Source organism: Pipra filicauda, unplaced genomic scaffold (assembly GCF_003945595.2).
Source record: "Pipra filicauda isolate LSUMZ 115617 unplaced genomic scaffold, ASM394559v2 scaffold101_size5749837_pilon, whole genome shotgun sequence".
NCBI classification, from domain to species: Eukaryota; Metazoa; Chordata; class Aves; order Passeriformes; family Pipridae; genus Pipra; species Pipra filicauda.
Window position 1 is genome coordinate 2,765 of NW_024103452.1, and position 71,222 is coordinate 73,986.

General features: G+C 41.1%; 2 protein-coding genes and 1 long non-coding RNA gene across 4 annotated transcripts; 2 read left to right on the forward strand and 1 right to left on the reverse strand.

Annotated features, from left to right (window-relative positions):
• Window positions 1–9,548: 9,548 nt before the first annotated feature.
• On the reverse strand, window positions 9,549–26,553 carry SSR1 (signal sequence receptor subunit 1). Of its 2 annotated transcripts, XM_027744989.2 has the most exons (9): window positions 26,306–26,553; window positions 24,148–24,266; window positions 21,867–21,954; window positions 21,432–21,694; window positions 20,547–20,623; window positions 18,813–18,891; window positions 17,142–17,235; window positions 16,558–16,572; window positions 9,549–14,442 (listed from the first exon to the last, which is right to left on the reverse strand). In XM_027744989.2, the coding sequence occupies exons 1-9, from the start codon at window positions 26,388–26,390 to the stop codon at window positions 14,375–14,377; spliced, it is 888 nt and encodes a 295-aa protein (XP_027600790.2). In that variant the 5' UTR covers window positions 26,391–26,553; the 3' UTR covers window positions 9,549–14,374. The 2 variants fall into 2 exon arrangements, with proteins under 2 accessions (XP_027600790.2, XP_027600792.1); XM_027744991.2 differs by lacking the exon at window positions 16,558–16,572.
• On the forward strand, window positions 26,250–27,534 carry LOC120324240. Its single transcript, XR_005565407.1, has 2 exons — window positions 26,250–26,737; window positions 26,903–27,534. It is a non-coding gene; the product is annotated as an uncharacterized LOC120324240 (long non-coding RNA).
• A 10,159-nt stretch (window positions 27,535–37,693) lies between these two features.
• RIOK1 (RIO kinase 1) lies at window positions 37,694–53,608 on the forward strand. Its single transcript, XM_027745093.2, has 17 exons — window positions 37,694–37,847; window positions 39,079–39,280; window positions 40,433–40,523; window positions 41,609–41,678; window positions 42,388–42,430; window positions 43,089–43,181; window positions 44,140–44,252; window positions 44,378–44,458; window positions 45,004–45,090; window positions 45,656–45,793; window positions 46,185–46,288; window positions 47,596–47,702; window positions 48,839–48,904; window positions 50,406–50,525; window positions 50,821–50,874; window positions 51,947–52,093; window positions 53,174–53,608. Exons 1-17 carry the CDS (start codon window positions 37,777–37,779, stop codon window positions 53,282–53,284), a joined length of 1,698 nt encoding a protein of 565 aa, XP_027600894.1. The 5' UTR covers window positions 37,694–37,776; the 3' UTR covers window positions 53,285–53,608.
• Window positions 53,609–71,222: the final 17,614 nt, after the last annotated feature.

A 71,222-nucleotide genomic window follows, 5' to 3' on the forward strand; every position in this document is an offset into this window, starting at 1 on the left:
CAGAATTGCTTTTCCTGCTCTCACCAGACATGGAGGAAGAGGGCCTCGAACCCAGTCTATATTATATAATATATATATCTATATATATCTATCTATATATTAAAATTCTCGTAAAATTTCTGGAGACTGAAATCTCACTGTCCAGAATTGAGAGGAAGAGAAGCGTTCTTGAGTAATATTCTTGCAAATAGAATAAGAAAAAATGGTTGAGGTATATGTGATTTCTATTTTTTTGTGGTTGATTTTTTTTTTTAATTTTTAAATAGGGATGTTTGAACCAGTTCTGAAACGAAGCTAATGCCAGATATAGATAAACCAATCACAACCAGTGATTCATTTGAAACTCTACCCAGGTGCATTCTACTTAATTAAAACCAGTTCATGCATCCCTTAAATTGTTATTACTATTATAATTATAATTATTATTATTATTATTATTATTATTTTGGGTATTTTTTGGTTTTTGTCATTTGGTTTTTTTGTTTGTTTATTTTGGGTTTTTTTGTTTTGTTTTTTTTTTTGCAACTCTCCACACTAAACTGCGCAATACTGTGGGGGAGAAGCCATTACTAAACTATATGCTGCAGAACAATGTAGCAAGTAATTAATTCCCAGCATCCTGCCGGGACATCTGCTAGCAATAATCACTATTGATTTAAAGCTTTATTTAGCCTTTATCTATATCCTAGTAGAGTATAAGGTCTTGCCACATTTTATTGACATTTTTATTAGTTGAGTTTGACTGAGAACTGTTGCTGTTGTTGGGATTTTTTTTTTGTTTCCCCTCCTCCCCCAATATTAAACTGTGAAATTTATAATGTGTTTAAACTATGGGTGAATCTTAGGCTTTAGTTTGCATGTTCAGCTAATTTGTCTCTATATGATTTTTGTTTGAATCTTTTTATTTTTTTCCTCTCTCAGGGCTTTTACAAAAAACAAAACAAAACAAAAAAAAAAAATCTTCTAAAATGCTTTTTCCTGAGTTGCAATGGACTTAACATGGAGATAATTCAATCACTACATTAAGCACTTGACTGTGAAAGCGCAAAGAAAAATAAACAAAGGAAAAAAAAAAAGAGAGAACCTTGTTTGAGGCTGTTGTGAAATAACTTTTGGGGGCTATGTGACAGTCTGATTCCATTTTCAAAATGATTCATCATCTTCTCTCTCTCTGTGTCTTTTTTCTCTCTTCTCTCTCTCCACGAAGGAATTTTAATCCTAGTGATTTCATCCCATGCAGGAAACAGTAATAAATGTGTAGAATTCATATTTTTCTAAAGGGAACTTAAACTGCTGCTACGAATTGTGTACAAGACTGGTTTATGCCACATGAACAGAGAATCACACATTTGTTTTGGTACTTTTATTCCTCTTTTTATTCAGTTGTACAGTACTTCCAAATTCAAAATAAAAAGTAAAACTTGTTCTGTATCAAACCATCTAAGCAATAAAATGTTATATTTAAAAATTATAGGTTATGAAATGGACGTGGCTCTTCTTGTGGGTTTGTTGTAACTTGCTCTCAGACTTAGTTCTGCTGGAGGATGATGTACAAGCCAGAGCTTATCTGTGCCAGTAGCATCAGCATTTCTCTTCCTTCGGTTGATCTGAGTTTGAGTTGCAGAAGATTGCAGCACTCTGAAAATGCATGTTCCTTTTGACCACCATTTTCTAGTAGTCAAGCCCCTTTGAAATGCTGCTTTTCTCCTGGTGTAGTTCCTCAACAGAGCAGCCGAATACAACAGGAAAGTACTTTGGTGCTGATTTTCCTGCGTAGGTGGGTCAGGGTTCTCTTTCCTTTTTTTTATTAATTGTAGCCCCATGGTCACATAAGTGAGTGTCCTTCCAGCTGTGGTGATTAACACTATATCAGTTGCTTTCTGTATAAATTAAGTAGGTTTCTGCCACTGTAGTATTTTTCTTGCATAAGTGTTTATGGTTGTGAACTCTTCGGGATGTATTCAAAAGCCACGTGCATGTGTCACAAAGAGAGAAATCCCTTGTTTTAGCTTGTCAGAGCTGCCTTAGTTGCATTTTATATGCCTTCCTATAAATAAAATGCCTTTCACAGGACAGTGAGCCAAAGAATCATCTGAGTTGTGTATCCAGCTCTGGAGGCCAGGGAATTGCAGTGAAGCTGAAGCATCCCCATTCTTCCTAAGTCCTGCTGCGATGGCTCTTTCTGGCAGAGAATTGAACCAGGTTTAGAATGAGAGAGACAGACTTGGGGTGAACTGCTGCTGCTTTCCTCCCTCAAGCCTCCTGCATGTTCCTGACAGATATCAAAATTTCTCAGCACTTCCTCTGGTGAGGAGCTGGTCCCTCCTCCCTTAAGAGGGCCAGGTTCAAAGAAAAGCAGTCAGCTCTGCCCCAAACCGAGGATACCTGATGAAGTGGGGCTCTATGGGTGGGCTGAGGGGGTGGAGGCATGATTTCTGAGGGAGGAAACCAGCAGAAAACAAATCTTCCCTCTCCCACCCACTGACCTGTGTCTCCTCTCCTCTCGTGAGACTGATGGGAAGCTTGCATCCAAGTGGAGTGGGGACCTGTCAGGAGGTGTAAAATCAAATGGGATGAGTTTATGTGGCTAGGAAGTGACTGTGACTAGTTACTTATGAAATAGATGACTTAGAAAGCACTTGGTTCTTGGCCATGGAAGGGTATATAATTGCTGTGCCCAGCCCTTTTCTCCTTCTACCTCAATTTGCAGTGACTATTCACAAGTTGGGAATTTCCCTGCTCTTCTTGCCTTTGACAGGGTAACACTCTGCAGGGCCAGCTGAACTTTGCTCCTTGCTGGCATTTCCCTTTCCCTCTTTCTGCCTCCACTCCTCCCCACACCAGCTCCAGCGGCAGATCTGGCCTGAAACATCAGGTTAACAGAGAGGTGGGGAGGTGGTAGTGGTGTCTCTGTGTGCTTCCTCCAACTTGCTGATTCCTTATCTCATTCCCTAAAGATTTTTTTCCTCACTGTGTTTAAAGGTAAAGCTGCAGGCTAAATCTCCACATGGACAGAGAGTGGCGTAGCCCCTGTGTTGTGGATCTGTCTCACAGCCAGTGCCTCAGGCATGGAGGCCACACACTTAGCCCAGAGCATTAAGGTTTGGGGAAGATGTAAGTCCTGTGCCACCACAGGGATGCCTTGGGCAGCGAGGGGCACCAGGAGAGTGAGGTTTTTTCCCAAGTGTGGAGTATGAAGCTGCGGGCTGTGGGAATGGGCTGGAGATAGCAGGATTGGGTAAAAACTGGCTGTCCCAAAGCAAGATGCAGACCCTGGTTGGAGCATCTTTTGCATCTTTGCTGCTACTGAATTGCAAGCAGGTAAAGAGAAAGGAATAAAGGTATTTGTTTTCCATTATCCAGCTGTCGAAAAGTAGCCAGAATCTGAGGGATGGGAGGGCTGAATGCCTACATCTTCAGAAAGTGAGTACAATCAGAAATAATTTGCTGTTGACACTTAACATGGTGTTTTGGCCTGTTCTGTTGAAAAAAAACCTTTCTCAAACAAAATCAGTCACAATTCAACTAACAAAGGTGGCAAGGGGTAAAAGTTTACTTGAAACTTTTCCTTCTTCGCAAGTCTCTGGTTTGGGAAGTCACACATGCCGTATTCTTTAGGCCTTTGTGTAGAGTTACAGTGGGATTGAAAATGTCACTTTTAGAAACCCTGAGGCTTAGGACTACCTGTAAAAGGGAGACAGGACCCCAGCACAGAATAATCGGCACTTTCTGTATGTCAGTCTAACTGGCGCCATTTTTTATCACCCACTCTGACAGAACATCTCTTAACTGCTGGACTGTGCAAAAAGAGGCCACGCCAGCATTTCCAAGAACCTGAGTACTGGAGTACCCAACATCAGGGAGGGAAGTGAGTAAAACCTGTACAATGCACCACCATCTTCTGGTGTCATGGGTCACCTGAGCCTCCAGCCAAGGAGCTGCATAAAATATTTTCCCCCCTATTCCCCTTCCTTGGCACTAACTGTAATCACCTGTGCAAGGGAGGGGCTGTGCTGCAACAGCGAAAGGGGCAACGAGGGAGATGCTGGGTTTTGTGCTCCGATCTGTTTAAAGAAAGGAATTGACTTGGGGGATTTTGAAAACCTCCTTCATGCTAGGGAGGAGCTGAATGTTTCATGAAAAATGGTCCAAGGTTTGGGGAAGAGGGAAGTGTGTGTGTAGGAAAAGGTATGTTATCTAGCCTAAGTGGGATGGCACGATCTGACTGGTATCTGCATCTTGGATTGCCTGTGCAGTGTCTGACCTGGGGATGTGAGCGGTTGCCTGGCTGTGTGTGCTCTGCAGGTTGGTGGCATATCACCACTTCCCTGTGGTGACCCCTGGACTTTGAGTCCTGGGTGTGCTCTGGAGTTCCTAGGTTTGGCCTCCAGCCCCACACTGGAGTTGTGCTCCTTGCTCCATGTCCTCACATGCACACACAGGGAACAGGGGAAACAAACATTCAGGAGCATATTGTCACTGTCTGGAAACCAGTGACTGCAGCTACCTGCAGATTTGCTGCTGGATTTCCCTAGTCTTTGGAAATTAGTGCCATGCTGGATCACAGCATTAGAGAAAATGGAAATATCTCTAAAATGACAGGAGATTCAGCACAGCTGGGGTTCCTGAGCCAACAACTCTGCTGAGTGGGTGTATGGTCACAGCCTGTTCCTCTTGTTTTGAAGAACATTAACAGGAAAAGTGGTTTGTTCATGGAGCCCCTTCTAGCATGTCTGAAGCATGTCCTGCAGATGCACAGACTTGCACTCAGCAAGTTCATACCTCTTGGCCTTTCTCAATATGACCTCAGTGGTGTCTTTCCTAGTCCCCTCAGCTGAGGACTGTGTATTGGGAATGCAGTTTGAGATTATTTAGCCCCTTCTCGACAATCCTGAAAGGATGATTTATACCAACTAAGCCCAAGGTGTTTCTCCCACACGTTGAGTGGGTGTCAGACACAAGTGGTGTGTGCCCTTAGCCCTAGGACAAGTGAGGGACTCATTCGTCTAGTGGTACTCATGTGTTTGCTTGGGAACTTAGAGGACTGAGATGGGGGCACAGCATAGGGAGGAGTGCTCTGGGACAGAATTATTTAGAATGTCTCACCAGCTGCACCTCTACAGGTGCGAAAGCTGCAAGAGCACCATCCCTGTGTGCTGCCAGGACCCATCAGTGGCTTCACCTGGGCAGGGAGGCCTATTTAAAGCAAGGGATGGGGTGAAGGTCAGGTTGTGGGTAAGAGTGTTGTGTTTGTGAGCAGCAGCATGTTCAGCACTGTAAAAAGATGTTTATGAAACTGTTTTTCCAGAAATACCTTGTTTTAAAAAGGAAATTAAGTGGTTTAATACTTGGGAGAAATACAGTGGAGAGTCAGAGGGCAGCTGGCCTGCTCCAAGACAGCAGTGAAGACACTGCTGGCAGCAGTCTGCTGGCAGGTTACTGCACAGAATGGGATGCCCAACAGATATAGGAGCATCTGCCTTGATGTTGATATATGCAAGTGTCACCTCAGGTAAGTGGCATATAACCTGCACACACGTGCCAGTGTGTTAATGGGGTGCCACACAGACAAAAAACTTGATTGGTTTCTCTATGGAAATTAAAACCTTCAGGGTATTGCTAGGTAAGGTGCCAAGATGCCTTCATTTCAGGACGCATCTGAAATCACCCTGTAGAGGTGAAATTAAATGGAGTTGAGAAATATTGTTGAGGCTTTCTTAAAATTCTAGTATTGCCTCCTACCTTCAGTTCTCAAGTCCCCCCTCAGCCTAAAAAAAGACCCTCACAAAAGGGAAGCAGTTTTTTTCATATATTAAACAGTAGTAAGTGGGAAGACTCCTCTGGCTCACCCAACCTCACTGAGTAATGCAGTAAACGTAGCAATCCTCTGAGTAGTAGGAACTGAAAATAGCTTTCTTCTTTGCTGTGCTAGTTTATTTCTCCTGTGCCAGATTTGTCTCTTGTTTGTCAGGGAAAACTGCCAGGGGTGTATGAGGAAACTCTGGACGATGGGTGTTTGGAATACGCTGTTGTGAAAGCGCCTGAACTTCTGCGGAGCCTTTCAGCAGAGGGTTGTGAAGCAGCTTACGAACATCAGTTAATGGGAGGCTGTAAATAAGAGAAATCTGCTGGAGAAAAGGCTTTTCATCGTGAAAGGCCTGATCTGTTTTCATAATCTCGGAGGCAGAGGTTAATGCAGTAAAGGCCAGCACGGCTATGGGCTGACTTTCCGTCGGTAATTTTTAGCCTGTAACCACACGTGGAGCGCAGCCGTGCTGCTCATAAAAATGTGTGAAGGTTAGGACAAAATGTCAGCCAGAGGGTTGGTAGCTCTACTACAGGGCATGATCTGAGCAGCTGGGGCATGAGGAACAGCAAAACGTGCCTCTTGGCAGCAAATGTGCAAAGAAATAGTCCTTCCTGAGTGTGCACACACAGCACTATCAGCTCCTGCCTCCAGACAGGGAGTGGGTGCAGGAACAAGGTCAGTTATGTTTGGGTAACTAAAGCAATTGATTTGTTAAGCTTCCTCCCATCTCCTGATCCTACAGAGAATGACAGCTTAGGTTTGTTTTAAATGAGCAGCATCTGACTTCTAATGAATCTGCGCCCAAAAGAAATATTTGTATCTTATTTTTGGGTGATGGTAGTGCTACTTGTGAGATGTAGGCTTGCTTTGACCAGTATTTCTCCCAAGTATTTGCAACTCAAGCTTTACCACATGACCCGTGCTTGGGAACGGGAAGGTGACCAGGTAAAACCTGGTTCTAGACAAAAAATATAACCATCATTGCTGTTTTCTTCTAATTCTAGTGAAACACAGCCCTACTTGATGCACAGGGCTCCTAGGGAGCAGCTGGGGAGGAGGTAGCACATGGCCTCCCATGTTCTACCACATGCGCTGCTGCTGAGTGGGATCCAATATTCCTGGATTTGCACACTATGCCAGAAAGTCTTTTTGGTGGCAGGATGTTTAACACCAATTTCATCTGCTGCCTTCAAGGTGCCTGTGTGACTGAGGCTTCAAGGTTACATGTATCATTATACTCCACAGTCAGAGAAAATCAGAGTATCAACCTGCCTACATATACACAGCAGTCTGTGAAGTCTGCACCACAGCACAGCAAGTTTGATTTCTGAGCTCGTGTCTAGACCACTATCTGTCAGTATCTTTTGGAGCTAAAACCACAGGGGCTTTCTAGCACAGCTACCTGAGACACAGAGCCTCTTAGAAAACGAGCTTGTAGGTGAGGGAAAAAGAGGGATCTGGAGAACTGAGCAACATGTGCACCTCATGGTAACATGTTCTGGCACAGGCTGCAGAGCCACACGCTGCCTTTAATGCATTTTGCTATTACTTTTCGGTAAGCGCACCTCTTTGACAGTTTTGAACTCCTTTTCTAAAAGAAAAGTCTTTAGCAGCTGTAAAACACCTGCTTAAAAATGAACATACTTAATTTGAACAAAACTTAATTAAAAGCGATAGCAGCCTCTCCCCCAGTTCCTTCCAGCAGTGTTTTACTGAACTACAGCTGAGGGATGTTTTGCAGTTTGTTAGCAGATCCCTGATGGCAAGTAGTTATTTCCACTGTAGGGAATCAGTGACGTCTGGGTTGGTGCAATTCTATAAATTCAGCAAAATAGGAATGAGAGGCGATGGCCCTTGGGGATTGTCACAGAAAGAAATGACTAGCTACAAGGAGCGCTGCACCTAACTAATGGAACAGTAAGTGACACTCAGTGAGATGCTTTAAATGGGAGCAGACTGAGTTCAGTCTCAAGAGGACCTTGAGGGAACCTATCAAACTACTAATACATTGGAGAGGAGTGTAGCATAGTTCTTAAAATACAAGCTAAATCCTCTTTCATGCACCAGCTTTCCCATGGTGCCTAACAGTAAGATATGCTTCCTGGTTTCCAGCTTGCTTACAGCAGCAACAAGTTAGAATTAAGAGGGCAAAATGTCATTTTCAGCTGTGAGAAATTAATTCCACTCTCCGTGAATGAAGCACTATTACAAACAACCAAGCATTAACTAAGTCTTAACTACTGGCTCTAAAGAAAATGTCATACTTCATGATCAAGTGTTTTTAGGGTATTTAAACTTGCTTCTAAATATAACCTGTTATTTTGGTGACAATGTTTGCCACACTGTATGTAACAGTCATCAGACACTATTTAAATTCTAGCATTTCCTTTGCACTGGAAACCTGCAATAGGGTATTTTAAGACTTTCCTCCTTGCTAAAGAAAACAGTGTGTTCTTTCTTTCCTTCTCTCTTGAAAATTTAGGGGTGGAAAACTTGCCAGCTGTGGCTGGGATCAAGCATGCTGTCCTAGCAAGGTTGTGTCCCCTGCTTGCTTCTGCAGTCCTGTGGATCCAGCTCAGGCAAGGAAGCTGCTTCAGTGTTCTGAACAGTCTGGGCTCTTTGATCCAGCCTTCATGGAAAAGCTGAATGAGAACCTCTTTTTATCTGACTGTGGTCAAGGTGCATGTGGGGTTAAAAGGTCAAATTTAATCCAACTCTAACCACGGGAAACCTGACTGTGGAACCAGCACCAAGACAGCAGGTGGCAGAGGCAGTGTGTATGCAGCATCCCTATAAACCTTGCCTCTGCAACACTTTGCAGTGACAGTGTGGGTGGCTACAGCCCTGATGTTTTCTGGAAGCAAATGCAAGACACAACCACTTACAGCTTTTCTGACTTCAAGCTTCACATCTGGCAATTATTTTCTGAAAAGCACAGAAAAATATATTGCTCAGATTTACTCTGGTGACCAAGATACAGCAAGGAATGATTAAGAAAGACTAGACACAGTTGCTCTAACCCATCCATGTAGATGCTGCTCTTCGAGAAGGGGCTAAAGCTCTGTTGTACTTGTCTGTTATGAGGAGCAGTTGTCACAGGCTTGGGAGATCCCTCAGCTGGCAGATTTGGGTATTGCTGGCTGTAATAATTTCCATCTAGTGAACCCAGTACTGTATTTTATTTCCAGGGTAAAGGCTTTAATCCCACATGCTTCATCAAGCAGCTTCATGTCTATGAAAATTACACTGTGTAGCTCCATCCAGGCCCTGCAGGGCAGGACTGAACCTTCTTTACTAGAATATACACTGTGAGATCATCTTGAAAATCTCCCTTATTCAGACAATTGTGACTAAGTACATCACCTCCAAGCATTCTCTTTGCTGTGTGAAAGAGCCAGCTCTTAAGTGGCAGTTTCATTTTGTGAATTTAAGTGGCAGAGGGAAAACTCAGTTAAGGTAGGACGAGTTGTGGTTTCTATGTTAGCTGAACAGACAGAGAGGGAAGAGGAAAGGCAAATTAAGTTTCAGCTTTTCCTCATCAGTTACAGGACTGCGACGTTGTAATGCTGAAATATTACTGCATCTTGGCTAATATAAATTTATAGCCAAGACTACTAACGTGAGGGGACAGAAAAGACAGGCAGATAGACAGACTGCAATAACTGGTTTAGAAAGAAGAGATACCAAGATGAGATCTTAAAAACCTATCTTGATTTTTTCAGGGAAAGATGAGGCAGGCTTCAAATTTCAGAGTTATTTTTATGTCTTCTCGGACCTAAAAATACATCAACACATCTGCTTTATTTTTTCCTTATTTATCCACAGATATAGTTCACAAATACAGGAGTCCCAGCATCCTTTATTTTTAAGCCATTTTTGTCAGCTTTTTTCCCCAGCAAGTCTTACCTTGTTCTGTTTGGATACAATACACCTGCTGGAACTGCTACTGTCAGAATTACTGCCTGGAACATCATGTTTGTTTGGTCAGATAACAGCATTCATGGAAAAGCCATAAGGATTTGGCCTTATTAAAACCTCGTGCTTCAGCAACCTTTAAGCATCTTAACAAATCCTTTTTCCACTGCCTATGGTTTAACAGGAGGTTATTCCTTCTAGAAATGTAGGGGACTATGGCTCAGTTTTAACAGATGAGGATTCAAGAACTTACTGAACGTTTTCCCAGGGCCCTCCCTCATTCTTATAAAGAATTCTAATCTTAATTATGAGTCCACTGTCCAAAACAGAGTATTTGCTCAATATTATTTCTGTCCCAACTACACTTGTAGAAAGCAGCTTTTTAAGAATAGTATTTTTTCCACTCTTTGCATATTTGCAAGTACAGGTTGCTTATCAAGGAAAAGGCCTTTTTTTGGTGCCATACTCATGCTTTATTAAAAAAAAGAAAAAAAGCTACACAATGCTAAGAAAAAAAAAAATCAAGTATAATTTACAAAAACCTGCAGCTGTTTTAAAGAGATCTGATCTCACCTATAAATGGAAGTCAGCAGGTAAAAACCTAAATGTTAATTTAACACTTCAGTTGCAGTACATCTGAACTTAATCATCCAAAACAATCAGTCATTCTTAAACTGACTGTTGATTGTAGCTACACAAACAATCATCTGTATCAATTGATTAAAAAAAGTCACCGGGAAAATTGAAAAGATAAATGGAAAAATGCCAGAAGAATGTTACTTAGCCCGCCCATAAGCCTTTGCAGAAAATAGGAGATCTTTCTGGCTTTGCTCTCCTCTGTAAGTTAATTGCGATTCCTCTGTGAATTTTAGAAATGTCTAAGTGTAAAGCTGCTGAGTTCTGTTCAGTGAGGGGACCGAACTGGTACAGTATGGATCTATGTATGCAATTGCCAGCAAGCTACACTAGTGCTATGTCTTACTATCTCCACGGAAGCATATTGTGCAAGTCTCAAATAACTTCAAAACACTCTTGAAACAGCCCTTGTGTCACTCCTATGAGGTAGGCAGTGTCCTTCCTTTGGAGGAGAAAAGAGAACAGACTCTTTACTGCTCAGTACATCAGGCACACTGAAAAATGGGACAACCAGCCCACATTATTATTTGGCTTCCCTGAATTCAGAGCTTTCACCTGCAACACTTTGTTTAGCACCATGCATTCCAGGAATAATCAGTGAATGATAATTTTGATTATACCTGTTCCAAGCTAAGGAAGAGCTTCAGCATAACTCTTTAAACAAGCACTACCATCACTAGTCTGCAATTTAATAATTTTGTACATGAAGAATTAAGGTGATGCTTCAATCCTTTAGTCTGACAGCAGCCACTCTTCTTTCTCAGATTAAATGATACTGGGAAAAAATGAACTGCTGTCATGAAGCAGACAGCATACAGAGGGCTACAAGTATCCCATGCAGTTCAAATCTAGCTCAATGCTTTGTAGACATGAACTCTAAAGCAGTTTTTCTTACCCCAAGTGTGGAATTGTTAAGTCTGCACAATTTTTTTGAGTAAGTTAAGGAGCTGTGAGAAAGGAATTAATAGTGGTCCTTCACTCTAAGGCCATAGTTTATGTGCTGTCTAAAACCACTTTAACATCTCTTACTAATTAGGAAGAAACTCTAGCCCACATCTTTTACAGTTCTCACCGTGAAACTTTCTCAAAACCTCACAGGAGCAGTGGTGTGGCAGTGTACTAAGCCAGCTGAATAGTGGTGAGAACGCTAGATTATAATAATGCTTATGCTGCCACATGGAAAGGGGTGGCATAGAGACAGGTAGAATTGCTACTGTCTCATCTTTAAGTCAGTGAAAGGATACCCTACACAGCTGGTAATAATGATATCCAATAACATACCTGTGACACTAAGCTATCTCTGTGTGTTTAAAAATTGAGTAGAAAATTCAAGTACCAAAATAAAAGTTTCTAACCAATGGGATAAAGCAGCAAGTATACTCTTCCATTTGAAGAAAAATTAGTATAGTAGACTGGCTTATTCACTAGAAATAATGTTAGAGATGCCAAAGTTCAGTTTCCACTGCATACTGGAATGTTATTGCTAAGTTTCAACTACAGCAAATTAAAGAGAAACAAGTAATTCAAAACTGTTATGACATTTATCATGAGCAGTAGTGGTCTACTGGCCACTGTTCTTACGAACTGCTTCTAGCTGAGAAAATTACTGTGAACCATCCACAGTGAATGCCAAGTTGTATGATCAGAAAGATGGGTTTGGCACAACTGGACATTGCCAGTGCTGATTCCTGCGCAAGATGCCTCCTCTCTTCCTTCATGCTTAGAGCTTAAGCATTTGGAAGGTAACCTTCAAGTGCAGAGAAAAGAGCTGAAACCTTCAAGTATTTACTTCTTATTTGTACAGTCCTCTAGCTTCTAAAGGCCACACTTGCTCCAGGACTCAGTCAGTAAGGGCTAAGCTATTTATCTCAGCAAAAACTAGAGTATTACAAATTAGCATCCTCTGTTCTGATACTTTGTCTTTTTTCCCGGTGTACCACTGTATCTAGAGTAGCTCTCATCACCACCCCCTCAGAGAGTACCTTTGATCCTTGGGAAGAATTAGAGCACACAGTTCAAGATGACCTATTACCAGAGGTGAAAAAAAAACCCTCTTGATGTCAGGTTAGAGACATAATCCAAAAGAGGGAACTTAAAAGTTCAGTGTATCAGGTGCTGCAATAAATATAGGGCTTTAGTATATAAAGCATTTAATACATAAACACTCTCTTGAATCAATGCAAGCTTGAATATAAGCCCTCAAACCTACCACAGAATCACAGATTACATCACTAAAGGCAAAAAAAGTTGTTCCACACAACTTGAGTGGAGATACCTCTTATGAAGGCAGCATTCAGCTGTTTGCTAAGTGATCTGTATGAAAACAAAGCAATCTTAACTGCAAAAAGTATTCTACCTGGACTAGCTATATTTTCAGAAAGTTGAATAAAGCATCTCTTCCACAGCGAGATGAGTCAAGAACATCTTCACAGTTCATTCTGGCAAAGTGTATAATAAAATAGTGCCAGTACAGGTAGTTTCAGAGCTTAGATGCTTCAAACACACTGTGACAGGACTTGGAAATATTGCTTAGCATTCATTGACTCAGAAGCTCAGCCCCTGCAGGGCAAGTTTAGATCTAAAAGAGCATTTCTACAGATGGGGATCAGAAAGGGCAGGGAAAGAAGACAGAGGTTTCAAATTGATGCCTCTTCCTGACCTCAGCGAGGTTCCAGATAACCTTCAGACACAGGAAGAGAGGCAGTTTAGATGCAAGCAATTCACACCTTGTCCAAGTGCCTGAATGGCAGCAAACTGAGACTGTATATCTGCTCTTTTCCCTGTCAGTTAAATTCTTGAATGCAGTGGATGTGGATCAATACCTCAGTACCTGGTAATCATGTAAGCACAAAAGGGAATCTCCTTTTGATTTCATAGAGCTTTTCTGCTTGAGTACTGAAATAACATGTAGTTAGTGATGAATATGCATCTGTGTTACTAGTAAGAAAGACAAAGTGAGAAAAAAAATAATTCAGACCAATGTACTGAGCAGCAGAAAGATGGGTGAGCTTTAAAAACCATAAAGGGTGAATTAAATAGTTTGCCAATAAAAACCATTTTTCAAATTCAGTTTCAAGTGTGTACAGCAAATCCTTGTAAAGCTTTAAAAAAGCCCAAAATCAACATTTGGATACATATGGTATTCTAGTTTTTAGGAGAGAGAACCAAGAACTTACTGAAAAGTTATTCTGTCTTGTTCAATAGTTTCTTGAGTAAACATTGCAGAACTACCACTATAATTTGAATACTTAAGCTGCTGGCACGACTCAAATAACTAACCATTTACCAAGTTGGGTATAAAAAAGATTTATGTAGTAATACCAATTCAGCACACAAATTCCATGCTTCACGAGTTCTGCTGCTGTGTAAGAGTCTTGCTAACATCTGTGCAGATAAGTTCAGATTTTTAGGTCACTGCAAGCCCAGATCAAAACAGCAGCAAAATATCTACCACTACAAGCAGCTATACCCAATTGTGCCTTTAGAATGCAAACTATGCAGAAGTCTAGATGATCAGTGCCTGGCCACTGAAATGGGACCACACACACAAACTTCAGTGTGTGCATGCTGTAAAGAATAATGTTACTTACTGAAGAAGAGAAATGCATACAGATTCTGATACAGATATGATACAATCAAGACAGATTAAGTCACTAGACATTCAGATTAGGAGAGGAGAAAAATCCTTCAAAGACAATGTACAGATGACAAGCCAGCATTACAAAGAACTCTAAAGGCACATTTCAGGTAACATGTTTCTGTTAAGACCAACCGCTTACACACGCAGGCACAAATCTTAACGGGTACCTTCCCCCACCCCCCAACAATTAAAAAAAAAAAAAATTAAGAGAAGTGCATTTTCAGTAATATTAACACCATTCAGTTAATCTGTTCAGTCCAAATGTTTAGCAATATTTTCCTTATGGTGATATGGATTCTCTGCACTACTCCAATCCAAAAAAAAAACCAAACAGGCAGGATTAGTAAAGGTTCAACTGTTGTACTTAGTTAATATTACTCATCAGAGCCCACTGGTCTCTTCTGTGCCCTCTTGTAGGGCAACCTCCTTGGTGAAGCTTTATCTGGATGGAAAAAAAAAGAAAAAAGGAGTTACAGTTGCATCAGTTGCAATTGTTACACGACTATGTATTTTTCTCCTCCCAAACAGAAGACAAACTGCCCTGCTAATGCAATGTATCACCACAAAGAAGCCAATCAAGCAACTTGTTCAGCCCTTTTCATACCAAATAGAAGGTAACAAAAAAACATTTCCATTCTGTAACATGCAACTCCAGGGTAAAGTTTGCTCTAGCCACTTACTAAAATACGAAAAAACTCAGAACCAAAAACCCACACCATCTCCACCCCACTCCTTTGTTTAGAAAACTTTCATGTTCGGTAATTACACTTTCATAAAGTTAATGAATTATTTTGATCAATGCTGACTTGAGTTTGCCTTCCTGAAGAATTTATGATTGACTCTCCTTTAAGCAAGCTGTCTTGCATAAAGCATTTCCACATTCATATAGACTAGCAGCTGAAGATAAGTGTTTTTCTTGTGAAAAATCCCACTTTTCCGGAAAGCATCCACATTTGACTATGAAGATGCACTTTATAATCAGATACCCCATATGAGGATTCTTCACTGTGAGGGTGGCGAGGCACTGGAACAAGTTGCCCAGAGCAGCTGTGGCTGCCCCATCCCTGGAAATGTTCAAGCCCAGGTTGGACGGGGCTTTGAGCAACCTGGTCTAGTGGAAGGTGTCCCTGCCCATGGCAGGGAGGTTGTAACTAGATGAACTTTAAGGTCCCAATAGAAACCCTTCTATGGTTCTATGATTATTGTAGAGAAGCTTCAATACTCTGTATGAAGTGCTAAAGCGATTGATATGTGCACCCGCTGACTTAAAAACGCACATTTTCTTAAAACAGAACAATCTCCAATAACTTCACTGTTTAGAGTATGTGCAAACACAAGGAGCAGCCATCATGCCACTATGAGCCGATCAGTACAGTATTAAATGTCTTTCAGCAATAAAAATTCAAGAACCTCCAAAATCTTAAAGGCCACATATTTTAAAGAACTCCAATGTAGAGTTCTAACTGAAGCTAACTGGGAGCTGAGAAAACAACAATTAAGAACAACTTAATTGTTTGACTTACATCAGTTTTTCCTAGACTTCAGGTATTAAGATATGAAAAGATATGAATATCTATTTGGCTTAAGAAAGGGACTGGGACAGGACCCAAACATTACCAGGATTTGAACCTGTTTAAAGACAGCTTGTTATTCAGAAAAAATAGCTTGTTATTCAGAAAAAATAGCATTTAGTTTTTCTTGCTAGATTGAGACTTCAGATTTCTGTGCCTAGATTTTACACTATCATTCTTGTGTCTCACAGGAAACAATGTACACAAGAAAGCTTACATCTTCACAAGTAGGGCAATAGTCCTGTAAATAGAGTAAAAAGGGTGAAGGAATAAAAAAAGCAAAGTCATCAGCTCCTGGCACATATCAGACCTAAGGCCTCTAGCCCTTCTACACTAAATGAAGCTCAGAATATGCTTATTTCATTAAAAGAGCAGTCTTTGCCAAGTAAAGGTAGGTCCCACAAAGGGTTTTCAAAGCACTTCTGTTTATGTCTTGTCTAGGATGCACTTTGTTGAGGCTCTCTCACCTCACACCAGCCAATGCTTCTGATGATAGTTCACCCAGATAAGAAAGACGCAGGAAGATAAACCTGATTAGTAAACTATTATACCCAAGGGTGAGGTCTGTTTCTCACTGAAACAAGATGCCCTCAGCCATTGGTCATGAATAGTCCCTCCACCGTCCTTATGTAATATCAGTTTGACATTACACTAAGGTAGCAGAGAAGGCAAAATACACATCTGCCTTTTAGATAAAGAGTTCTGGGAATTGTTAGAAGAGACAACAATATTTCAGCAGTATCCTACTGAAACTATGTGACTACAATATAACCAGAAATGCATACACAAAATACATGAAAGCATAAATTTAGAAGTACATAAAATGCATTTGTGCCATTGCACACATCTGTTCTGTTATCTTTTACTGCTCATGCTACATCACCAGGCATTGCATGCAGGAAGCTGTACTTCTATCCATGCCCAATTATTACATGGACAACACATTAACCACTTTCACTCTGCAGCTCACAAAGGGTTTGCCTCACCTCTTCTACTCTGCACTGAAGCCATGGGAAAGCAAAAGAGAAGAGAGTAAGAGAAGTTAGAAATATCCACAAACAGTCTAAGGAAATCAGATATTTGGGTTACTGTTGTCATTTCAGGTATCAAGTAGAACTTAATCATTTTGGATTTGTGAAGGACATTAACACCAAGTTTTAACGTGGCTTTAGTTAATATACACTTCTAATGCTCATTTAAAACTTTGGTCTACAGGCAAACTTCCAAACAACCTACAGAAACTTTGAGATGACAGCTATTTTCTCCTATTTAAACCTCCTTTGTGATGCAGGTTTTGGGTAGAGATTTTATACTGTTGAAAAACAGTCTACAGACCAAATTGTAAGAGTCACCAATAGTCATTACAGAACAAACTTTACCGGTTGATCTAATAAAGACCAGGCTGCTAAAGTAACAGTCTAATCATTAAGCACAGTGCTTTAGACAGTTTTTTATTCCCTAGAAGAGTTGTATGCTGTTGTGAGAAATGGGTATCAGTTACTTATTCCATTATAATTAATTGATCAAGCAGGTTTCTTATGCTCCAGTTTGTGGAAGACAGATTACTTACTTATTTGATTTAAAGTTTCTTGGGGAATCCAGCTCATATCAACATCATTTTGATTTGATGTTCCCATCTCTACTTTCTGTACCGGTCTTTTCCTCTGCAAATTCAAGAAAGGAAAGATTTTTCTTTCAAAGAAGGTTTGGATAGCACAATTACTAAAAATGCTACATTTAATGAATTGTAATTATTTCACTAAGGCACAAACTTAAGGCTAGTCAATGTATGGAGCTGTCTTTGGAGTTAAAGCTAGGCTATCCTTCCTAATAGCAATTTATTCCCTAAGCCTCACATTACCACTTCTTATACGCCTCACAATACTTATTCCACATAAAGACATCAAGATTTCATGCACACCTGGGCAAGTTCATTATACCTGTTGCAAAAAATGGGTGATGATTAATCAAACTTCGTGATGACTAGTTTCATTATGCTTTCTCAGATTAGTACAACATTCTTGTATGTCACCTTGCAAAATAGATGTCAACATACAATAATCATCCCATACTTTTTCCCAAGTGAAGTTACTTCAAAAATATGCTAAGCCACACCACACAAAGGCATCACCTATGCATTGCATACAGATGAGACTTCAAGCTTTCAACAGTTTTTACTTGCCAAACCACATACATAGACAAACCCTTAGCTGTTATTAGCTAAATTAATGCAATTACAAATGGAATTCAGAAGGCCCTAATCAACATTATGGCAAAGCTTTGATGAGAACTAAATAAAGGACTAGACAGCTGTTTTCCCCAAAGTCTGATCTGGATTAAACTAATAGGCAGAAATAGAGAGCATGGGGAAAATCTACCCAGTAAGTAGTGAATCAGAAGACACACACATCCAGTGACTGGAAGGTATCAAAGCTTCCAATTCAGCTTCAGTGTGGCGCCAAAGAGCTGAGTAATCAAAATGTCTTCAGTTATGAAGTTTTAAAAAACTCTCTAGTTTCTCCAGTAAGCTCTAAGGTTCTAAAAATAAATCTTCTGAAGTTTTACCTGTACTGTCATATTCCAGAAACAATGACTGAATTGCTTTCTTTTCACATCTGTGGTGGTTTGGGCTAGGCCTTCCTTGGTGACCAGTTTGTAACCAAGGAAGGGTCCAGATTTATCCAGTATTCCCTACGATTTTTACGTAAGCCAGATTATAAGAAGAAAGGAGGAGAGGCCTTCGCTCTCTTTCCTTCCGGCGGCTCGGAGGTGCAGGTTCCCTGCTGTTGAGTCTGCCATGTTGGGGAGCGAGGCCTGGCAAGGCCTTGCCGACCTTGGGAGACGGAGGTTGCCGGCGATCGTTCCAGAGCGACTCTTGGTTGTCCCAGGAGAGTAGTGAGCTATTTTCTTTGCTAACTCTTTTTAGTTACTAGATCTTGGGCTACTGATTGGGATATATATATATATATTTTACTTTAGTTTTGTTCCCTTTCCCTTCCCTTTCCCTTGTGAAATTGTATATTTTAATTGTATATAAGTGTAAATATATTTATATATATCACTTTGGTTGTCTCTCTCTCGTTTCGGGTTTTCTTAGTTTTTTTCCTCCCTCTTCTCTCTGAGGTTTGGGGCGGGGGGGACTTCTGGTGGTAAGGTTTGGAGACTTGGCAGGGAGCCAGCTTCAAACCATATCAACATCAAAAAGGTCTTGCATTAACAAGTACATAAACACACTACCCACCTTCCTAGATTCTAGTAACTGATGTAGGCCAACAATGACAAGTAGACCAAGTCCAGCGAGGAACATGTACATGAAGATCCTTTAAAAAACAGTTTAAGAAACCATTAAATGAAAATCCTAAGTTCTGAAGAGAGTTTACACAGAGGCACAGAATCTAAGCCTAGCTTTGGCCACATATGAACTTTTGTAGGGAAGGAGTGGGGAAAAAAACAATGATTCTGAAACTGAAGTGCTAACAAATATTCTGACTTTGACTTCAGAAACTGTAATCAAACTTAATTCTGAACAACAGAACATTTGAAAAATGCTGTATAAATTAGAAAACTGTTCTAAATAAATACTGAAATTGTGTAACTTCAAGAACTTTTTTGCACTATCATGAAGTTTCAAGATATTGGGTTATAGGCAATATTTATGTTTGTGACAGCTTTAAGCACTTACAAACCCCTTAAAAATCTCTTACATGCTTTTAGTACACTACTGCAAAGCAAGTGCTGCTAGGACTTAATTTATTTGCAACAGAGCTTTGAAAGACCTTGCTTATCTTGTTCTGGGTTCCACAGTTAGAATTCTACCTATGCAATAAATAGGTTTTTTTAATCTGCTTATTTAGGTTTGTTTTGAAGAATTTTACCAGAAATACCTGTAGATACTTAGCAAGAGGTGAATATAAGTTAGATCTAAAATTAATTTGGGAAGTAGGCAGTTTACAGGTAAAAAACCTATTCCAAGCTGAACATCTGAACCCAGATTTATGATAAAGGAAATTATGGAGTTAAACTAAACAAGAGACTTAATTGAAAATCCCTGTTATAGAGTAATTATCTATTCACAGGACATTTGCACAAACTAATTCTAATACATTGAATTCTTTTGAGAGCTCCTTTTTCAGAGTATCACACATTTTCATGTGACCAATTTTTCTTTCATTTATGCCATTCTATTTGAGAAACATGAATTAATGCAACAGCTATTTCTTTTGGCTGACCTTTTTTAAAAGGAAGCTTGCTCAGCAGGCAATTTCTACCTGTGGCAGGACAATTCAGATATTCAACATTGTCTACAAGTATTTCTGAAGAATAACTTTTTTTAACTCAGAGGTTCACTTAAAATTCCACTCCAGTGTTAAAATATTTAAAAGCATGTCAGTACGGCATATGCTTGCAACGTACAAGGTGTGTCAGATCTACTTATCTTTGAAAAGAATCACTCCTGAAAGATATCTTCTACAGATAGGGGATAGTGCAAAGAATGGTTGAGTTCCTCTATCTTGTACTCCAAATACATCTTTTAGTTTATATAACCTTAGATTATACTGGAGTGCTCCAGAAATTTATTCCAGTCTTGACAGCAGGACCCACAGCCTAATACTATGGACCCTCTGCACCTCTTAACTCTTAGGAAAAAGCATAGTAGTATAACAGCTTGGAATTGCTATGTACGTGTATAACATCCAGTCCTATTCCAGGCTTATGTCCTCTGAGCTAAAGCACATCTGTAAACTGCTCATTGACATAGTACCAATCCTGAAGATCCCCACTATTAATACAGACTTTAATTTTGGGAAAAAGTTCTTATTTTCAGTCTGTCAGCATTTGTCAGATGCCTACTACACCATCAACATAGCAGACCTAACATTCAATAAAACGAGGATACAGGAACTAGTCTCACTGGCACCATCAGTAACCTGTTCTACCAGGACACAAACTGAACTTGCATCTCCAGTCTCCTTACGTTTCTCCATCCAGCCCATCTTCTTTTTCAATAATTGTAACAGTTTGATTGAAGACAGCATCTTGAAACATGTTGCCCTATAACAAAGTTTGCACATAACATTTCAAACTAATTTGTTAAACACGTACGCAAATGTTTATCTTTTTCCATGTTCTTGGAAAAATTCTAGAAAGCAGTAACTCTTGCATAAGACTTTATTAAGTAATAAGTAGTGCTAGTTTGACTCAACACATAAAAGCACAAATGTTTCACTCCAACTGCAAAGAACAGTCTTGGTATTAGCAAGACAGTCACACCTGGCCTTCAGTATGTTATTTCCTATAACAAGACATATTACATACGAAGGGTTCTTATTATGACTACCAAAACACAAAAGGTACAGAGGCCCGTTAATCTTTGACCTGCACCAAAAGAGAAAAAGAATCCCCTGTTTTATCCCCATTTATGCTTTTGCATAGTCTTCCCCCAGATTGCAATTACTGGCCATTTATTTGCCTAAAATAAAGTTTGCAGATGGCATTCAGGTTGGTAGTAGGGTTTGTTAACATAGTCCAATCTGAAAAGCACAGTGATAATTCAGTTGTCCTAAACAGGTTGGTTGGTTGGTTTGGTTTTTTAGGAGTACATCCCACTACTATACAGTTCTAAGGCCTTCTAGCTTCCACTGACGACATAACTTTAAGTGCAACATATAAAGAACTGAGAGTGCCTGGGCAGCTAATGTGAAACATGTAAGCAGTCACTTAGTGTGCTTACGTATCTAGTGATTTAGTTAAACATTACAAACGCATTCACTTTATGAAGCGGTAGTAACCCAACTAAGCAGTTCTTTCCTGACACCTCCACATCAACTAGGAAGATTCAGATGAATTACATCAGACTTACGTTTACATCTCTGTAGTTGAGATTGATAACTAGACCGAAAGGACGACCACCCATAGGCTCAGCAGGGATGAAAGAGTACTCAAACGTGGCTTGTCTCTGTGGTGGAACTACTGTGTTCAGAGAGAGAGCTGTGAAGTTCTGGATATAAAACTGGTAGTCTTGGGGATACCGGAAAGAAGCATCGAGAGACTCAACAATGAAATCCTCTGTACCCTTATTGGTGAAGCCCACCAGAAATTTTACAATGTTGTTCGCTGGAAAGTCTGAAACACGAAAAAATATCCAACTATTAGAAATTTCATACACCACACCTAGCCAATTTCTAAACAGAGAGCATCTAGAACAGACTGTGGTTTTAGAGCTTCACTGTTTTACGCAAACAGATATAGTCTAAGCATTGGTAAAGAGGACGGTAGATTAGCAGGGGACTCTTACCTTCACCTTTCACAAATAAGATAGTTGTATCAGCACTAGGTGAGGCTTTAGGCTCTCCTGACAAGTCTTCTTCCTCTTTTTCTTCTGTCTAAGACAAGAGACTTTTTTGAAAAAATCCTATAATGAACAGTGAAGCAAAGACCATGCTTGGTTCATGAGAATCCCATGCGGCAAAGCAAGCAACAACGGCAAGTACCAAATCCTACTGTTGCAGGATTAGCACAGTCAGTCTCCCTCTAGACTTGATTAGCATCATTTTCAGCATTTCTCTTTCTATTTGTTATATTTGACACAGTACTAATCTGAACTGCATTTATCTCTATTGAAAAGGTTTATAATCAGAAAGCATCAGCATGGTTTCTGTTTGGGGGCAGAAGGAAAAGAATAGAGTCTAAATGTTAAGTGTTCACATCTAAGATATTTCTATTTAGAAAACAAGAACTTCCAAAATACAGACAACCATATGACAAACCAGAGTTACTTTCACCATAGAGGGAGTGTTTAGTAGCTTTCTATTCAGTTTTCATTAGTTAAGTGTATGTATGCCTGGAAACAGTTAGACTGTTGGAACTAAGCAAGTTCATGGACCCACTTGTTCAAGTTCACCTTCGTGACGATGAACTTTTTAATTTGGCAAATGCAAGCATTAAAGGCTTATTTTCCACTTTGGGATCATGGGATCATCACTGCCCCCACCAAATAAAAACAAGGCTGACCTAATTTTGAACAGTCTCAGCTAACCGCTTGCAAGTCAGACCATTTGATTTCAGTGCTTAAACGACCACCTGAAGCAGTGGATATCCTACTGGACCTGTCGTACACATACCATGAACTCGAGAACCAGAGCTGAGCACCTAGCATCTTGATTTCAAGTATATCTTCTCTTTCAGTGACAAATAAATGTCTAAAAAGCGTAATGCTTTGTAACCGAGCCATAAACTATTTATTAAAAGCAAAATACACTCAAAAGGTTATTTAATAATACTCTGTCAGTACTGACATAGCATACCTTCCACCACTTAACAAAGCTGGTCAACCATAAACTCACCAGCTTATCAACATCAGTAAAATCTGATACAACGAAAGAACAGTTTACCAGGTCTATGTTCTTATTACGCGTCTTTGCCTAATAATGTCCCAGACTTCCTTATTTGAGAGAATTTTGTACACTAAGTGTCTAGCAAACCTAATACTCAGCTGCTATAAGCAGATCACAAAACCACATAAAATATTTCACTTTTTTGTTTACAATTTTTTTTGTTTGTAATTTTTTTTGTCTTGTAAATTAAGTTTAGTTAGCAGAATTCTTTTACCTGTGTTGTCTTGTCTGATTAGTTTTGCTTAGCATAAATAACTAAGGTTTCTGAAGCCTTAGGCTGCAGCTGCAAACTTTCACCTTGAAAAGTTGAACAAATCTTGAACTGTTGCTTAGCTATGTGAAGGGAGGCTGGGAGACCAGCACAAACTGAAACATTAGGAAGCCACAACTGTCAGCAGAAGATGCAACCCATCCAGACAAATACAGCTAGAGAAATAACTCAATAAGGAACAAGAAGACCCCAGAAAAAAAAATCACCATTAAACCAAGAGGCACGTGCAAAGTGCACGAAGAACAGGTGCACAGGTTGTAAGAGTATAAAAGCCCAGGGATTTTGTTCAGGGTTCTTTTCCAGAGGGACTCAGCTCAAACTGTCCCTATTGCAGTAGCACTCAATTATTAAATTATTTTTTCCTGGAATCAGACATCTGAGACTCTGCTGAGAGAAAACTTATGTCAAAGAAATTTTTTTAACGTTTGCCAAGCTGAAGCAAGTGACCCTAAACAGCAACATGCTCACAACATACCCTGCAACAAGTGTCAGAGGCTAGGAATGTAGCAAGTGAAAAGGGGCTACAAAACAGACGTTCTGTTGCCCCTGGAAAGTAGATACAAAGAAGCCAGAATTAAGTAGACCCACAGCGCAATCTTTTTCTCAGTTTACTGAGGTGCAGCTTAAGCTAGAAAAGAACTACAGGGGGCTCCCATGAGAATCTGTTTCTCTCACTTGGTGTTCTTTTTTGTGACCTATAGTTTTGGCAGGATGTCCCCATGTGGTTTCTCAACTTGTAATTCAGGAAGAAAAGATAAATCCTTTTGACACTTCAAACTGAACACAAGCTTAATCAGACACGTGGAAACAGCTACTTGAAAATAACGTTACTAAACTCATACGTAAATTATCCAGCTTGAAGCACTTTTGGTCTAATTCATACTTCTGAAGTAACGCTCATGTAAAATTACCAAGTCTGTTGGCTCATCTTCTTCAACTTCAGCTTCATCATCTTCATCTTCAACTACAGTATCTTCCACAGCTTCCTCATCTTCTGTAGCATCTTGAGCTGCAGCTAATAAACCTGAACCTATCAAAACAAAATCCAAGAAAGCCTTTTTAATGTCTAGTTAATGAATAGAAAACTGACACTGAAATACAATTCTCAAACTAATGTTTGAAGAAGTTCTTAAAAATCTGTCCAGTACAGTGTTTTGAAGCCTTAGTTGCAAAAACCTCACATTAAAATGATGCCTGGGTTGATCTTTCAGCATTATTCCTTCTCTAATAACTTTCTCACCTACTCATTTATCTGCCGGCAAGTTGAAAAGCAAAAAGTTTACAGTTGGATGACAAAAAAAATCAGCATTCACTCAGCAATGCTTAAATTTGCAGAAGGCAACAAATTTGCCTTAAAAGCTATTGCTTAATTTTGGAACATGTTAACATATGAAAATATTTTAATTTTGTAATTTAAAAAGTGAAAATAAGACATTGCTATTGCCAGGAAATTAATTTAGTAAGTACTGTTTCTTCTAAGACTAGCAAGTCTACTAAATGATTAGCATACTGATAACAGAACAGCCCACTTTGAAAGGTAGATTAAAAGTTATTATTTTTGCACGTATTTTCACTCAAGTTTTAAAATATAAAAAAGTCTTTTTTTAATATGACCTCAATATAATGTACTAATATAACCATATATGCAACAGAACCACAGCATTAGTCAGGAAAGAAACCTGACCTAGAGCAACGCTCCAAGACAAGTGTAATCTGATAGTTCATTGCCTCTTTGCTTTCATGGAGCCAAGCCTCATACATTCAAACACTGGGCAAATATGATTAATAAAAATATTGGCCACGGGACAAAGTTCTGTCCCTTCGCAGTTTACAGCACATAGAGGCAAGGCTGAGAACTTTTAAAACATGTGCACAAAACTACAGATTTTTTTTTGTTAACAAACCTAACTTTTTCCACATATGAAAAAGTAGAAATGAACGGATGATTGATTTACCCAAGTCTGAAAAAGATCTAACTGCTATAAATATGCATTTAAAATAAATATTTAAAAATTTTCACTGGAAATAAGAATCCTTGAGCAGGACAAGTATATCCGAAGACTAAAGAATTGTCAGTCAGCGCTAGAAAAAGCAAACACAACCCCTCAAGTGTCTTCAGAAGGTACACTCAAAGACTTTTGCTCGAGCACGTGCAATACTTAACTTAAGCCTTAACTACCGTGATTTTATTTGCTGAAGTTTTCAACTTGCAAGTGTACGAAAGACTATTTCAATTTAAAAATGAACAGGGTACAGGTAAGCCATAGGCACCCTTTGCTGCCCAGCACACTCTTTCATATCCGTAGCTTACAGTCTTTTCAATGGATGTCGGAGGGGCTGATGATGATGTGGCAATAGCGGGAAAGGAGAGCTGCCGGCTGTGGGAAGGGACTATCACACGGCATGTGCTGCAGCCCACTGCAAGAGCTGGATGAGAAGCCTCCCTTCCCTCTCCTGCCTTCCCAAACTTAGTAGTAGGGAGGTAATTTCCAGACCGTGAATCAGATAACGCTGCAGCGTAAACAGAGATTAGCGCTCCTCGGTGTCGCCAAGGACACTCGGGGGGTGGCAGCAGAAGAGGTGGGAAGGCAGGGTGGCAGCCAGCGCATCTGCTGGGGAATGTGGAAACCAGCACCGCCGAGGAGCGGCGAAAAGAACAAGCCCGCTGCCCCGTCCCCAGGCGGGGTCTGGGCGGGCCGGTGTCACGGCCGGGACCGGGACCGGTGACCTGGCGGCAGCCGCAGGGCCCTGCCCGACACCGCGGACGGCTCTACTGGGAGAGACGGGGGCCCGGCCCCGCACCCCGCCGGGGCGCCCTCGGACGGGGCCGGGGCCCCGCAGGCACCGGGCCGGGCCCCGAAGCCCCGGCGGCCACGTGCGCGGTGCGCCCGGGGCGATGAATGAGCAGCGCCCGCCGGCTCCGGGCGGGAGGGTCGCGCAGGCGGCGCTGGGCTCCGCAGGCCCCGCGGGAGCGGCTCCCCCTCCCCGGACCGCCAAAGGGATCCCTCCCGCCCCACCACCGCTCTCCCGTGCCCGGGCAGCGCCGGCCGCTCACCCGCCCGCCCTCACCTGGGCCGCCGCGGGCGCCCCCGAGCAGCAGCGCGGCAGGGAAGACGAGCAGGACGAGCAGGAGCAGCTGCGACAGGCGCCTCATGATGGCGGCGGCAACGGCCCGGCACCCAACGCAGCCAGCCCCGGCGGCGGTGGGTGGCGGCCGCTGCGGGATTGTCTAAATGGCGGCGAGTGCGGGAGCGGGCGCTGGGACCTCCTCCCGCTCCTCCATCCGGGGCCGCGCCCGCCCCGCTCCGCCCCCGCGGACGTGGCTCGGCCGGGCAGGAGGCGCGGCGGTCACGTGGGCGCTTAGCACACGTCTGCCCTCAGCCGGCGGCGGCGCGGGCGCCTCCCGATCCACCCGCGCCGCCCCTCCCACAGGGAAGTGGGCACGGCACCGAGCCTGTAGCAGTTCGGGGAGCCTTTGGACAACGCTCTCATCCACCTGGTGTAGTTCTTGGGGAATGGGGGGGGAGGGTGGTTCTTGGGGCTGTCCTGTGCAGGGCCAGGAGTCGGGCTTGGATTGATCCACGCGGCGCTGCAAAATGTGGAAGATGTAAAAATTTTCTTAAGAAAGGATGTTCTTTGATGTTTGCTCTTTGTTTTCTTTTCAAGCCTGATAACAAGAAAGGAAATTTAACCCGTGAATCACATAGCAGCTAACAATCAAGCTCTGAGTGATTTCCATTTGTTAGGAAGACTTACCTGTAGAATTGCCTTGTTAAGGTGTAGGGCTTGACATGCTTCGATGATCTCAGACCTAGGGGGAGGTTAACAAAGCTTGGGAAGAAGGATGCACCACTGACAGCGGATACAAAGAATGCAGAATTTACGTGGCACAGGAATATTTGGCAAAACTCCCAAGATAAGGAAGAAACTAATGAAGACAACTCAGCAGCTGTGCTGAAATCAGCTCCAACTGGGTAAAAGGTAATTCCAGCATGGGGGAGATCATGATGACTGGCTCACGGACCACCGACCCAAGAACCTCACTGACTCAAAAGTAGAGAAAGACCGAGCGTGCGGATTGATTAGCATGAGAAGCGAGGGAGTCATTAACCAACAGAAGATAGAATGCTAATAAATAAAGAAACTATGTAACTTGTAGCCAATGAACATTAATGCCTGTGTTTGCTAAAATGTATAAATAGTGGAAAGTTTTGATTGTTGGTGTGCTTGACTAGTGGAATACCACTGAGCACCCAGGCTCGAACAACTCTGAAATAAATAATAAATGTTTCTCTCAAGTGTGTAGTTAATGGTTTGTTGCACACTGAGTAAAGAATCCACTTTTTCTGCACAAGAGTGGGTCCCTTCCAACTTGGAATATTCTGTGATACTGTGGGAAGTGCTGCCTATGGCTGTCGGGGTGCTCATGGCCACAACAGGTGGATGGGGTGGCTGTGGGAGGCCGGGGCCACTTCTCTGCCAGCATGCCTTTGGTACTTGGCAGTGTGGGAGCCTGTACTTTGAGTTTGGGATGCTTTTAGTGCAGGGAATGCCAGTTGTGTTTGTCTTTGTTAATGTACTATAACACAGCAAACTCCAAAGGATAAGAATTTATTTTTTTTTTAGTAGATTAACATACCTCTGGAAGGAGCAAAGATAAAGCATATTACTGAAACAAAGGTGCTGTTTAAATCTTGTAATTCCATGTTGCTTTGGAATAACTGGGTTTAGGTCATATATTTGACAGTTTAATTGAAAGTTTCCCAAAGTGTGATAGGCAATGAATATGATACTGATACATTGCCTTTATCTCAGGGGACCTTTTCTTAAATGTGAGAAGGGTTATTAAGATGGAAAGCTTTCCTAGGATCTGCAATCAAAACATTCAGCAAAAACAAAAATACCAGGGCCAAAAACAACCTACAAGCTTTATCCTTCCTCCGACAGTTAATTCAGCAATTTGCGTACAGGATACAATGAAGCAAGAGTAGTTTTGATACATTCTATATTTTGAGGTAGCTTTAATTTGTCATTTGAGCATCTGCAGCTTGCTGTGATGGCAATGGTAAATGTAGTCTTGAGGCTTTCATTTTTTATTTTCACTCATTTGATTTTCAACCTGCAAATGACACTAAAAAAATTATCATAAGTAACCATTCTAACTTTTAATCTTATTTTAACATGCCGAAAACCTTACTGAAATGCTGTTAAGTATTAACTGAAAGTGGTGCATGATTCTGAAAATTGGAAAACATTCACTGCTACTGATAAAAGTATTTCTAGTCTATCCACACAGTGGTATAATATTACTTTTTCTGCAAAGGTCCTAAAGTTTGTTTAACATATAATCTTTGGCCAAACATGTTTGAGTTAACCTAGTCATGGTTTGGTTGTTTTGTGGTTTTTTTGTTTTTTTTTTTTGTGGGGGGGAAAGCAGCTAATTACTTTTTCTTCAGGAAAGTAGAAGAATACTGGCATGCTGTAGGAGATTTCCTATATAGCACTGTAGGATCTGAAATATTTTGTGTCATCTATACATTGACTATGTACTTAATGTGCTGCTTTTCCATCTGAGTTAACCACTCGTGATGTTGCTAATTAACCTGTATGGCACTCTTACTGAATTTGCACGTGGTGGGCGGCACAGAAATGTGTTAATTAAAAGTGTGTGTGGAAATAATTGAGGTACCCTGACTACCTGCAGCAAAACGCTAAGCCAAGACTGATTGCAATACTACAACTGTGCCTAAAAGCATATTAGACTGCAGTTTTTTTGTGCTAAGTACTGTACCCATATTAAACAAGTTATAATTTGAAAGAAAAGCCTGTATGAAAAACTGGAGCAAGATTCCGAGGTGGTTTTTTTTCATGGACTGCTCCACGTGTGCATTCACAGTCGTAATAAAATAAGTGTTGACAGTATTTACCGCTATTGTGACTTTTAGATTTGACATCCCTTCTGCTGGATACTAATTCTGAGAAGGCTAGTATTCACTAGGAGTTCATGTTGCCCATGGAATGTGATTGCAGTCATGTACAAGCATTGTATCCTTGCATTTTAAAAAAGGGTTTCAGTTAGAAATTACATGTAAAACCGTAACTAGAAAATATGCCTTCAGTTTCATAAAGCGTATTACAAAAAGAGTGAGCATTCCTAGTCTGTGGATTATAAATAAAGTTTACTTTTTATTTCCATTTTGAACTTCTTAAATGAATCTCCCAGATGTGTGTTTCCTCTTTGAAGATACCAGGAAAAGACAAATAACTGTTTATGTACATACAGACAGACTTATTTTTGCATTAATACTTGTTTTTGGTGAAGTGTTTAAGAACCAGCTGGACTGCCTCTTCAGCATTTACTCAGTAGCTCCTATGAGAGATGAATTCAACAAAGCACTTTTAGGAGCAGTGTCATACATAAAGTCCTAACCTGTTGTCTGCTTCTTTTATCTCTTCTTTACCTTTTTTAGTTTACAGAAGTAATTCCGTGGGTATGAAATTCTGAGATTTGTTTTTCTTTTTATTTCTATGGTTCTTTTCAAAATTACAGAGTTACTATATGTGGCAGTTAATAATTCCAATGAGAATCTTCCACTTAGATCTATCAAGCTGACATTATTTTTCTCACCACTGATTATAGGTCTGGGGAATCAACTTATTTGAAATTGATGCAGGCAGAAAGGGGGTCATATTGCAACCCCCATCCCTGGAAGTCTGTTGGTTGCTTCTGACTACGAGACAAAACTGTTCACAGGAGCTCTTAATGAGACTTGCTAGTTTTTTACCTGAATTGTGGGGGTTCTTTGAAGTTTTTTCAGGAAGAAATTTTATTTACCCTATTACAGAAAAATTGACTCAAACACACACAGATTCCTTATTTTATCCAAAAAAAAAAAAAAAAAAAAAGAGAGGTACCTCTCTGAAGACGTACCTCATAGAAACATATGGATAAACTGACAGTGTTCCACAAACTTGACTAAATAATGACTAGATGATTTTTTGAGAAATGGAAAAATTCAAATGAAAAATCTAATAAACTAGATAAATTTGTCATTGCTAACCATGTTGCTTAATCAGATTTATGGATTCCATATGCTCCATATGATGGCAACAAGAAAGGAACTTCAGAGCTCACTTTGGCCGTGTTCAAGGTTGCCCAGTTTAAGACTCTTTGTAACACTTCAGCTGAAGGTTGAGGTGATGATTTTGTAACATATACAGCTTAAAGCATAGAGTATTTTTAGCTACCAGATTTTTTTATCTTCCTTCTGCATGAAGAGCAGAAATGAAGTTGTTGACATGGAAAGATAAAAACCTATTTTTATTCTACACTGTAAGTTAATTTTTGCTACTAATTCAGTGACAGGCTGGCTGTTTGGTAGATTCATGTCATTGTGGACGTGAATTTCGTAAGTCCAGTCTTTCTCACCCAAGAAAGGATGCTACACTGTGAAATTAGAAAAGTACAAAGCTGCAGAGAGTCCTGACTTCTGAAGAGTTCCCCAGGTGCTTCTAAGTGTGTCAGTTGTGAGATGTTAGTAACAAGAAAACCTAATAGACTATCCTCTTTAAGGAAAAAAACCCTAATAGACTGTCTTCTTTAAGTAAAAGATAGAATATTTTCAGTTAGTTAAACAGTTTAGTTAACTGTTAAATTACTGTATATAAAGAATAAATAGTATGGGCAATATTTTAAAATCTGCGAGAAAACTTACCCTTTAAAAAGAGTCCAAGTGATTCAGTGGTTTTAGTGGTACCAAACTAAAGATTTGACATGTCCATTTAATTATGTTTATCTACTAATCCTTGTATGTTGTTTGAAACCTTGCTTGAAATGCCAGAGATGTCTCAACTTCAAGACTACACCTTAAATTCACATTTCTGTGAATGCAAATCACGTTGGTAGGTGTGAGAGTTTGCTTTTCGGAGCCTGTGTGGCATAGTGGCTTAGAGTACCAGCATTCCCTTTTACATAATTCAGACTCAGCATGGAATAGTTCATGAGTGGCAACGAATCTGGTGGTGCAGTTCTGCAAAGCTAACTGGCACACTTCAGAACTGCTTGTTCTGGAGAAGCTTGGGGCTTTCACAGACATGGATGTTGTTCACTAGTGGCAAGCTCTGAAGTGAAATGCTATGGTAGATTGTCAGCGCTAAAGAAAAAAAAAGGAAAGATGAAGACTTGATTAATTCCTAGATATTACACTTTATGATAATGGAAATTAACAAAGCAGGTATTTTATCTTTGTTGAATGACTTTATGTACTGTTATTGGTGCATTCAAATTGGAACTCATTCACTCTCCCAGCAGCAGGATCAGGTAGAGAATTGGAAGAGTAAAAGTGAAAAAAATCACAGATTGAGATAAAGACAGCTTAATAGGTAAAGCAAAAGCCATGCACACAAGAAAAATTAAACCAAGGAATTAATTCTCTGCTTTCCATGGGCAGGTAGGTATAGGGCCATCTCCAGGAAAGCAGGGCTCCATAACACGTAAGAGTTACTTGGGAAGACAAATGTCATTACTCCAAACATCCCCTCCTTCCCCTTCTTCCCCCAGCTCTATGTGCTGAGCATGACACCATACGGTCTGGAATACCTCTTTGTTCAGCTGGAGTCAGCTGTCCTGACTGTGTCCCCTCCCAACTCCTTGTGCACCCCCAGCCTCCTTGATGGTGGGGAGTACAAGGAGCAGAACAGGCCTTGACACTGCACAAGTGCAGCTCAGCAATAACAGAAACATCCATACATTTTCAACCCTTTTTTCAGCACAAATCAAAACCACAGCCCCAATACTAGCCAATGTGAAGAAAATTAACTCTATCCCAGCTAAAACCAGCACAGGTGTAAAACTTTGCAACATTTGCATTCCAATCTTTTCATTTCTTTTCCCCTTGAAGAAGTGAAAAAGGCCTTTTGCCATAACTTTTTATTCCCTCGTTTACTTCAAATAATAAATTGCAAAGTGTTTGGTCACTGTTTGAAATCAGGTGATTGCATTAGGTGATCTCTGTAAGTCAAAATTCCACACTTGGACTCATGTCCAGCAAAGGACCTTAGGAATGTTATTTTTCCTTTAAAGTTCTTAAAGTAACTTCTTGGTCAGAACCTTCAGCTTGAGTCAGTGGAAGTTTGTCCCAAGAAGGTAAGGGGAACTGCTGTACATAACATCTAGGACTGTTATAGATACTTACAGTGCTTATAGTATCAATGTGAAACTACAGTTAGCTGTCTGTGATTCTCTGACTCTCTCATATCTCTTTGACTCTATCATATCTCTTTCCATCTGGTAGTTTCAAGCTGCAGGATGTGGTTTTGTCCTTGGTCTTTCACCCTCTGTTGCTGCAGGTTTTTGTTCTCTCTTCTAAACTCACAAATCTGTTGTTGCATTTTCTTCATCTTGGCTTGCTCATTTTCAAATTCTGCTTGCAGGATTTTAAGCTGAGGAGCCAGCTTGTTATATTTAGATAGTGGCTGTTGACTTTCTGTTAAGCTACCATCTCTTTCTCCTTGGAATTTTGTTTCCAAGGACAGGAGCCATTTCTGTGTGTATTCTCACTTTCCTCCCTCAGTGCTGTGGGATGATGACCAAAGAGTCAGGTAAGGGCTAAGGATTGCTCTCTCTGGCATACACTGTGTGCATTCTGTCTTATCTTTGCAGATGGAGATCTGCATAGCTGATGTTGAGAAAGACTGACCTGGCCAAAAGAGGAGGTCTGTGGAGATAGGATGGTCCTGTTTGGGCTCAGAAGAATGAAACAAAGTCATATCACCAAAATTTCAAAGGACAGAATGGTGAAAAAGTAACTTTTGCCTGGCTAAGGGTGGTTTACATATTAAAATGCACAGCTCTGCATATGCTGATAAGCTTAATAAAGTACATGCTATTATGTGTATGACTCTATTACTCAAATTTTCACCTAGATCATGCTACACGTAGAGAGGGAGGAGGAGGATAAGATTGGGCTGTATATAAGGACCTATAAGGGGCTCCCCGATCTATGAGTGGAGAGAATCCCTCTATTGTTTCTATCTCCCTGCTTTTATTCTTCCTTGGAAGCAAGTGATATCTCAGAATGTGGGAGTAAAGAGTCCTTACCAGCTTTCAGAACATCCTAGGGGAGCAACCACTTTCTATCATCAACTAAATAGAATAAGGAGAGGTCGCGTGGCTTGACAGCATTTTAATTCAGAGAAGATGGAAAGGCAGTTAAGGATAAATTTGAGTAAACTTCATCCATACTGTTACCACTCTAGTGGAGTTGTGTCATTCTGCTATTGCAAAAAAAGAGGTGACACCCTCTGTTCAGTTTATGCAAACTATTTTTCCACTAACTTCAGTGGAAATTTTCCATCTGCAAAGATGAATCAATGAAAGCCAGCATTACAAAATTATGAAAATTAAGAAGTTCACCCTTCTACAATGCCTACAGTCCTTGCACCTGCATCAAGGTCCAGTGGAGTGATAAGTCTAATGAGTAGTTGTCAAATTTTGGGCTAAATTACAGTAATCCGTGACTTAAAGCAAAAAATAAAAAAAACTCAAAACATGAAGAAATCAAAATTCAATTATTGGCTAATCCATTTTATTGTAGAAAATGAAGAAAAAGAAATGTTTACATTAAAGTGGTAAGAAATAAAATGTCTTCTATGCTCCATGAATTGCTCTATTTACTGAATTTTGAGAAGATTGATAAAAGGGAGATCTTACTGAAGAAAAAAGTAGAAGGCAAAACCCATGTTTGAAATGCTACTGAGTTAGTCTGTTGGAAGAAGGCTATACATTTTTAAGCTGAATTTCTTAGATACTATAATAAATTTAGTAATAAACAGGAGTAGAGTTTGATCTACCATTTTTAAATTATTGGTTTAATTTTTTCTTACATCACTTGTAACTGAAAAAACCCTATAAATAGGGAAAAGTATCTCAGATTCTGGTGGAAACCCTGTCAGAGTACTTCCTCTTTTGTTGTACTGTATTACACTGCTCTTTATACCTATTTTCACTTCTCTGTTTGACTGTATAAGACCTAGTATATCCACCATGTTCTCATGCAAAGAATCAGATGATATACTCATGTTATTCTCTCTCCAATTTTTTGGAGGCTTTTTCTGTTGTTCGGTGGCTGCCTACCAAAAGTGTGTAATTTGTAACCCGTATAATTTTTAATTTGTAATAACTGTCATTAAACATAATTTAAATCTTAATTAAAATTTTTAATACTTTGTAATCTGAATGGGAACTGCAATGCAAATGCATTGCCCCCCACATTCATTACTCAGTTAATTCAAGGCACAACTTGAGCACCTGCATTTGATATTCTTAACACTTCTCTTTTATATTATACATCTGGGCGGCCCAGCACTTCCATATAAAATATTGCAATGTAAGTTTTATTAAAGCACTACTAATAATTTTATTGGAGAAGGGTATTTTTTTCATTCAAACAGCATGAAATCCTACCATGGCTTTTTCTGGACTGGGAGTTTTGATAGCCGAGTTCAAATCATCTTCTCCAGAAAACTGTTTCTCAGTAGCGAAACCTGAGTATGTCCTGAATGGAGACACAGGGGGTTAAGTGAGAAAATAAGACGCATCTGTTATGGAAGATTCTTTAATAATGCAATCCAGCAGCGACTCCCCATTTTTACAAATGGCTCTTCAGGAGGAAGTACAAGAGCCTTAACTGATAATTATTCTGGCAACGAAATATCTCCCAGTTGTTGCCATTCCCCAGCAATTCTTTTTTAATAGTGTTTCTCTCATATGTTCTCATTCCTCTTTCTGGCTGCAGTTGCTGTTGTGCATTTTTTACCTTCTTTCTAAAACATGTTATTCCAGAGGTGCTACTGCTATCATGGAGGGGCTTGGCCAGCACTGTGTCTGTCTGGCACTGACTCTGTCAGACATAGGAGAAGCTTCTGCCAGCTTCTCACAGAAAGCTACACCTGTAGCTCCCCCTGCTTTCAAAACTTTGCCACATAAACTCAATACGTCTCCCTAAAAACGTCTTCTAAATGCATTTATCTTCATGTCTTGTAGAGTGAACACAAGAAATATTACTATCTCCATTTCAGAAATGAGAAACTGCCACCCTGAGATTTGTACGAAGGGAGTTACCCAAGGCCACACTGCAGTTCAGCCTGTGACAGAGATAAATCGAGAGTTCACAGCAACCCTAGTTCTTTGTAACATAGGAGATTCTCCTTCTGAAAATACCACTGCCTAGTGCACTACTTCCCTCAACCCTGTTGCAGACGAATTGTTTGTAGAACAGTTTGTGTCTGTTTCCAAATGAGTGCTTGAAGCCTGGGACAGAACAAAGCAAGTTGCCCTCTAAAGCTGTAGAGGAAGTTACGTAGAAGCCTGGAGCAAAGAAGGAATAAAAATGAATGTGAAAGTCCTCTGGCAGTGCTATGTTTCAAACTGTCTCCTGTCATCATAATAAATGAGTATATTTACTTAAGAGCACTGAATAATTTATTGGGCAGTGACATAAACTGTAGAATTGCACATTCTTTCTGCACATGGATTAACCCATGTGGATTAAGAGTTCTCCAGCACCTGGTTCTAGGAAAAAGATCAGCAAACAGGTGAGCTTAATCCAATTTCTGTTGAAAGAAGCTGTACACTTGGGGTGAAAGAGCACAGAACATGCCCGCACAAAGGCACATCTCACCTCTTTAAACTGGTGGCTACTCAAATGGGGTGAAGGCATAGTGTGTTGGTGGGGCAGCAACTGGACCTAAGCTGGGTGGCAGGGCTGCTGGCAGAGGTACTGCCTATTCCCAAACCAGAGATGAACCCTTGACTGCTGCTGTAATTATTTTGCAGCTAAAGAGTGCCTTAAACAGCATGGTGTCCACTGTCAGAGAGGAACCGTGGTAGTGAGTTCCTTAGGGTACAGGCTCCCATTTTTGTTCAGCATTTGTATGATGTCTAGCACAATGAAGCATGATAGGAATTTTCAGGTTATACAAGATAATAAGAAATATTGGGACAGTTTGCTTTTGTATAGAATCAACTTTTCCCCTTCCAGACCTCCCTTGTGACATGTTAGGGAATTGACTTGGAGGTTGGAGCCATTGAGCAGTATGAGGCAGGGCCCTCCAGCAATGATCCCTCTCTCCTCTGGCTGGAGTCACCTGGGTCCAAGCAGAGCCATAGTACCTTCTCACACAGTTTGACCTTATATGTTTGTCTGTAGTAAAGAATGCTTTGGAAAGCAGTTGTACCGTTCCTTCTGACTGACACTGTATTCTCTTCTGCCCTAGCAGCTGGCACTTTGTTATGCAGAGTGAGCATGTAACACAAGATTCCCTCTTTTATACAAATGAAGGAAAAAGGGATACTTAGGTTCAAGGTGCTCAAGTGTCAAAAGTTTAGGTGGCAGAACTTGAAGAAAGTCTGAAGTAAAGCTTTAGCTTTAGAAATATCAATAACTGGCTTGTTGCTTTCCACGTTCAGAGACTCTCAATGAGTTGACTTTATGGAAGCGTTGCAGATGCAAATGACACCTATAGCATTAATTCCTTTTTAAAGGTGTCTCAGTATAAGCATCCGTGTTTTCTGCACAATCACAGGTTTTTGATACCTTTTACACATACCACTTGGATAATGGGAAAACATCTACAAAAAAAAGACTGCATTTTAAAATTGTACCATTATGTACCAGGTAGAAAAAGCCCAGCACTCACTTTTATTTTCTTAATCCTACATTATATTGGTATATAAATAGATTATAATGTCATTCAGTGTAAGGGGTGTTAGGACCTAAGATGCTTCTAGCAAGGCTTGAAAATTTGGAATTCTTTTGGCTTCAATTAGGTATTTATTTTAACAAAGATTGGAATTCAATATTTCAGACCATACTAAATAAAACTCTACTCAGAATCTATTATAGAGAACACGGGTCATCACCAGTGTCTTAGGGAAAACAACCATGAATCTGTGGCAGAAATGGTCATTTCCAATCAAGAGAAGAGCACTTGAAGATGCAGTATTTTTAAGGCTGTATTATTTAATATTATACAGGTGTGGCACAGTTGAGTACGTATTGGCAGTTGCTGTGAATTCATAGAATCACAGAATGGTTTGCGTGGGAAGGGACCTTAAAGATAATCCAGTTCCAACCCCTCTGCCATGGGCAGGGACACCCTCCACTATATCAGGTTGCTCTGAGCCCCATCCAACCCGGCCTTGAACAGTTCCAGGTATACTCAGCTCATCTCGGCAACCTGTTCCAGGACCTCACCACCCTCACAGTGAAGAATTCCATCCAAACACCTAATCCAAACGGAACCTTTTGCAGTTTAAAGCTATTCGCCCTTGTCCTATCACTACATATCCTTGCAAAAAGTCCCTCTCCGGCATTCTTGTGTGCCCGAGGCCAGCCGATCCCCTCTTCGGAGCCTGGGAAGCGAAGGCATCTCCGTCCCATCCTCGTTCGCTCGCGCTGCTTTTGGTCCCTCTGCCGGCGCCGTAGCGGCCGGGCCGGCGCCTGCGTCCCGCGAGCATCTCCATCCCGCCTCCCACCGCCATGGACTACCGGGCCATGGTGATGAGCCAGGTCGTGCCCGGGCAGTTTGACGATGCGGAGAGCTCGGAAGGGTAGGAGGCGGCGAGGGGCCGGGTGTGTGGGGGGTCGCTGGGAGGGGGGCCGGGAAGACAGGCGGAGCGGGGCGGGAAGCAGCCCCGGGACTCGCCTGGCGGTGCTGCCCGAGTTACAGGAGGGGGTGAGAGGAAAGGCTGCGTGCGCTCTCCCAGCTGCGCTCTTCTGTTGTGTGTGCTGCTTTGGGACAGACGTGTTTTGGCAGAAAACCGTGACATACTTCTGACATTGCAGCATCACAGAATCATTTAGGTTGGGAAAGACCTCCAAGATCACCGAGTCCAACCTGTGACCGAACACATGTCGCTGAATGCCACGTCCGGTCTTTCCTTGAACACCTGCAGGGATGGTGGCTCCATCACCTCCCTGGGAAGACCATTCCACTGTGCAATCACCCTTCCTGTGAAGAAATTCCTCCTTATGTCCAAACTAAACCTCCCGTGGTGCAGCTTGTAGCCGTGTCTTTTCTTCCTGTCACTGGTTGCCTGGGAGAAGAGACTGCCCCCCACCTGGCTACAGCCTCCTTTCAGATGGTTGTAGAGAGCGATAAGGTCCCCTCTGAGCCTCCTTTTCTCCAGACTAAACAACCCCAGCTCCCTCAGCTACTCCTCACAGGACTTGTGCTCCAGACCCTTCATCGGCATCATTGTCCTTCTCTGGACCCACTCCAGCACCTCAATGTCCTTCCTGAATTGAGGAACCCAGAACTGGACACAGTGAATTATGACATGAGTAAATCATAAGAGCTCATTTCTCCCATAAATTCTGTTTCAGGCCTACCTAACATTTTTCATGCAGGTTGTGCTGGTGCCCTGAGGTACCAGCGGGTTGACTGTCTGCTGCTGTCAAGGTTTTGTGCGAGACCTTGCCAGTGGAAATCTGCTGCAGCAGCAAGCAGCATGGTTTGTCTCTGGTGAAGGAGCCAGCTGGCTTCATCTGGCACGTCCATCTGATTGGAGTCAGAGGGATCTGAATGTGTGTAAATGTAGAACAAATTAGAAGGCAGCATTGATGTGGTGAGGGTGATAATTTGAATGCAGTCTGTGCTCTAAAAGCAGTGACATCCTCTGTAAGCATATATTTAAGTGAACATTGCTTAAAGACAGATGAAGTGAGAGGCATCTCATGGAGAGCTAACCTTGCAAAAGCATTTGTTGGGATAAATGTATTGAATTTTTAGTGACTGTACCAATGGTTTTTAGTTATATAGACATCTGTATTTCTTTCAAGTGAATCTACAGAAGACACAGAAACACCTAAAGGTGAGGTCACTGAGAGCTGCCAGTCATTCCCACGTGAAGAACTTAATGCTGAGGAAGGAGATGGTGATGACTACAATGATGATGAAGAGGAAGATGAAGACTGGGACTGGGATGATGAGGTGGGAAGACTCTTGAGGCGCCACAATGCTGCTGGTGGGTGCAATCCACAGGTATGTTGGAGGCTATTCTGTGAGTGTCAAGGGCGCCCAAGAGCAAATGAGGCTAATCTGAAGGCTTTGTTCTCTGTTAATACTGTGTTGAGGATCAATGTAAATAGGAATTTTTCCTTGAGAGAATGCCTATCTTTTGAGTCTGTTCCTCTGCCATGCTATCTGTATATGTACATTGTGGCCAGAGTTCATCTTGATTTTCTTGTCTCAAACCCTGCTGCTGGATTCTCTTTTTCATTGCAGTTTTACTTCTGTTCCTTACCTTTCTCAGCTTTTCTTTCTTTGCCCACCCTGATCTCTGCTGATATCCCTTACTTTTTGGTACTTGTCCTCTGTGTTTCTCACCATTTTCCCCATCCTTTCTATTTAATTTTAGGACCCTACCTTCTAGTAACACCCAGGGTGAAACAGGTTATGTTTTAGACTTATAGTGAAGGAGGCAAAAAAAAAAGCATAGGAAATGGAGGGAGGTGCTAGAAGTGAATTAAAGTGTATGCTGTTGGCACAGAAACTCTGGTGTTGTGCAGAATGAAAAGCATATATGAAGGGTAAGAAGGATGCTAGTTCTCACACCAGCTTGGACAGCAGAGGTTCAAAACCTCATTTTTCCTACTGTTGAGATAAATTAGAGTGATGCTGATCACAGCATGTCATGTCTGACAGCACTTGTCCTGGGTGATTTATTCTTGCCTTTAGTTAGAGGTTTATGCTATCCAATATTAGTCAAACCGAGTTCAGGTGTTAGTTGTATTTGGAGAGGACTACCTGTAAGAAAAGACAGCATCTTGTAAAGTTTTCTCTGTTCATTACCTTCGCATTTTTTCTCTCAATTGTCTCTATGTTTTTGTTTGCTATTTCCCTTCCTTTTAGAGATAGAAAAGATGCTATATGAGAGACTGGCAGCCTCCTAGACTAAAAATGACCCTGGTTTAGGGCACATTTTTAATTTTAACTGAGTTAAAATTAGCTGTATTTTCTTTTCTTGAATTAAGTAAAATCTGATGTTAATCTATATCTATTTCCTCACCCTTTGTGGTTTTCTTGTTATAGCTTTAGGCATAGGCATTTGAGCTGAATTTTCCAATGATATTGTCTGTATTTCAAAGGTCTGTGCGCAGAAGGCAACTTACAATAACAAATCCTTTGTTTCAGGCAAATAGACAGACCCCTAGTTGCTGTTCAGCAAAAATGTCCACCCCTACAGACAAGGTTTTAAGAAAATTTGAACACAAAATTAATTTAGGTGAGTACAATTGCATTGTCTTCTCTTATGAAAACAGTTAACACTGTGACATTCTCGGACTAACTGTGCTTACATTAAGCCAGAACTCACTGGAATGAATCACTTAACCATTGCCAGACAGATTAAAAATGGCTTTTGCATACTTGAAGTTGCCTTTAGTCTCCATTAACTGGCTGTCCTACCCCTTTGTCTCCACCTTCAGAACCTCGTGGCTGTTTGTTGGTTTTTTAACTTCGCCTTGACTTCTCCAGACCACATAAAGTTCTCTCTTCCCTAGTTTCTCTGTAGGAGCCAACTGTTTGGTGTGGAGGGAGGGTGTCAACTCTCTGTTGTGTTATTGGTCATTCTCACAGCTGCTACCACAGCTACATTTTCTAGACAATTGCAGTCCCCTGTAGTATTAGGGTGGCACATTATGCAACAGTTCTCTCACAGGGGTAGAGTTTCTGTGATAAGTGAGGGGGCTGCTGTCCTAGACGGTGTAGTTTGATGGTTACCGTGAGATGGAAATGGCTGCTCAGCACAGCCTGGTAGGACAGGGTGTGATTGGCACCTTTTGACAGGGTAATGATCAGAGGCTGTGTTTTCCTTTATAACAAAGTGGTGTTAAAATAAAGGTTGCTGGTATGTGTAACCAAATACAGCAGCTTTTATACATTTAGACCCTTAGCATTTAATCAAACACCATTTAAATATATTGTCAGAGAGAATCCGGGAGCCTATTGCTTAATTCTGTTCAGAAAAATGGCATTTGATTGCGATAGGAGAAGAGCAGACAAATTTAATGGTGAGATGTTGTCCAAAAGGCATTACTTCTGGATGCCATCACATCTCCAAGTCTGTGGAACTGTCTCACTGTGTTGTTCCCTTAGAGTCCTACTTTGAAATGTAGACAGAGTGAAGAGCTAAGTTAACCCTAGCGTGTAGCTAAGCTTCTCTGCTTGTTACAGAGAGCTCTGCCTATGTTTTAACATTGTGTTATGGCAAATTGGCTGGCAGCAGAATTCCAGGGGCAATTTCGAACGTAGGAAACTTCTTTGGGTTTGGTTTTTTTTTCCTCATTTTTTTTCTAATGTGTTTTTCAGATAAGCTGAATTTTGATGACTCCGTTATAAACAGAGTCACAGAAAAGTCTAGACAGAAAGAAGCAGATATGTGAGTATTACTTGTAGTTCTGTTTTCACTTAAATAATTTGAACTCAAAAGTGTAGTGCTTATTTCCTTATTTTGAAAAGTTTGTTAAGAAAAATGAAATTTAGAAGTGGTCTGTGTGCAGTTTGCCTTTTAGTCTTAAACTGTTTGGTTTCCAAAACAGTTGTCTAAATCATTCCAAGGTTTTGATCTTTCTGTCACTGGTAGCACATCAAATTGTGTTGGTGTTGTAAGACGTAAGTGACAGGTGTCATTCCCTTAGAAAAGGCTATTTTATCTCTGTTACTCTTTTTTCTAGACAGAGATCCTTAAGCAGTTGGGCTAAAAAGGTATTAGAAACCTTTTGAAGTTTCCTCCTGATGATTTGGTGAGGGAAAAGTAATTCTTTTTAAGATTTTTTTTTAGGCCTGTAGCTTATAGCTGTAAGTTGTAAAGACAGATACCATTTTCTCCTGAATGAGCGTAATTCAGCACAGGCAAGAAGATATCTATAAAAGTGAAGGACACTGATGGTCATGGTGGTGGTGGTGATTTGTTCTGGTTTTTTTTTTTAACATCCCTCTGCTGGCAGGAGAAACCTTTGCTTCTGTATGAGCTGAAAGCCTTACTCCTTGAGGCTGTCACCTTATCTTTGATACAGAATGTCGTGATTTACTCTGTCAAAACTGAGTCCATATGTGGGATTTTATCATTTTATTTTCACTTCTGCTAGGTACCGAGTCAAAGACAAGTCAGACAGAGCAACAGTAGAACAGGTAAGTCCTTAATTCATCAAACTTCTCTTGACGAGAGCAAATAATGTTGAATTTTGGAATCACTGATAAAACAGATACAATAGCAACTGAGTTTACTTTGGAATTCTGTTCCCTTGTTATCCTGAAGAGACCTGTTGTTTCTTTTGTGTATATGAAGGTTGTACTTGCTTCCATAAACATTTTGGAGCTCATTTTTGTGCTCATTTTTGTGTTCGTATATGCAGTGCAGAATTCCAAAATTCCAAAGAACAAGAAAAAATGCTAGGTTTGCCTTTTTCTTTTTTTCTTCTTTAGCAAGACTGAACTAGTACTGGCCCTAAGCCACATAGCTGCTTTATTTCAGTTATGATACTGTATCCTAAGAGAAACCTTATTTTAAAACATTTAATGCAACTATGTGTGGGAAATAATTCTCTTTTTCTCTTCTAGCGCTAGCTCAAAGACATATGCTTAGCTTAAAAAAGAGAAAAATTAATAATGTTGACAGAAAAAGTGAAGTATCATTCTAGAATCATGCCAGAATTCTGAGTGGTTGCTGTTTGGATTATCATTTAATCCTTGAGAGTAGTCTGATGCCATGGATCCTTTATTATGGTACTAAGACTGGACAGTATTATTAAGTTTTATCCTGTGCTGACTTCTCTGTATTAAATTTGAGGTGTTGGATCCAAGGACCCGAATGATTCTCTTCAAGATGTTGTCTAGAGGTGTCATATCAGAAATCAATGGCTGCATCAGCACAGGGAAAGAAGTAAGTTTTATTGAAAGTGGCATAGTAGCCTCTTTTTTTTTCAACAACCTAGGCAGAAGTTTGTGGTGCTGAGAAGATATACTGAAGTACTTGGGTTTAGTACTAGCTTTTTTGTGTTGCTTGGTTGGTATGAAGTTATCATAAAGATAAAAGGCAATTTATGTTAAAGGAAACCAATTTTCCCAAGTATGAAAGATTTCTAAAAATGCTTAAATGTTATCTTAAATTTGTGGATCTCATTAATTGTATCTTTCCACCAAAATTTTTTGAAAAGTTATGTATACACATAATTTTATATAGTGCCTGAAAAAACACACCAACCCAGGTAATTCTTTCTTCATGTGAGACTCTTGCAGGCAGATCAGCAGACACGGAAGTATCTAAATGGTGTAACAGAATTCTGTTTAAAATACTGTTAAACCTTCATTGCTTTTACAAAACTATCATGTTTGTGTGCTGTTATTATCAAGTAATGTTGCAGATAATTAAAACTAGACCACAGATTTCCAAGTAAATTAATAAATCAGTTTTAGAATGCCTAGTCACCTAGGCTGACTAGTTTTCTTCCAAGTCCTTGGATGCTGATTAAAGATATACTTCCACCCTGTGTAGAAGTGAAAACATGAGATATCTGGGCCATGCTTTAGGGACTAAGTAGTGCACAGGCTCAAGTTAACTGTTCACACAGGGACTTGTTTCAGTCTCCAAAGTGAGACACAGTTTTCTTGTTCAGTGTTGGTTTTGTCCTGTAGTAGCCCTACCCCGTGTTACATACTTCCTGTAAGCTGCCTCATAGAAAAAGGTTGCCCTTGTGTTCAGTCTCAGTCAGCTGGGGGCCGTGTAGGGGCTGGGGTGAGATCGGATCTTTTCGGGGTGTCAGAAAGAGAAGAAGAGAGAAGATTATGTTGCTTTAAAGAGCTTTTCTGTAATGTTGTTTCTTTCCTTTGTAATCTGATAGGCTAACGTATATCATGCTGGTACTGCAAATGGAAAGAACAGAGCAATAAAGATTTACAAAACCTCTATTCTGATGTTTAAAGATCGGGATAAGTATGTGAGTGGCGAATTCAGGTGAGTTTGACTTCTGCCTGGTTTTACTTGGGAAGTGGGATTGTTTGAAAGGTGGTAAAATCACTGGTGGTAATACTGCATTGATTGGCTAAGAGTCCCTGATGTATTTTCTTTTTTATTTAAAGATTTCGTCATGGATACTGCAAAGGCAACCCAAGAAAAATGGTGAAAACCTGGGCTGAAAAAGAAATGAGAAATTTAATAAGGTGATTTTTTCCAGTTTTTATTTCATCATGCAAAGGTAACTGAAACTTTTAAATTTATAGGAGGTACTCTCCTGTTGCTAGACTGTGATTATCACTATCTTTTAGGGTCTCTGGAGTGTTCAGGAAAGTGTCTTAAACTTCACTATGGGAGAGAAATTAAAAGGGGAGGGAGGAATAAAGATATTCTTTTGTTTTACTGCTCATGCTCTAAGCTCTTCAATGTCTGAACTCTGTCTGACATGACTGAACAGCAAGAAAAAGCTGGAAATAGCTGCTGCTGAGTAGCAGCATGCTGTGTGATATAGGTTAATCTAGGATTAACCTGAATTGTGTAAAGACTCTTTGTCTGACACAGGAATGCTTAGAAAAGGGTCAGAGCCAGAATGGTTGTGGCTTTTTGTATGCATTTCCTAGTTGTTCTTCACAAGTGAGAGTTTCCTGAGCTCTTACTGTGTATTATGTTTAAAGCAACAGAGCTCCTTTATGCACTAGTGCAATGCAAATAGCAGAATTTGATTTTATGTTTTTCTGTGGCTTTGTTTCAGGTTGAATACAGCCCAGATACCTTGCCCAGAGCCAATTATGCTAAGGAGTCATGTGCTTGTCATGGGCTTTATTGGTAAAGGTGATAGGTAAGTATCTTTAGAAAATCAAGTTTGTTTTGTTTGCTTTTTTTTTTTTTTTAACAGTAGCTTTCCATGAAGGCTTATTAAAACCAAACAAACCAACCCTCTGAATTTACCTACTATTGCTTCAGGCCTGTAAAATTAGCATGTTATTCTTATATGTGCACGTGACTGGAATACCCAGACATTTGCCAGCTACTACTGCAGGCAATCTGTATGATTCTGAAGCTTCAGTTGTGTGCAAAATTAAGTCGTAAATTGGTTTAAGCGGAGATTAAGGCTGGAAAGGTTTGCTAATCCTACGTGAAGATAGCTCATAAGTTTTGTAGTACAAACATTAATGTAGCATGGTCCAAATTACTTCATGTTGGAAACAGAGTTCCAGTATCTTTAGCAAGCATGTAGCAAGTTTTGCTGCCCTTCATGATAGCTCCTTGCACTTTGTTGCTCATGCTGAATTGCTTGACGTACCTACTCCGTGGAAGGATCAGATACAGCAATTAAAGCATTTGCAACTGGTACAAAGAAGGAAAAAGTATTCACTTTCTGTTATTTATATTGTAATTTCAAGGCCTGCTCCTCTGCTGAAGAATGCTCAGTTATCTGACTCCAAAGTCCGGGAACTGTACCTACAAATCATCCAGTACATGAGAAGAATGTACCAAGATGCCAGACTTGTTCATGCAGATCTCAGTGAATTTAATATGCTGTATGTTTTTAACCTTCGCTCTGAATTGTGACATCTAAAATGTATGCATTGGCAATGTCTGTAAGAGTACTAAAGTACCTTTAAGGGAGGGTGGGGTCCTTTTTGTTACTGGGTTTTGTAACTTCTGTAATTAATTATGTAGCTTTTAGCCAGATTTGAGCTTTCTCTGTTAAAAAAAAACCCAAGCAAACAAACAAGCAAACCAACCCCACAAATAAGAAACAAAAAACCCAAATAAAGATAAAAAAACCTCACCGAAACTACCAAACAAAGCCCCCTCACAACCAGAAAAAAACCCCCTCAACTGGGGGAAAAATTAGTGAGGTATCATTTTTATAATTTTTTTTTTTATGGTGGAGTTAGTGCAGCTCTGTATGGGTTTTTTTTGCAGATACCACAGTGGGGATGTGTACATAATTGATGTGTCTCAGGCTGTGGAGCATGACCACCCTCACGCACTGGAGTTCCTGCGAAAAGATTGTGCCAACGTTAATGGTGAGTGGGCTGCACTTCAACCCTTGTTCTGACAAGCTGGTTTATTTAGCAAGTTTAACTGTGTTCACCTGTGTTCTTTCAGGTGTAACTGACTGCAGAAGCTGTCAAAATTCCATTAAAATACTTCCTCTCCTATGTTCTCGTGACTTCCTCAAGAAGCAGTGTACTGTGCTGAGTTCAGAAGAGAGTAGCCTATTTTGCCAGAAATTATCTGGCCAAAATGAGTCACCTGGCTGAATCTCAGATTTATGATAGATATGAGTCCCAGACTGCAGCACTGCCCACTCCAGTCTTCCCTTACTGAAAATACTGTGCAGACATACTGATGTGTTTCCTTCTGTGAGTTGAATCCACATCTGGAATTCCTCAGCTGGCAAGAAGTTACCTTATGTTATAAAGTTCCCTGTGCTTACTTGTCCAGGGCAGCTGAGAGGATCGAGGCGTAGAGTAATTAATTAGAGATGTTATCACTTGTCATAGTATTTTGATAAACAAATTACCTTGAGAATTTTTTCTTGAGAATTTGGCCCTCATATGTGAGTCTACATGTTGTGTAACACACACACCTCCTGTTAGGGTGTGTCTCTGAGGACAAAAAATCTCACTGCAGCCTGCTTTTGTCCCCCCTTTCTTTTCAGGTTGACTTTTTTCTTATTTTACAGAGACTCTCAAAAGTCTGTGCAAAAAACTGTGTGCATTTTGATGCAATATGTCTGTTGATACCCAGTATGCTAATTTTTTCTTATTACTTTTCTGGTCATGGATTTCTAGTAACTCCTTTCTGGCTTTTGTTTGTTTTCTGTCACTGCAACTTTTGCTGTCTAGTTTTCCTACAGAGTCTCTAAGAAACATCTTGCCCTAGCTGTGATCATTGCAGAGACTTGTGGTTCCATAGGCACAGAGAGGTGTCTCCAAAGTAAATTTTGTTTGTTCTTTCTGTGATTAATTTCTCATAGTGAGAGAACTTCTGAGAACTTTAGTAGGAAATGCTTATTAAGCAGTCCTCTGCTTAATTAAACTGCCTATTAAGCAGTTCTCTGCTGTTTTTCAGTACAGAAGTGTAGCCTCAGATTTTGGTCATAATTGACTCAAGAAACCGATTCTGAGTGTACTATTGAGGAAAATTCTAGTATGTGGTGGATCATAATTAGGCTGTACTGTGTTTCAGTGGATCCTTTTGTTTCTCTGGCAAAAGTTTGAGGTCTCTATTCCTTATTGGAAATACATTTTTTTCACTTTATCATCATAACTGCATTTTTTAGATGTAATTACTTATAGTTTTTGTCTCTGCCCTTGTCTCCTGGTAGACTTTTTCCAGAAGCATAATGTTGCAGTGATGACTGTGAGGGAGCTGTTTGAGTTTATTACTGATCCTTCTATCACAAGTGAGAACATTGATGACTACCTGTCTAAGGTAAGACCTCATGGCCTTGTTGCTTATGTAGGAAGACTTGAACAATAAAATCAGATGTAGTTCAAGCTCTTTCATCTCATTACTCTACATCCTGCTATTGAAGGAAGATGGTACACGACACTGTTATGCTAGAGCTTCAAAAACACACACAGGTCTTTTCCATTTATACCATTATGGAGTGACAACATTTTCATTCTATGTTTTCTCAAAAACTCTGATCATGAAAACTTAAATGTCTGTTTGAGGTGCTACTAAAACGAGGATGGTTTAAATTAGTTCTTTCTTTTTGGTTAAGGAGAAGCTCTGCAGAAATATAAGCATGCTTATATAGAGAATGGGATTTGAGCAGATTGAGCAGGATGGGCTGAGGGGAGAAGGGAATGACTAGGACAGTGTTACTTCAAGGTACCTGATCTTGCTTGCCAAATACAGCTGCTGGCAGAAGACATTGTGTCTAGGAGGAATTGAAGTTTTTCAGTGCTGCTAGCAGCACCCATGTATTTCATCTCTAGCTGCCAGTCCTCTGCTCCCAGTTAGATATTTCTTTAGAAAGGAGTGTGTGTGTAAGTGCTTTTTAAGTTAACACAAGAAAAATGGGGGCCACGTATGTCATGCTAAGAGTGGAGATTTGACATGTCTTTCCTGTTCAAGACCACATGAATGTGGTCCAAATAACAGTACAGCATGCAGAACTCCAGCTGTTGTGTACTTTCTCTCATACTGGAGGTTGAATGAGAGTGAGCTGTGCCATGTGGTTCCCCTTACTTGTGCTCCTCTGGCTTGGTGTGCATGAGAAGAGCCAAGTTCCAGGACTGAGCACTGCTCATTGTATTCTCCTTGTGCTGTTATGTCCCGTAGCCATGCTGGGCCTGCCGTACTTTGGTCTGGGAGGAGCAGCAAGTGTGTTTTCCCTCTATTAACAGCCCCGATCTGCAGTTGTAAGTGTGCTTTGCAGCAGTGTTGGTTACCATTAGGTGTCGCTGAAGTCATTCCCATAGGGAAACCTGGAGTGTGTGTGAGTGACAGTGAAATACAGGGAGAAACACAGATGAGAGTAGTTAGTTGGATGCGATTCTAAAGAGTTAGCGATGAGATTCTAAAGAGTGATAACTTTGTATTGTTTTGTATTTCTTTAGGCAATGGAAATAGCATCGAAAAGAACAGAGGAGGAAAGATCCAGTCAAGATAAAGTGGACGAGGAAGTGAGGATTTCTGTTTCTGCTTTAAAATAATATTAACCTTGCCTCTTCTAAACAATGAAAAGTGTTCTATTTTATTTGTCAAAATGCACAGCTGATGATAAGCAAAACATTGTTTGTGATACTGAGATGTCTTGAACTAGTTGAGATGTGAAGTATTAAGGGATACCATGTGTAAAAGCTGACAGCAATGAGCTGTTACAAGACAAATACACCATTTCCTAAAACAGTTTGTTTGCTTGTAGCTAGATCCTTGCTTGTAGCTAGTTCAGGTTTAGTTAACAAAAAACAGAGTGGAGAGATCTGATTATGTTGGTGGTTTTGGACCAGTGATACAGAAACAGGCTATTGGGATACATGCATTGATCAATTTGCTAGTCCCAGTCTCATTCAGTTTTTCCATTGCTTTTATATTAAGTGAAACCATTTCAAGTCCATTACAGAAAGCTGCTAATGTTTTGAAAAGGCTTGATGTAAAGATACAACCATTTCTATCTGTTCCAGAAGAGTTAAAAAAAAAACCAAAAAACAAACCAGAAAAAAACCAAACCTCTGTCTTTGGAGTCAGTACTACTTGATTTATCGAAGACTTTTCTTTTTCTCTTGGAGCTCTGCACGTTTTACTAACTGCTTCAAGATTGACCAAGGAAAGATTTTTTTTGTTTCCCAGGATATCCTCAGAATACAACTTCTGATCTATAGTCAGATGCTAGTGTTTTGTAACAAGTCCATCTTTTGCAAGCCAATTATTCCTTTGTTTACGTAAGGTACTGACCTGTAACAGAAATGGTTTCATAGCATCTAAGTTCCGTTTATTTCTCACAAACCTCTCATGTGACCATGGCTAGTTAGTGTCACTTTCTTAACAAAAGAGCAGAGCTGATTAAGGGCAAGCTCTGTGGAGGTGGGGGCTTCTGCTTTGTGCACAGCACTTAGACAAGCAGTGATGATCACGAAGTGAACTGAATTTGTTTTAGGATTGAACTGTTACCATGAAAAAGAGAAGCAAAATACCTCTCTCTAATCTGGTAAGGTCATAAGTTTGCTGGAAGACTGTTTCAAACACAAATTTTAAAGTATGTTGTTGATACTGCAGTAGTTTTTACTGTACTACACTGCTGCAGGGATCTTTTTTGAGTTCGTCTGTAGGTTGAAACAGGTTTTATATAATTATATAAAGAGATGCTTTTGGAAGGCATTGTAAATATCACAATGAAAACGTTAGAAAAATCCTTAGAATATAAAGCCTTAGGACTCAAATAGGTTTAAGAGATAGTTGGAAGGATTGGAGAAGTTTGTTAGTTGCCTGGAGGAGCAAGAGGAGCCTTATTAGTCATGATCTGTCAATAATACATAGGTTGCATGGTAGTGAATGACTGCTATGTCAATTTTTTGTTTCTCTGAGTCTTTGTGATTATTCTTTTAAGGATGCATAATTAGGAAAGAAAAACATTGTGACACTGTATGTAAATAAGTAAGTCTGTGTTTCTTTTCACTCTGCCAGGTATTTAAGAAGGCTTACATACCTCGAACTTTGACTGAAGTCAAAAACTACGAGAGAGATGTGGATATTATGATGAAATTGAAAGAAGAGGATATGGCATTGAATGTTCAGCAAGATAATGTGAGTAGACATGCTGAGACACTGCAGAAAAAGAGGGAGGGGATATGAATTCTTCTTACTGGAAACTGATAGCAGCAAACAAAAACAGAAGCTTTGTAACCAATGTGTTGAGTATTGAATCCGGTATCATACTTCAAAATTGTCTGGTTAGTGCTAATGCTAATGTTGTGGCGTTTATCTTGGTCTTTTTTTTTCTTTTTTTTTTTAATTTATGTTTAAATAATAATTTTGTCTGGCCACAAAGAATAAAGACGTATTTTGATAATTTAATTTCTTTCTCTCTCCCTTGATGTAGATTCTCTACCAGACTGTTACAGGACTAAAGAAGGATTTGTCTGGTGTTCAGAAGGTGAGAGGGTCTTTTTGAAATCCTTCATTTTAGCCATCTTCAGAAAGGTGGTTACAGGTAGCACAGAGAATGCCTCATCTTGCAGCTGGCACCATGAAAGAAGCTTCTTGTCTGCAGAGTGACCATTTATGTCCAGGATGTGTCTGGCATGGCAGCGTGTCTGCACAATGCAGGAATTGCTTCCCTTAACTGTGGTCAATGCTTGGGTTGCTTGAAATGAAATGAAAATCCTTGATATGGCTGTGATCTCTAAAGTTAAGGTGGAGATGAGGGAGTGTTTTCCAATTATGGAAAATGTAATCGATTTAAGTCATAGCACAGCTGCAAGTTTTGATATATTCAGAGTATCTTTGCTGTAATATTGCATAAAGAATAGCCCTGCAGTATAAGGCATAAGATATTATGTCTTACTATATTTGAAGTACTTGACAGCGACACTTCTGTAAAGTACATTGGATAAGAAGTTGGATACAGATCAGCTGTAGCCTGTAATTCAAGGTAGAAGCTGTGTGTGGATTCCCCCTCCTTACTTTGTAAATGTTATCTAGCAGTGGTGTAGACTCTGATTTAAAATGGAAATATAAACATGGATGGGATCAGGCTGTAGCAGAGTCTCCAGGCTCGTTTAGGAATAAGTGAGTTTTCCAGTGTAGATATTTGTGTTTGCAATATAGTATACATACAGTGCCCCCAAGGTGGATTTGAGTATGATCCAAGATAATTAAAAATTGGATTCCACATATGTTAGCAAATCGCTGTTTAACTTAGGGAAATTAGTTTGGGAGTACAAATAACAGCTATGCTGTGAGACCTGACCTAAAAGATACTGTGTTGTACATTCTAGATTCCTTGTTCTTAATTTGTTTAACCTACTTTTCATTCTTTTTCTTGAGACTCAGTGATGGCTGTAGTAAAGGAGATGGCATCAGCTCTCTCAAGGGTTTCTTTGCAGCAGATTCTGTTCTGGTTTTTTAAGAAATACATATATATATATATGTATACATAGTGTATATATGTGTGTGTGTTTGATTTCTTGGGTTTGATTTGATATAATTCTTGATTTATCTTTCAGATTCCTGCTCTTCTTGAAAAGGCAAGCCAGTCAGAAACAGACTCTGATGACGATGATGATGATGGCAGCTCAGAGGACTCTGATTCAGGCTGTAAAGAATCTGTACATCCCAAAGATAAACCTGCTGAAGTTGGCATGGACAAAAAGGTCAGCTGGCTAGGAATTGTTTATTTTTCCCACCTCTGCTTATGTGGCATGAAAAAATCCAAACTTAGTGGTTTTTGCTAATTCTTGTCTGAAACAACAGAGCAGAGACAGTGAATTTCATGCTTTATTAGTGATGTTTTTATGTAGAGCAACATGTAACACATCTCTCTGTAGCCTAGGCAAAGAGAGAGGTCTCTCAGGGAATTATAGGGGTACACAAAGCAGAATTTAGTGAAGCCTGGGCAGCTTTTCAGTGCTTCTGGCTACTCTTCCAGGCTTTGGTGTTTGGTTTGTGGTTGTGATCACTGATCAACTTCCTTGTGCCCAGGGAACTGAGACCACTTGACTTACAGAACTGGAGTCTTGGTGACAGTGTCTGTACCTCAGTGGCTTTTGCAGAACAATTAGTACAGACTGGCTACCTTTGCTGGGGGGCAAGAGTTGTAATGCAGTCGTGCAAAGCAATTATGGTTAGGGTTTGAGTGGGTTTTTTTAAGGCTTTGTTTTCTAAACTGCAGAATAATTATGCTCAGTTTTGGTCAGGCTCTTCTGCAGAGTATCACTCATAGGTGAGAGCCTTCTGGCAGACTTTTAGGTGCTGTGCAAAAAAAAATAGAAGCGCGAAACTTGTTGGGCTTAAGGGATTCAAGATTTGGGACTTTGCTGTTGGGTTTTTCTTCCGAGAAAATCTGTCAAATAAAAATACGGTGCTCTACTAGACACTTTATACCAATGTGGAGCTGCTGTCTTTCAGATATGAAGCAGAGAAGTCTTGGTCACTTCTCATCATTATTGATAGGTTCCCTTTCTTCAAAGGTCGCATGAAATGGATGTTTTAACTAGTTTGAATTTTGCCTTGTCATTACCAGTGTGTAGGTCTTGGCTCCACCCCAACCTATACTTGTTTTTTCTTTTCCCCTCACTATTCCTATTGATTTTTATTTTTTTTATTTCTTTCTCTTGATAATCTTATTTTTATGTCATGTGTTAAATTAACTTGTTAATGTGACAATTGATTAACTTGCTCAAAATCACTCACTCCTTTCTATCTTTAACTGAATGGTTTGTGATTATTTATAGGAAAGGAAAAAGATGGTTAAAGAAGCCCAAAGAGAGAAGAGAAAAACCAAAATCCCAAAGCATGTGAAGAAGAGGAAAGAAAAGACTGCAAAAATGAAGAAAGGCAAATAAAATCAGCTTTGGCTTGGAGAAAGGGATGATGTGTTGTGAATTAGTCAGTTACCATCTTTTTTTCTTTTTTAAAAAATTAAAAATCCTTTATTTATATATGTACAATATGAACTATAAGGGTGGTTTTGTTAGTAACATGGTGTAATTGTTTGAACAGAGGGTATGCCATGGGTTTCTCAGTGGGAAGAATGAGTTTAACACTTGTGCCTGTTAAAATTCTTTACCTGTGCAGGTTTAACTTGTTGTTAAACTCACACTGATTTGGTCCTGCGTTCTTACTCCCCTGCCTCACATTGCATACAAGCAAGTTTGGTTTGTTCCAGAGCAGTGATTTCATTCAAAGAGATTCTTGGAGAGGGGAGAATGGCGATTCAAAGGCCCATGCCTTCTTCACAGTATGGAAGCAGATTGAGCAAGCTGTCTTCTGCAGGCTGTCAGTCACCTGTGGATAACCCTGCAGGCACTGTACCTTCGCTGCCTCCCTGTGCTTGCATCACCTTTGATGCTTTCTTACTGAAAGCTGAGTTTTGTGGTTTGGGGGGCTGTCCTAATTGCCCAGTGCCCTTCTGAACTAATCAAGCAGGTGTACCCAAACAGACAGTGTCTGATTATTTTTGTCTTTTTTTCTGTCTTGGATCCCAACATAAGGCACTTTTTCTCTTAAGAGTGTTACTAACCCTCTATTTTGTAAGCTGGTCAAGTGAGTATTTGCTGTTTAATCGTGTGTGATTGAATACAAGGCTGTGGCAAAATGCCTTCATGGTATGGCTCAGCGTTGCCAGTCTGTGTTGTGCTGAGATACCCCAGCTCTCAGGGAGGAGCTGGCAAAGCTTTACTCATAAGTGACCTGCCTCTGCTTGGGCAAAGGTGTTTAAAGACAGACCACCTTGGCAGCTCTCTTGGCAGCTGCTTTGACCGCTGAGGCTGACAAGTGTTGGGAAAGGTGTTCTCCTCACACAGTAGCCATCAGCTGTCTTTTCCCTCTGCCTGCTGTTTCAGAACTCCTTGTGGCAGCACAGAGAAAGGTTCTGATTCCAGTAAATGTCTTGATATGTTCTCCCACATTAGGGGTGGAGTTGATACCCTGAGGATTTGTGCTTACAGAACATACATCCTCTGATGACGGACGACAGCTTTTATCCATCAGTGGATATTCAACAATGATGAGTTGGCTAGGGGCAGGGTCAGGCTTCCCTCTGTCTGCCCCTCACCTTCCACGTCCAAAAGAGAGAGCATATTGGCCAATTGCACACGTGGTGCACTCCCCAGATTGACCTTCACGACCTCTTTTGTGTCTTTGATTAGAAAGCCAATAAGAGGGGAACCAGCCATTGCTTCCAGATCTCTCTCTCTCTTCCTCTCCCCTCTGTTTCTCCCTATCCATGCAGGGATTGATACACTCTCACATATAAGTGTAGACAGTATGGCTGGAGCGTGTTGGGAAGCAAGACTGGTATTTTCTCAGCATATGGGGATGTTGGGAGACCAACATTTTGGAAATTGGCATTACATCAGTGCCAATGTGCAAGAAAGAGGGCAGCCTCTAACTTGGTAGTGAAAGGACGTGCAAGACCTATATCCAGAGGTGAGGGCATACTGGGGGTGGCCATTTCTCTTAACACCAAGGGTTGAGCTAGAAGTATGGACGCTTTGTTTCCTGCTTTCCCCTACCATTGTGGGAGCTTACCCAGAGACATTATCAGGCAGAGGTGACCAGTGGTGGCTGACCTGAGCCTGGCTGGTTGTGTTCATCGGTGCAGTGCTGAAGGTGACTGAAACAATTACAGCTTTGTGCACGTTGCCCTTGAAATCCCCTTGTATTGGGGATTCTTCCTGCTGACTGACAGGGCTGTCGTGTGTGCACCTGCAATAGCAGCTGCAGTTCATGAAGGTGCGTGCACCAGGAAGTGTGTGTAGGGACTAGAGGCTGTGGGTGCAGTGGGGAATTGTGTCCGAGTTGTTGCCTTTCCCCGGTAACAAGCCATGCACTGAGCAGACCTCTGTGTTTTTGGTGAAATGGGTTAAGTGTAAGTGAATCTTTATGAAGCTGTGTGTGTTTTAATTTTATGTAGCTCACCTGTGGATGATTCCACCAGGAAACTGGTCCATGGCTGATCAGTGTGAGTCTTGGGTTGTCAGACACAAGAGACAACCAAATTTTCATTGGGGCTGGCTGCTCTGAAGACAAGGATAGGTGCTAGTTCCTGGCATAGAGCCTGGAAGCCCTGGAGCCAGAGTGTGTGTCCAACTGGGGGGTGTTTACCTCCTTTACCTGAGAAGACACTTCAGAGAAAGGAGGCTGCTATCACCTGTGCTTGAGGGAAGAGGAAACGTCCCAGCCCACATAATCTTGTCTTCCCTCCAGGTCATGCACCACAGCCTGATCAAGTTTTCCTGGCTCTACCATCCTGTAGCAGGAAAGTGATCCTGAATCAGTCATTTCAGATTGGACCCTTGCTCGCAGTGATGTGTGGCAGGACTGTCTGTGCGGGCTGTGTGAAGCATGAGCTACCTGCCTCAGGTGTTTGCTCTAGGGCGTGTTTATGTAGTTGAGGTGTTTGCAGGGGACCTGAGGTGGAGCATGCCAGAAAAGCCCATATTGTGCAAATGCAGGTGTCCTGGGGATGGCTGTTGCAGTGGGGTATGTGCTTTTCAAGGTGGGCTGTGAGTGCAGTTCTTGTGTCCTGGCCATTGCAGGCTTGACACGTATAGAAGTGAGGCAGTCTACAGGAATGGGGTGGGTGGGAGCTTTTGGGGCAAGAATCATGAGATGAACCATCTTCCTGGTGATTCCTGAAGCAGGAGAATGGCTGTTGAAGAATGCTAGACATAACTACCAAAAGGCACCAGTCTGATTGGGGTTGGGGAGGATGGGAATGGGATGGCATGACTTCGTATCTTGTGCTAAAGAAAAAGCTTCAAAGTAACACGGATACTCACTTATGCTGTTTTCCCCCCAGAGATGAGGATCTGACAAGGCCCACTCATTTTGTTGGCCATAGCAGCATGTTTATGCTGTGCCCTGCTGCTGGGACACGTGCAGACAGAGAAGTATTGCCAGGGCAGGAATACCAGTTCCGTGTATAAAAAGAACTGGGACAAAACCAGCTCAAGGTGATGGTCCCAATTTATCTTCCATACTTTCCCCCACCCCTCGGTTCCCTTCCTCCACTTCCCAAGATTGTACTTAATGGTAAGGCTCTTGGGTCTCTTGTGGGCTATTGCAAGAACCTCCTTTGTGGAGCTCACCTGATGTCACCCAGCACAGACAAACAGAACCTGGAGAGGTGGGCTGTGGGGTAACTGGTGGGCTGTGGCACCAGGAGATGACCCTGCTGCAGTAAGACTGAATTGTGCAGGTGTGATACCTACCCCTAAGACTTGAGAATTCCCTTCTGTTGACTGCAGACGTGGTCATCCTCTGCTCCACTGCTTGATGGGTGTTCCAGTGTCCAAGTGGAGCATCCAGATTACTATTTTTTTCCCACTTTTGAATAAGAACATCTTTACTGAACTCATGGCATAAACTCAATTGCTTTGTCACTAAGGCTTTTGGAATGTTTTTGCAAGCAAGGCTTTTGATAATTATCTGGTGTGTTTTTCAAAGCACAACTGTTTTGTTATCTGCCTTCTCTGAAAATGGAGTCCAATTCTGTCCGGCAATCAGGATGAATTTTTACAGCTGCCAAAACAGAACTGCTTTGACACCCTTTCTGGCTTAAACTAGGGGAGAGGATTGGTTTAAAACAGGCAGGAGAAGGTGCTTTATGGAGAGGGCAGGCTGTGGGTGAGTTGCAGCAGAATGCTGCTTGTGTGTTTGCACTAGTGCAGGTAAGCATGGTCTGAAAATTAGCTGCCTAACCTGAGATGCTGTTAACTTATTATTTATGTCTTTACTTATTTAAGAACAGGCTGGGCATATGAAAGACATCAAATTCTCCGGCACAGGTCAGATGCTTGGAAAAATGCATTTCTGGGATTTTGCAGCCAAAAGATTTAGTGGCAGTAGAAAGCTTAAGTATGTAGAGTGGGAATATTTACAACTCTGCTATCAAAGATAAAAATGTACAAAAGCAATTAATTCTATCTTCCAGGGCCCTCCCAAGTAGTCCTGTCTTGCAGTCCTCCCCCAATACATCTCCCACCGAGTCCCAGTGAATGACTGGGGAGTCAGATACTCCTGGATAAGATATGTTAAGTTCCAAAAAAGTTCATTACTGAGGTGTTGGAGTTTTTCGGGGGTTCAACCCCATCTCCCTGAAGTCCCTCAGTGCCATATGACTGGTTTGCACTCTGAGCAGTTGGCACTAGGCTTCCTCCCAGGTCCAAGGTCTGTGCCAAACTGGTATTAATTTGTTGCTTCTTCCATACTATATATTTTATTATATGTAGCAATAGAAGCATTGAAAGGTGGAGTTTTGTGAATGTGGTTTCCCAGTGATGAAGCCAGTAAAACCAGCTTTGTGTTTAAGGATTTGTCTCCTTAGAGGGATTTGATTACCGTGCTGAAATATTTTGATTAAACAATGCAAAACTAGCTGTGGCAGGCTACATGCTTGCTTTTGGCATGTGTGCTTAGGCAAGAGTCACACCTGTGGTCCTTTGAGAGACAAAAGAGGTGAGGCCAATGTTTTCTGAGGACCAATGTGTCCCACAAGTTTTGGTCACAGGTAGTGGAGAGGCTGATGATGAGGAGCTGTGAGAGTTGGATTCCAGAATACCAGATTGCTTACCTGGTTCTGCAGCTGAATCTTTACCCGCTGTTTTCACCTGCAAAATTGTACAGCCAATTTGATACTGTAAACATGATGCACAGGAGCAGAACAAGGCAGGTGCTTTGTGTGTCCTTCACCCTGGGCTTGTCCCCTGAGGTGCACTTGCAGGATGATGGAGGACCACTGGAGTAGGAAAGTGTGTTAGGGGTCTCTTGTCTGGTTATGGGGACAGTCTTGTCTGGTTATGTCTGTCTTCACCTCTTCCCACTAAGGAGATGAAAGGATTTTTTGGACATGGTGAGTGAGAGAGGACTTAAAGAAATTGTTTTGTCACTCTCAATGAACTTCTAAAACATTCTGTGGTAAACAGCTTCACAGATCTCTTAAATGCAAAAAACTAACTCAGAATTTATTTTGAACTTTCTAGGGCATTTCTGTAAAAATAAATACATAAGTTAATGACTCATTGTTTTTACAGTTGTAATTTTGGCCCTTCTCAACTGCTAGTAGACTTTCAAAGCAAAAATGCTGACCCTCTGCCTTAGCATCTCGTTAGTTTTCTGGGCTTGACATAACCTTATGTTCCTTGTGCTAATCTTCATATCCTCTAGAGGGAGAAGTTAAGTTCTTCCTCAGACTATGTTGGAAAGTGTTAAGGCTCCCTTAGTATGTGAAAAGTGCTATTGATGTTTCAATTCTCTACATAACTTTCTATAAATTTTGATGGATCTGTACATGCACTTAAAACTTTTTTTTTTTCTCTTGAATCTGTAGTTCTTGGACAAAGTTTTATAGTTTGAGGTCATAGGGGCATAATTTGTTCTGGGCCAGGCCGGGCCTGCAGCAGTGGTATTAATGCTGGGTTTTGGAAGAGGTTCTAGATGGCACTTGACAAACATGGAGGAGACTTCTTTCCCCCTGTACATATGAAGGGTCATGGTGAGAATCTAAAAAATGCTAAGGGTGTCATTCTTCAGCTGTCCAAATTCATGAGCATAAACACCTATCCTTTATATAATGCAATATTTAGCATTGTTTTGCCACAATCATTTGCCCTAAAAACAGTTTGAGTTGCTCTTCCCCCCCACTCCTCATAGTTGTTTATTTTCAAAGAATTGACATAAGAACAAACTTGGCCCTTCTTCCTGACATGCAACAACCTGCCTCCAACCTCTGCAGCCTGTGTGGAACTGCAAGCTCCCCTAAGACACGATGTGAATGCTAGATCTAGCCTACAGTAGTAGGTTCAAGGCTATCTCTCTAATCTAGCCCAGAGATCCATGTCTGCTTTGGAGCTTGCAAAGCCCACGAGGCTGGGACTTGCAGTTGGCAGGTATTGCTTGGGATTTTGTGTGTTTATAGTTTGCTTTTTTTTTTTCTTAAAAAAAAAACAAACAGCAGGCTGTGGTTCCAGCAGGTTGCTGCAGAGCGGTACTGGGTTAAGGGCTGGCATGAAGGCCAGTGATGGGGACATGAAAGTTTGATCTTCTGGAGATCCAGAGCGTTTAACTGGCATTCCTGCTCTTAAGCATTCTTTTAATCCCTTTGCCTAATCTGAAGCCTGACGTGAGCCCTGTGCTCTGGGATTTCGTCCCACTCCCAGACTCAGCCAAGGCTGCTTCTCTGTAGCTGACTGCAGCCCCCCACACATCAGGGCCTGAGGGCAGATCTAATGCCTCCAGCCCTGAGTGCTAGCCCCAGCTCCAACTCTAGCCTTACCCTGAAACAGGAAAGTCCTGTATTCCCCAGACATCATTCTGGGATGTATGATCAGCACCAGCTGTCATCCCAATCTGCTGGCACCTAAACAAGCAAGAAACAAAGCTGGTTCTGCAGCCCCTTCACTCTATAATCTAAACTCATAATCAGATGGAGCCAGCAGCTTGCCAAGCTGGTACTGTCCAGAATCAGCCTAGCTTGGTGATACTTCCAGGATCCAGAATTGAAATTATCTGTGCATTCCTCTCTGTCTTTAGCCCTGGCTGTGGGTTGCCTGAAACCCACATCCTGGATGGGACTCAGGATGGGCAACTCTGTAAAGTCTGAGTGGATTTTTGTACTATTAAAAAAGATGCTGAATTCTGAGCAGGGAGACATTGCAGGTCTACCACCAGCACTTTGGTTAGGGATGTGGACAGCAGGTCTGAAAAAGTGTGATATCTTTCTGGATTCTTCACTGTGCAGATTGATGTTTGTACAGTATGTAAGTTAAGGTCATCATGTTGGTAAGATTGCTGTTAACCTACAAATAGTCAAAGCAGGTTGGAGTCAAGGTTTGGAGAGGTAGGGCTGGGTAAGCAGGCTTCTCAGTAAGGCTTCTCCTTCCTAGATCTAGTAAGGATTGAGTGTCGAGTTGAGGTCAGATGTGTTGAGTTGTTTGGCATAAGGTTTACTCTGAGGTGGTAAGAGGACCAGTTTTTGTCCACATACCAGAGTTTGATTTGGGATGCACAGAGCCCGGAGAACTGTGAGTTGGCAGGATGAGATGAAGGCTAGTGCTGGGGAGCAGAGGGCTTGCTGGTTGTTGCTGTTTAAAAGAATGTATTCTTGATATAAAGTGTTGCTTTTTATGCTCTTATAGTTTTGGTTAGAGAAGAAACTTGAGGAATTGTTTGTCCTCTGTCCTTGTCAGGTTTCTCATTCTGTGGTCCTCGTAAAGGCATGAGCCTGTGGAGAGTTAAGTGTGCATATGTTGCAGAGCATTGCGTCTCTTTGGGCTATGAACAGGCCTTTTTGTGGACGTAAGAACTACCACTGAAGTAGACCTCAGGTCTGACAGATACTTGGGCCCTAAAGGAAATGTAAGGAGGTAGTACTATACTGTGTGAAACAACTTGCTTTATACAACTTACTTTGCTCTAATAGTGATGGATACAGGAAATAGTTGGTCTTTTGGTGGTAGCGCAAGTGATGGAGCAGCAGGCTGGGTAGCCAAAGCTAGAGGGGAAAGAGCAGTTAAGGAAGAGGAGAAGGGGTTGCCACTTTGTTGTTCTCCAGCTCCTTTTGCACCATTACTTGTTCTGGATGTTGTCACTGATACATCCACCATGATCTGAGTGCTTTCCAGTCCACCTGCCTTATTGGTCCAAGCTGACTTCAACTCCTCATGTTTACCATGGACTATACACCAGCTACATTTGGGGAAAAGCAAAGAAACAGCAGGGAGAGCTGGGGACTCTTTTTGGGGCAGTTTTGACTTGTTTGAAAAGCCACTCCCTGTGGGAATATGTGGTTGAGGTGGCAGATTTACAGTGACTTGCCTCCATGACATCAGGCACATTGGTGCAGCACAGGGTATGATTCATTATTAGGGATATGTAGGGACCAGACCAAGGGCTCAATCCTGCTAAAGGCTCAACTTCTGGTGCAACTGATGGGAGTTGAACTTTAAGGCTGGTTTCAGATGGGGCTGAGGAGTTTTCAGCTGAAGAAGACACAGGGTTTCTTGGCCATGTCATGTTTTTGGTGTTTTGGCACATTAGTGTTGGTGCAGCAGAAGAAAATGAGTGGTTCCTTCAAAGTTGTTTTTAAAGCATTTAAAAGGACAGTTCCAAGCAGTCAGTTGTGTGCTTTTTTCTTTTTCCTGAGCTTCTAAGAATTACTACTTATATCCCTGAAAAAATTGAAAAATAACAAAATACCCTATTTGTAATGATCTCTTTTCAGCCATCCAAAGTGATTGCATTAAGATGTAATTCAACATTATACACATGATAGGTGGTGGAGAGAAAACCAGTCCTGCTCTTTTCCCAAAGTTGAACAAGCTCCAGCCTGCTATGGAAGTTGTTTATTTATTTGAGAGTGAAAAAAGAAAGACAAAATTTGTTATTGCGTAAAGGAGTCAAAAACCAATTTGAACTTGCCTTCAGCATTGACTTTCCAAGTACTTAAATATAAAACTTTCCCAAGATCCTGGTAAGTCCCTGTCAAACATGTTTTATGGACTATTTCCTCTCCCACAGGTGAACTAGGAACACTTTCTTGTAAATTTTTCATTTGGAGAAACCAATAACAATGCCCAGAGATGCTACTGCAAAGAGATTTCCACTTCAGCAAACAGAAATGAGATGTAGGCTTTCTGTGACCAGCCAGGCCCTTTTATGGGAAACCCATCAATTACACTAAGTACCCTGTGGCTGCCTATGGGTTTTGCTGTGCAGAATTAAAGGATTACAGTTTGTATGGGATTAACAATGTTGGTGCTGTTTCCATTGCTCAGTGTATTATTCTGGAAGATGTTTAATGAGTACAACTTATTGACAATCAGTGAGGCTGGATGATGCAGTGGTCTGGCTGGGATGGTGAAGTGTTGGAAATGGGAGCTGAGAGTAATGAAATCAGTTTGGTGGCGAGGCTTAAACGAAAATGAAGTGTGTTTTGATCAAGTCTTGAAGGTAGCTGTTATGGGTAGAGCAGTGCTCTTACACCTTAGGGTGTAAGAGCACCTTCAGACTTGATCCAGCTCTTTGCTGGTGCTTTTTGCTACCTCATAGTTACATTAGCCAGGGCCATGAAGAGATGTAAGCTCCCAGATCAACACAGCGGCTCTTGGAAAAGCCTCCAGTAGGTGATCTCTTCTAAGAGTTTGCTTTTTACACCGGCAAAAGACACAAATATTCATGTGGGAAGGAAAGCATGACAAAACTGTAGCTTGTTAGGAGTGGTTTTACTTCCAGGATGGTTGTAGCCTCGCATCTCTGAGTGACTCCCAGGCTGTTGGATTTGGTAGCGTTCACCAAAGTGCACAAGACAAGGTGATTGAACTTCTTGTGCTTTAGAGATGAGGCTGTGATGTCCAGCCATCTTGTATTCCAGATGGGCAGTTTGGTTGGGGACTGTAGTACCATGTAGATAAGTCTAAGAGAAAGGGCTGCAGAGCTCTTTCAGCTTTTCTCAATGGGAAGACCAAAAACCTGAATGAAGCAAATGGCTCAATGAGCATGGGTGAGCAGCTACACGGTTCAGGCCTACTAGGGAGTTTTTTTACAGACTATTTACAGGCCAGTTTAGCAGTTGTCAGCATTTGTGGGAGAGATGAGTGTAAAGGAGTGGTTTAAAGGAGGATGGACGTCTAGAGTGACACCTGGAATTCCTCTCATTTGTAAGAGGAGGATGAGCAACCTTTGTGGGCAGGAGATGGACAGCAGGGGATGTAGTGTGTCCATTTCAAAAGAAGGATTCCTCCACATCCCTCTTGCAAGTTACAGTGAAACCATTCCAAATGCTACGGGCCAAATTTTATTCTCAGTTACACCCATGCAACCTTACTGAAGTCAGCAATTGTCTGTTTTGCAACCATTGCCTGATGCAATAACTTGAGGGTTACATATCTTACGGATTCGAGATGTGCTTGCATTCCCAGCGTTGTGGCAGCGAATAACGCTGGACATGAAATTGCTGTTGCCTGAGTAATTGCTGAAGAATAACTGAGGTCAGTAGTGTTGCATGGTTGTAACTAACTGCACAGAGCCAGGAACACTCGTGTAGTATCTGGGAGTTCATTGGGACGCAGGAGAGTCCGACCCATCTCTCCTTCCAGCTGGAATGCCACTTTCCCACATCAGGCACTCCCTTCAGTAATTATACCCTTTTTAGACTCACCCTTTAGCAATTACTTGCCTAAGCCCTGCCTCAAACTGACATCATTGGAAAGTCCAATAAAAATACGGCAAGCTTTCAAACCATCTCAGGAAAGCAGAATGCTGTATTATTAACAGTATTTCAGTGTAGCTGTTTTGAGATGATTTTCCTGACCTTATCTCTTAACAGGAAGAGTTTGAGTTCCCTCACAGCAAACAGCCTCAAGGGTCAGCAAAGTCCCTGTCTCATCTTCAGCGACGTACTGGCCTGAAAGGGCTCCATATCAGTTCCTTTCTTTTTCTTCTTTTTAAGTCATCTTCATGGTACTGAACCCCTTCTTCTGGAAGACCCAATCTTAAGCTTCTAAGACCTCAAAATATTGACCTAAGTCAGTCGTTGTCTTGGTTCTTGTTTTTCAAAGTATTTTTAAGTTCCTCTTCCTTTCTGTTTTTTTAAATTTTATTTTCAAATTGACCACTTCTTTGAAAACATAAAGGCGTATTCAGGACTTGCACTTGCTCTGGGAGAGAGGAAGGCAACAGTAGCTTGCTTTACTTTTTAAATGAATTTTTTTTTGGAGGGAGGGGGTAATAAAACTTCAAATTACTCCATGAATTGGACCCTCTATAAGGACATAAGAAGTTATCACTATTTGTGTTACAGGTAAAGCTGAAAAGTTGAACCTGAATCAGAACAAATAGTTGAGAGTTTTGAGGTTTTTTTCCATTATTTTCCTGCCTGAACTGGCATACAGCTCATCCTAATGACATCAGATTTTTGGGGGGGTTGGTTTCTTTAATTCTTGGTTTGCATGGGAACAGTACGCTAGAAAAGAATTTTCCAAACAAATAACAAGAAAGGAAACTATGTGCAGAAAAAATCATGGAAGCTAATTGGAAATTTTGCAGGGAACGATTCGTGCTCTGTAACACCTGATGATGGAAGCATGAGGCTTTGCAATTGTAAACAGATTTTCTTTCCATCCTGCTTGGCAATCATCTTCATTTTTCGGGTGTAACCCTTTCATGTACGCAGCTGCACTCCCCATTCCCACAGCTAGGCATGCTGGGTAAACCTTTTGATCTCACCTTCTAGCCTTTGCTTGCTTGCATTGTGTTTATTACAACTTTTTCAACTCCTCCGGACCAGGGCGTGATGGATGATCCTGGAGGATCTGCCCTCTAGATCTCTGTGATTGTACTGAGTTGATGGTTTCTCCCTGACAGGTGCAGGCATGTTGATTTAAAACCAAAACAAAACAAAAATCCTTTTAGTAAAGCGAAACCTACTTGGTGTTAACTCCTTCCTCTGCTTTGTACTCAGGGCAGGAGAGCGGAGGCTTTACTTGGCTTCCATTTCTGCCTCTGACACCATCATGTCTTTGAATTGCAAATGCCTTACCTTGTATTGGCTCCTGTCATTTGGTACCAGCAATGGCTGTTCCTCCAGAAGTAGGATGCACCAACCCCTAAGAGCACTCTAGCTCTTAGCAATATGCTTTTACCTTTCCTTTGTTCTCTGTGTGTTGTTTTGACTTGGTTTTCTGTGGTACTGACCCACTGGCCATGGAAGTCGAGGGGCTTCTCCCAAAGCTTACAGCAGGCTCTGGGGAGTTGTCAGATCAATTCCTATACCCATGCACAGTGAAAGCCCCTGTTAACATATATCTCCATGCCGTGCCCTGGTTAATGCTACACTGTTCAAAAAGATACTGCTTGTCTTCCCAGCAGCTCCCATGCCCCTGAACTACTGTGGTATTTGCAGTTGTTGGGCATGTTTACAAAACACCATAAGTAAAAACAACTGTTGGACTTTTTCTTTTCCGCCTTTGATTTAAATAGTTTAAAAACTAGTTATGGACGTCAGGGCTCTTTGCAAATCATTACTGTGTCTTATTGCTTGTTCGGAGGTTGTAGCATCACTGTGATCAGCATGAGCAGATGCTTCTGAAAGATGTGAAATGCCTCCATTCCCTGTATTTGGTGTTAAAGAAACCTTTTGACTTCTGAAGTGCTACACATGTACTCTTATCAGGTCCAGGGAAATGCAAGAATAGTGGCACACAGGATACTTTGATATCAGGGAAACCCAGGCACCTTTCACATTAGCTCTGTACAGGTGTATTGACAAAACTTTAGTTGTCTGTTGTAAGAGAATATGAAGCCAATTGTCTTTATATGTAATTTGTGAAGCAATATCAAAAAGCACATTTAAAAAAAATAATATATTTTCTTCAATGTTTATGCAACTTGGAGTGAGGTGCTTTTTGTATTTTTAGGTGTGCATGCATCACTTCAAGCTGATCCTTTCAAAGGCTATATTGTGGATTTTTCTTTAATAATGGAGGAGAAAAACAAATCATGTCCCCAGTCCACCATTTGATGCCTGAGGAGTTTGGATTGAATTGTACATTGAAAGAACATGATATACAAAGCACATGCATCAACTCAGCTACTTTTTAATCTGTTCCTTGATTTGTCCGCACTCAGCAGCTTTTTTTTTGGCTGCAAGAGAAAGCCAGTGCAGTGCTTCAGGCAAAGGCGTCACCCAAGCTACCTTAGTTGATGAAACTAAAGTTGCTTTCTGAGCGTTACTGTCCTGTACATTGTTGGATGAGCTGGCTCTGCATCTGTGGCCAATTTGGATGTCTGCAAGTGATTTACTGTGCTCTGAAATGCAGCTGCTTCATGTACAGCATCTGATCTGGGACCACCACTGGGAGCCGTCCTTGCTGAAAGTGAGAGAGAGATTAAAGCCAGCTGAAGAAAAAAGGAGTTATTCTTATGGTCCCTCAAGATATTTTTTTTCCATTCATTCTTTTCATAAAAGATGGAAAACGCTAATTCCCCAACTGATCTGAGCTCCAGTTTTTACTGGTGGTTTCTTCTTGATAGTAAGTTATTGGGAGAGGGCAGGAAGACTCACAGAGCCTGTGCAGGGGATTTCAAAATAGGAGTTAAAACAAAACAAAATGTTTTTGTAAGTGTTCAGGCCTGAAGAATTAGCAGGGGAAGTTCATTGATGATTTGAAGACAGCAGTCCTTCAAGGTCTTGTGAATGGGTGAAACCCCACAGGGACAAGCTGAGAAATGGTGATATTACAGCAGGGATCCCATCTCATTTTTCTCTTATTTTCTCATAGTTATCTGAGATATACTGACTACCTATCAGAAAGGTTTACTGTCATCATGTTTGTTGGCAGCAGGAGGTGTGTCATGTAGGTACAAGTGAAAACATTTGGCATGAATATTACCAATATTCCCTGAAGTGTTACTTAGCTAATGCTTGGATAGCAGTACTTGATACAGTCTACAACTTGTGTTGCAGGAAAAAGTATGGCCCGTCAAGTAGGAGTATGGGAATTAATACAGGGATTAATACAAATTTTCCTTACACAGACCTTGTGCTGATTTGCGATTAGGTATGAAATTACTGTCATCAAAGAGGTTCATCAGAAAAAAGTCAATACAAAATGAGGTCAGAAAATATCATGTTTCTTACTTTTCATGAAAACAGATGGTATTTTCCCAACTTTTGAGTCACTGTAAGAAAAAACTGCAACAATTATTTTTCATCTCTTTCAGTGAAAATTGTTCCATGCAAAAATGTGCCATAAATGTTCTTCTTCCAACCACAATTTATTAATGAAACCTCATGTGTCTACTATGTAGGGCATATCCAGCTTTGACTATTTAGACAATTAAAAAAAAATCCCTTTTGATATTTATTCTGGCTGAGAAGTGAAGATAATATAAATAATGTTAACGTATTTACAAAATTGAACAGTGCTGGCACAAATATGGAAGCATCCTATGAGAGAAAAACACACGCAAATGTGTAGCACTTAGCATGACAGTCTTAACATTTTTGAAAGAAAGTAACAGATATATTTCCTAGTTATTTCCATTCCAAATTAGTGCATGAAGAGCTGTCCCACAATAATATTTCCAACCTGATAATGACTCTGTGGGCATGCACTTAAGGTTGAGATGTGTGTTTGCAAACTCTGAGTAGGGGAGAGGAGCGTGCATGGAGTGAGCCTATCTCTTGAATATTTCTTGGGCATCAGTGTGTATCTGACCTTTCCTAAATCTGAAGAACTTTCCATGCCAGAAGAGCCTGTATTCCACACATGGACATTGTGCAGCCACTAAGAAGGACATTCCTCAAGCAAGCATGGAAGTGAATTTCATCTGTGGTTCTGTGTCTGGTACCCCTTTGTGGCTGCTGTTAGGGGTTGAACAACAGGTTGGCCTGAAGGCTGAATGTCTCCAAGATCAAGAAAGGTCAGGTTTCTGCTGGAAGAGGCTATGCTGCAGAATGCCTGGTACCTCTCTGCTTGGTTGGTTAGTTGCTAGCTCTCTGGGGAAGGGGTGGGACTGTGAAATCAGTTAATACTGACAATGAATGATTGGACCGAACTTCATTTCAGTCACAGGGAAGCAATGCTCACCAGTGGCAAATGCAGAACCAGCAAATGTGTCAGACACTCAAACAACTGGTCTGCTGGGAGAATTAAGCCTCCAGGAGCAACACGATGACTTCTGTGGAAAGCCTCACTGAACTGGGAGATGATGTGCATTTGCGATGCTGAAGTCAGCATTCGGGTGGAGTATAAATCCTAATTTTTATAGATACTCTGGTGGATTTGTTGTCCCATGTGTCCATTACACCCATAAATACCTGCATGGTGTAATTACTGGAAGAGCAAAGTCAGTTAAAGGGAAAGTTATAGAAAGTTATAGTAAAACAAGAAGCTTTCACCAATTGCTATGAGAGATGTCATCCCTGGGGTAAAGCAAAGTGAATGCAGAAGCACGGCCATGGAGGGAAGTTATCAGCAGTGTCTCACCTCAGCCTGTGCTGTTCAATGTATCTGTAAATGGCCAGGGAGAGGGCAAGCAGTGAGGTGAGAAAACCTGGGGACCATTATAATAGATAGACAGACAGACAGACAGCTAGTTAGCTAGCTGCTGGAGGCTGCCAACAATGCCTATGATAGTAAGGAGAAAGGGGGACATGTTCCTGTAGCTCACTGCTGCCTGTGTTCTTTCATGAGGCTCTGGGTAACCACAGCAGTTGGTTTTGCTCTGTATCGCTGGTAAGAGCATAGCAGACAGGAAGAGCAAGAACTGCAGGACTTGTTCCTTCATTTATAAATTTCATAGTACTATTTCTTGCATTGTAGAGAGGTTTAAGAAATTTTGGGGGCCCCTTGGGCTGTAGGAGCCTGTTTGCAGAAGAGGACAGATGCTTAATAAGTGTGTGATAAGCAAAAATTGGTGGGGGGAAGAAGTGTTATCACTACCCCATACTGCTATGCGAGATCCTACTGTGATTTATCTGGGGCTGGATGGGAGCTGGGCACGCAGAGTGCCTCAGGGAGGAATTGCTCAGCATCTTCCCCAGCCAGAGAAGAAGGCTTTCAAGTAAGAAAGTGGATGAAATAAATAATTAAATCCAGGAGGCTCAAGCATCTGCTGGAAACTGCTTCTTGCCTCTTTGCTCCGCAGGAAAAAGGAGGTAAGAGGTAAGAGTAGGACTAGGCTCATAGAGGCAGCATCCTGAAGGATCGTTTTTACACAAAACTGCGGGTGTGGGTCACAGTCATGGGCCTTGCAACAGAAAGGACTGGACTCTTCTGACATCACCAGGAGACACCATTCTTCCTCATTCATTCCTGAGATGGAAGATAGTACTGCTTTTATTTGGGCCAGCCAAGAGTGTAGCAGGCCAGGACTGGTTGTAAAAGGATGTGTTCATCCATACAGAAATGTAACATACTAGTGAAAATAATTTTGTAACAGAAATTTATCTGGGCAGCTTAGTAACAAAAATCTTACTGGGCATTGCAGTGATGGTGTGGGTTTTTCTCCTTCCCCCTTTTACCTGCTGTGTCACTCGTAATCTCTGCAGGCAAGGGACAATGTTGTGATCTGTCTGCGACATAAAAGATGTTATTCAGTGCTCATTATCAGTATTGTTTGCTTGGATTATATTGTCTTTTAAGGTTGAATACACAGTGTATTAAAAAGCACACAGTAATAAAAAGTAACAAATAGTGGAACTACAAATATATTTTGGCCCACTCCTCAGCTGCTGTAAATTATGCTGTATGCGCTGAAAGCTCCTGATAAAGTACAGCCTTGTTACATGGCATAGTAAAATGTATGTTTAAACAGGTTTAGGAAGAGACATTTATAAAACTAAGACCATGTGACAGGCCATTCGATAAAGTGGCTTAAAATAAAAAGCTTTCAACAGAGGTATTCAGCAGGATGGGTTTATGAGCTCTGTGCTGCAAAACAGCAAGTCTTGCAGCCTTCCTCCCCATGGGTCCCTGGGGCTGTCTGCAGAGCAGGTCTCCAAATTTTTGGGGGCTAGAGCACAGTCAGAAGTAAGCCAGGACTAAAACCAGAGCTTGTCTGAGAACCATGTTAATAAAGGATGATATTTGCTATTGGCAGGAGGAAGCAACACTTCATGTCATTAAATACTACACACCAACCGAGTTGCTTCACGTAGCACACCTTGACATTGGTTACAGGGCATGAATTGGACCGTAAGTCCTTCCCTGAGCTTCTTACCTTTTTTATTTGACCTGGTATGCTAATGAAAGCCCTGGCCCAGCTCTTTCATCTTGTCCCAGGTTTTCCTTTGTTGATGTGGAAAAGGAGCGAGGGAGGGGGCCTGGACTGGAGAATAAGAGATAAAGGGAGTTTGTTTTCGGCTGAGTCAGAGGACAGTCAGATGAAGAGTTTTCTTTGTAACTTAATAGCTGCATTAATCACTAGGACTGCAGCTACTCCCACTGATGGCCAGAAAAGGGCCTCGGTTTCTTACAACTTTGCTGATACCAAATGAGTTCTCTGCAAAAGCGCTCTCCTAGCAAGTGCAATTAGAATGCTTTAATAGGCATGCAGGATGTGGAAAGATTTTTAATTATCTTGCATTAAACAGCATAACCTCAGCAGGAACAATCTTTTTATGTATTTTTAGATTAAATGAAATTATTCAGTATAGTAATAATGTAATCAGAGCATCCCTGGGCAACTGACTAAGAGTGGCTGTTTCTTTAAAGGAAATAAGGTCTGGACTTGGCAGTGTTAGTGTTCATTGTTGGACTTGATGATCTAAGAGGTCTTTTACAAGCTAAATGTTTCTGTCATTCTATGATAATGCTAATGCCTTATCACATTTCATATACTAACATAGAGTTTAGTGAGAAGCAGTCAGTTTAGTATGGCCTGGATGAAATAATGGGTTGAATTTACAGAAGCCTTTGTGTATAGTTAAACACAAATGTGTCAGAGTAATGTAAATTTCTCCCTGTTTTCCTTTAAAGAAGGGAGAGGTAAGATTTCCTTGAGGAACAGTTTAACCCAGAGGAAGGAAGTTCAGCACTTTACTCACTGGGCTTTGGCAGGTGCCTGTCACTGAAGACTTTTGGGCTCCTAACATTCAGCTGGATCCGTATCCCTTGGTGCTGAGCAAAGCTTTTCTAAAGTAGCTACCTGAGTAACTATAAATCCCAATGAAAACAAATGGAACTGAAACAAGGCATCTTTGAAAAGTTTCTTCTTAAATAGGTAACAAGATGGAAGAACTAAAGTGACAGATTATTAATGTATCTGAATTAAAAT

Excerpts from the sequence above, each read along its gene's own strand:
- RIOK1 (XM_027745093.2), top strand. The coding sequence starts at position 37,777 with ATGGACTACCGGGCCATGGTGATGAGCCAGGTCGTGCCCGGGCAGTTT. Across the intron at positions 40,524-41,608 it reads TGAACACAAAATTAATTTAG|ATAAGCTGAATTTTGATGAC; the intron begins GTGAGTACAATT and ends TGTGTTTTTCAG. Across the intron at positions 44,459-45,003 it reads GAAATGAGAAATTTAATAAG|GTTGAATACAGCCCAGATAC; the intron begins GTGATTTTTTCC and ends GCTTTGTTTCAG.
- SSR1 (XM_027744989.2), bottom strand. The coding sequence starts at position 26,390 with ATGAGGCGCCTGTCGCAGCTGCTCCTGCTCGTCCTGCTCGTCTTCCCT. Across the intron at positions 21,955-24,147 it reads AAGATGAGCCAACAGACTTG|ACAGAAGAAAAAGAGGAAGA; the intron begins GTAATTTTACAT and ends CTCTTGTCTTAG. Across the intron at positions 21,695-21,866 it reads CTTATTTGTGAAAGGTGAAG|ACTTTCCAGCGAACAACATT; the intron begins GTAAGAGTCCCC and ends TTCGTGTTTCAG.